Below are 72,089 nucleotides of genomic sequence, written 5' to 3'. Positions count from 1 at the left end.
CGTAGTTTAATTAACTGCATTGTTTCACGTTGCCGTATATCCAGTTCCCTATTCCCACCTCGCTGATACCTGGTCCCCTTATCAATTCCAAAGAAATGGAAGCTCTTATCTTGTCTCAGTGCTTTGAAATTGCATGAATTGCTATCTTGTACTTAATGTCACCAGATTTGAGTGCCCCCATGCATTCGCCAACCCTGTCCCTCAAAGCTCTAAGCGTCATCCCCATGTAAATACCTTTACACTTGCATATGATTACATATACCACGAATGTTGTGCCTCAGTTTATATTTGCGTTACAACAAACAAATGATGGACGGAATGCTGACAATGCATACATTCTCCCCCAGTCAAGAGATCTGGGTTAAATCCATCGTTCTTTTGCCCACTACACCACCCCAGTTTAGACATGGCCATATGCAAATCAGTCTTGACCCTGTGCCTCATGGGAACAGTCCAGCCCGAACTGCCAAGCCATGTCTTCCCTGGACCGGAATCAAGCATCCTAGGACCGGTTTCTGGCTATCAGCCGTCATCAGCCAGGATAGCTTGAATCCAGTGGCGTAGTGAGCACGGGTCCCACGTCTGGGAATACCCATCCCACTTAGGGTGAAAAGCGTTACAACAAACAAATGATGGACGGAATGCTGACAATGCATACATTCTCCCCCAGTCAAGAGATCTGGGTTAAATCCATCGTTCTTTTGCCCACTACACCACCCCAGTTTAGACATGGCCATATGCAAATCAGTCTTGACCCTGTGCCTCATGGGAACAGTCCAGCCCGAACTGCCAAGCCATGTCTTCCCTGGACCGGAATCAAGCATCCTAGGACCGGTTTCTGGCTATCAGCCGTCATCAGCCAGGATAGCTTGAATCCAGTGGCGTAGTGAGCACGGGTCCCACGTCTGGGAATACCCATCCCACTTAGGGCGAAAAGCGTTACAACAAACAAATGATGGACGGAATGCTGACAATGCATACATTCTCCCCCAGTCAAGAGATCTGGGTTAAATCCATCGTTCTTTTGCCCACTACACCACCCCAGTTTAGACATGGCCATATGCAAATCAGTCTTGACCCTGTGCCTCATGGGAACAGTCCAGCCCAAACTGCCAAGCCATGTCTTCCCTGGACCGGAATCAAGCATCCTAGGACCGGTTTCTGGCTATCAGCCGTCATCAGCCAGGATAGCTTGAATCCAGTGGCGTAGTGAGCACGGGTCCCACGTCTGGGAATACCCATCCCACTTAGGGCGAAAAGCGTTACAACAAACAAATGATGGACGGAATGCTGACAATGCATACATTCTCCCCCAGTCAAGAGATCTGGGTTAAATCCATCGTTCTTTTGCCCACTACACCACCCCAGTTTAGACATGGCCATATGCAAATCAGTCTTGACCCTGTGCCTCATGGGAACAGTCCAGCCCGAACTGCCAAGCCATGTCTTCCCTGGACCGGAATCAAGCATCCTAGGACCGGTTTCTGGCTATCAGCCGTCATCAGCCAGGATAGCTTGAATCCAGTGGCGTAGTGAGCACGGGTCCCACGTCTGGGAATACCCATCCCACTTAGGGCGAAAAGCGTTACAACAAACAAATGATGGACGGAATGCTGACAATGCATACATTCTCCCCCAGTCAAGAGATCTGGGTTAAATCCATCGTTCTTTTGCCCACTACACCACCCCAGTTTAGACATGGCCATATGCAAATCAGTCTTGACCCTGTGCCTCATGGGAACAGTCCAGCCCGAACTGCCAAGCCATGTCTTCCCTGGACCGGAATCAAGCATCCTAGGACCGGTTTCTGGCTATCAGCCGTCATCAGCCAGGATAGCTTGAATCCAGTGGCGTAGTGAGCACGGGTCCCACGTCTGGGAATACCCATCCCACTTAGGGCGAAAAGCGTTACAACAAACAAATGATGGACGGAATGCTGACAATGCATACATTCTACCCCAGTCAAGAGATCTGGGTTAAATCCATCGTTCTTTTGCCCACTACACCACCCCAGTTTAGACATGGCCATATGCAAATCAGTCTTGACCCTGTGCCTCATGGGAACAGTCCAGCCCGAACTGCCAAGCCATGTCTTCCCTGGACCGGAATCAAGCATCCTAGGACCGGTTTCTGGCTATCAGCCGTCATCAGCCAGGATAGCTTGAATCCAGTGGCGTAGTGAGCACGGGTCCCACGTCTGGGAATACCCATCCCACTTAGGGCGAAAAGCGTTACAACAAACAAATGATGGACGGAATGCTGACAATGCATACATTCTCCCCCAGTCAAGAGATCTGGGTTAAATCCATCGTTCTTTTGCCCACTACACCACCCCAGTTTAGACATGGCCATATGCAAATCAGTCTTGACCCTGTGCCTCATGGGAACAGTCCAGCCCGAACTGCCAAGCCATGTCTTCCCTGGACCGGAATCAAGCATCCTAGGACCGGTTTCTGGCTATCAGCCGTCATCAGCCAGGATAGCTTGAATCCAGTGGCGTAGTGAGCACGGGTCCCACGTCTGGGAATACCCATCCCACTTAGGGCGAAAAGCGTTACAACAAACAAATGATGGACGGAATGCTGACAATGCATACATTCTCCCCCAGTCAAGAGATCTGGGTTAAATCCATCGTTCTTTTGCCCACTACACCACCCCAGTTTAGACATGGCCATATGCAAATCAGTCTTGACCCTGTGCCTCATGGGAACAGTCCAGCCCGAACTGCCAAGCCATGTCTTCCCTGGACCGGAATCAAGCATCCTAGGACCGGTTTCTGGCTATCAGCCGTCATCAGCCAGGATAGCTTGAATCCAGTGGCGTAGTGAGCACGGGTCCCACGTCTGGGAATACCCATCCCACTTAGGGCGAAAAGCGTTACAACAAACAAATGATGGACGGAATGCTGACAATGCATACATTCTCCCCCAGTCAAGAGATCTGGGTTAAATCCATCGTTCTTTTGCCCACTACACCACCCCAGTTTAGACATGGCCATATGCAAATCAGTCTTGACCCTGTGCCTCATGGGAACAGTCCAGCCCGAACTGCCAAGCCATGTCTTCCCTGGACCGGAATCAAGCATCCTAGGACCGGTTTCTGGCTATCAGCCGTCATCAGCCAGGATAGCTTGAATCCAGTGGCGTAGTGAGCACGGGTCCCACGTCTGGGAATACCCATCCCACTTAGGGCGAAAAGCGTTACAACAAACAAATGATGGACGGAATGCTGACAATGCATACATTCTCCCCCAGTCAAGAGATCTGGGTGAAATCCATCGTTCTTTTGCCCACTACACCACCCCAGTTTAGACATGGCCATATGCAAATCAGTCTTGACCCTGTGCCTCATGGGAACAGTCCAGCCTGAACTGCCAAGCCATGTCTTCCCTGGACCGGAATCAAGCATCCTAGGACCGTTTCTGGCTATCAGCCGTCATCAGCCAGGATAGCTTGAATCCAGTGGCGTAGTGAGCACGGGTCCCACGTCTGGGAATACCCATCCCACTTAGGGCGAAAAGCGTTACAACAAACAAATGATGGACGGAATGCTGACAATGCATACATTCTCCCCCAGTCAAGAGATCTGGGTTAAATCCATCGTTCTTTTGCCCACTACACCACCCCAGTTTAGACATGGCCATATGCAAATCAGTCTTGACCCTGTGCCTCATGGGAACAGTCCAGCCCGAACTGCCAAGCCATGTCTTCCCTGGACCGGAATCAAGCATCCTAGGACCGGTTTCTGGCTATCAGCCGTCATCAGCCAGGATAGCTTGAATCCAGTGGCGTAGTGAGCACGGGTCCCACGTCTGGGAATACCCATCCCACTTAGGGCGAAAAGCGTTACAACAAACAAATGATGGACGGAATGCTGACAATGCATACATTCTCCCCCAGTCAAGAGATCTGGGTTAAATCCATCGTTCTTTTGCCCACTACACCACCCCAGTTTAGACATGGCCATATGCAAATCAGTCTTGACCCTGTGCCTCATGGGAACAGTCCAGCCCGAACTGCCAAGCCATGTCTTCCCTGGACCGGAATCAAGCATCCTAGGACCGGTTTCTGGCTATCAGCCGTCATCAGCCAGGATAGCTTGAATCCAGTGGCGTAGTGAGCACGGGTCCCACGTCTGGGAATACCCATCCCACTTAGGGCGAAAAGCGTTACAACAAACAAATGATGGACGGAATGCTGACAATGCATACATTCTCCCCCAGTCAAGAGATCTGGGTTAAATCCATCGTTCTTTTGCCCACTACACCACCCCAGTTTAGACATGGCCATATGCAAATCAGTCTTGACCCTGTGCCTCATGGGAACAGTCCAGCCCGAACTGCCAAGCCATGTCTTCCCTGGACCGGAATCAAGCATCCTAGGACCGGTTTCTGGCTATCAGCCGTCATCAGCCAGGATAGCTTGAATCCAGTGGCGTAGTGAGCACGGGTCCCACGTCTGGGAATACCCATCCCACTTAGGGCGAAAAGCGTTACAACAAACAAATGATGGACGGAATGCTGACAATGCATACATTCTCCCCCAGTCAAGAGATCTGGGTTAAATCCATCGTTCTTTTGCCCACTACACCACCCCAGTTTAGACATGGCCATATGCAAATCAGTCTTGACCCTGTGCCTCATGGGAACAGTCCAGCCCGAACTGCCAAGCCATGTCTTCCCTGGACCGGAATCAAGCATCCTAGGACCGGTTTCTGGCTATCAGCCGTCATCAGCCAGGATAGCTTGAATCCAGTGGCGTAGTGAGCACGGGTCCCACGTCTGGGAATACCCATCCCACTTAGGGCGAAAAGCGTTACAACAAACAAATGATGGACGGAATGCTGACAATGCATACATTCTCCCCCAGTCAAGAGATCTGGGTTAACGTTCTTTTGCCCACTACACCACCCCAGTTTAGACATGGCCATATGCAAATCAGTCTTGACCCTGTGCCTCATGGGAACAGTCCAGCCCGAACTGCCAAGCCATGTCTTCCCTGGACCGGAATCAAGCATCCTAGGACCGGTTTCTGGCTATCAGCCGTCATCAGTTTATATTTGAACATATTACATATTCATCTCTGTCCCCATTTCTGAAACTTTGTCGTGTCCAGTGGCCCATCTACACATCCCACAATGGCCGTGTCAGCCAATTAGTCTGTTGCTGCTGTTTGGGACTTGTGGGGACTCAAGAGACCTGTCTCTACAGAAAGTGATATCCGGTCTGTCTGACCCCCATTCGCTCAGCCTGTAGCAGGTGTCAATGTGTCTGTAGGCATTTACAAAACCTGTGCGCTATCCAGTTAAAATTAGTGATTAGATGACCCTGCTCCTGTTTATCCTGGTTATGTGTACTCACCCATGGTGCTCTTCCTGTCAACCTTCAGGTTCCTGTGTCTGGCTGATCTGATAATGTGTGTGTTATAAACTCTCTGCAGACATCTTGCCTCCATGTCTTGTAGGCACTTCTGAAACTCCTGTTCTTTGCTGCAGTTGCATTTAGCCCACATTTCCCCAAAGGGGATAACATTTATCTGGCAGTTGGGATGTGAGCTGGTCGCTTGTAAAATTGCACTGCATGAAGTTAGCTTGCTAAGTAGCCTACCATGTATCCTGTAATCTTTGACGCAAAGTTTAATGTCGAGGAAGACCATCTCCTCTTCACTGTATTGGTATGTGAACTGTACATTAGAGCCATTATTCATGTATTTACAGAAACTTTTGAGTTGCATCACATCAATTGTCCATATCTTAAAACAATAGTCTGGGGCATGGCCAGCCTGAACTTCAAGATAGCCGCTCGACTGTGAAGTTCCAGAGCTGCCGTCACACAGATGCAGCCTCTTGTTGCTCCATCAGTTTCATCATGGCTGTAGCTGGGGGTGGTGATGCTCCCTGACCCATAGCGAGGCTTGAGCTGCACAGGGGTTGGCTGGGTGCTGCGAGCGAGTAGCCGAGGCTTGCATTGCCTGATGTGGCCCTCGGATGCCATGCCGGGTTGTGGGCGAGCCTGAGGGTGGGACTGCAGGTGAGCAGGGCTGCAGCGCGGTCAGACTCAAGCCTGGTGATTCCTGATGACGATCGGGCCTGCGTGGAGAGAGGAGTTTCCTGTGAAGACCGAGACGCATGTCTGGTGATTTGTATACGTATAATGGGCCGTGGTCATGGACCGGGACTTGAGCTCATCCTGGGCTGAGGGATGCTGTAGGGGGATATCGCACTGTGCAACTGGCAATAAATGCCTTTCATTTCAACTGATACAGAGGGCCCCACTTCCTGCCGGATGTTGTATGCGAGAATTATTGAAATTCACATACTGGGGGCTAATTGGACGACTGCATTCTGGTGATCACCTGGGCTGTTAACTGCTTCCGAGGCCTAACACATTTTCACAGCCTCCCCATACTCGGCCGGCTATTCCTGTTGCCATGCTGCTAGTGAGACGAGGTGTACTTCTAGATTCTTTTCAGAAGGCTCGAAGTCTGGAGGCTAGAAGCCACTGGTAGTGACGCATTGTCAAGCGCTTGCTCCAAAGTTCCAACCACACAGTGCTGCTTTCCCACACGATGGAGCGCAGTGATCCCAAACAGCACCAGCTCTTTTGATGCAGCCAAAACCCCTTGACACAAGGAGAATGATGACCCACCTGGCGCATAGACCCCGCCCCCCAGCTAGAGCTGCTGTTATAATGGTGGAATTGCAAGCCAGGTTTAAATAGATTGATTCACGGTTCGACACATTGATTGCCCGACTGGAGGAAATGCATGGCAGTATCGAACAGCATGGGACCCGCAGAAATGCCTCTGAGCAGCGACTGGCAGAACTAGAGGATGCAAAAAACCAAAGGAAATGATGGACGGAGCGTTGAACATTGCAAGCACTCACCCCCAGTCAACTGATCTGGGTTTAATCCATCACCATTCTTTAGCCCACTCTGCCACCCCAGTTCAGACATGGCCATATGCAAATCAGTCTGACCCTGTGCCTCATGGCAACAGTCCAGCCCGAACTGCCAAGCGAGAACTAGAGGATGCCCAGCTTGCTGCCATTAAGAGACTTGAACAAGTTGTACATCTCCTTAAGGCAGTTGCCTCCAAGGCAGAGGATTTGGAAGAGCGATTGTGCCGGAAAAATATGCGTATAGCCAGTGTGGCAGAATCTCTGAATTCTGGCCCCATGAGTACCTATGTTGAGCGGCTCCTTGTGCCTCCGTTTGCCAGGGAGGTGTTTTCTTCGATCTTCATGGTGGAGTGAGCACACTGATCGCTTGCCCTGAAACCGGAACCTGGCACACCTCTGATTGATAATCACCAAGCTCCTCAACTACCATGACCAGGACACTGCTCTTTGACTTGCTCGTGACAAGGGAATGGTCCAGCATCTAGCCATGATGCTTGCATTCTTCCCAGACTTGCCTCCTTTAGTTTAGGAGGAAACTGTAAATTCATAGAGCTCAAACGCACACTCCAGAAAGAAAACTTTTGCTATGCTATGTTGTACCCGACACGGCTTTGCATTTATTTCAAAGGCAAATCCCAGGATTTTGATTCACCAGCTGAGGCCACCAGCTTCTGGAAGCAACATAGAGCTGGACTAGATTCACATGCAAATGAAGGAATGGTTGCATCCTCTCAATCTGACTCGGCAGACTAGTGAGTTTCCTCCTGGGCTTTTATCCCCTATACTCCATCGGCTATATGCCCATGCTATATGCTAACCTTCAACAGCCTGGTTCTGGACTTTCCAGCTGCAGTGTGGTGTAACTTTGGACTTTCGCCCCCCTCCCTACACTCCTATTGGCTGTACAAAGTTTCATCAAGAACTATGGACACTGATTGCGCACCCCATGTCCCCCAGGAGTTCTCCTGCAGTTTGAATTGGTGGTTTATTAGTTGGGTAATATTGAGATTCACCGGATATTGGTTGTTTATTATCCGATGTGGGAGGGGGGGTTTGGAACATTGGGTTATTTAGTGTTGTGTATTCTGATGTAAATTTTTACAGGGCACTAATCATGCTGTTAGGCAAGCATGTGCACATCCTACTTTCTCGTACATGCACACATCTTTTCACTGTAGAGCAGACTCCACCAGTGGAGGGATCCAGTGCACTACCAATGAAATGTATTACATGGAATGCTAGAGGACTTTCCAACTCACAGAACGGGTGACAGGTCTTCTCCTACCTAGCAAGTCACTCTGTCCTAGTGGCGTTTTTACAGGAAACACAACATGCCCTACACTCTACCAATCACTTTGCGTCACATTGGGGCGCTAATCATTTTTTTGCTAATTATAGCACCTTCTCTAGGGAGGTAGGCATCTTTGATCCACAAATCCGTTCCCTTCAAGGTACGAGAGGTGGTCGCTGATCCTGATGGGCGTTACCTTTTAGTGGCTGGCACAATGGGATCAATGTGTATGAACCAAATGTTGATTCACCGGAGTTCTTCCCTAAAATATCTACACATCTATCTCCGTTATCAGCAGACACTATACTAATGGGGGATGATTTTATCCTTGCACTTGACCTGTCGTCAAACACGACCGGCACTGGCCAGATTACCAAGCCCCATTCATTGCGTGCACTTACTTCCCTTTTGCAGACCTTTCTCCTTGCGAATGCTTGGCGAGCCCAAAATCCCACCAGTAACTGATATTCCGTTTAGACAGCTCCTCACGGCTCTTGGTCGCGCATCGACCAATGGTATTGATCTCCCGATTTCGACGATCGACCATTTCGTGCACACACTATCCTATCATTCACAAGTAATCCTAACCTTCTGCATCCCCAGTATTGTGTGCCACTGAATTCCCTGGTGCTTCCCCATTGAGGAACTACTCAATGACGTGTTTTATAGGGAGGTCAGAGATGTCATAGTGGAGTTTTTTCAATTCAGTGCCGGCACAGTGGCACATCAGGCTACTGTTTGGGAAGCCTTTAAAGCGTACATCGGAGGAATCTGTATTGCCAAAGAGGCCGGAGTGCTGTGCTCTATTGTCGGGAGCTTGAGACCACTGAAGTGCTTTGAGACACTGAAATGGAGGCTCAGAAAAATGAATGCCCCCCCCCCCCTGTTGGTGCATCAACGAGCTGCACTCTGTTTGAACTTTCAGGAGCTAGTGGCATGGGAGGTGAACTACCTTGGTAAATATGCGCGAGCTCGGACATATGACCGGAGACCCGATCAGATGCTGGCTAGGCTGCTCCGCCCCAATATCAATCCTCCTATATCACACACCTAGAACTGGATGGTGGTAAACCAATCCCGTGCAGTGAGGATATTACTTCTGCCTTTCTCTCATATTATTCAACCATTATATTCTTCGTGGTGCCCCCCTGTAGATACTGCACTTACTGATTACATTACTGAGGTGGCAATGGTTTGGCTTGATGAGGGACCGCGCCGGTTCCTGGCCTCATCCATTACTGCTGATGAAATATCACAGGGCATTGGTGACGTAGATGGTGCCTGTGCCCCGGGCACTGACAGATTGACTGGCGTATTCTATGAAACATACAAGACCTTATTGGTTACCCATTTGCTTGAAGTATAAGCGGAATCTTTCGAGGGAGGATCCCTTGCTCCTACAATGCGAGAGGCAGTAATTACACTTTTGCTTAAACCCGACAAACACCTTCATCGCTGTGCCTCCTATTGGCCCTTATCCTTGTTAAATCAAGACTATCAAATTTTAGCTAAGGTCCTTGCCACTCGCCTTTCCCTTCTAGTGGATAAGATAGTCTGCCTGTTCCAGACTGGTTTTATTCCGATCCTTAACCAAATCAATCCCAAATTATCCGCCACAGCGATATTATTAGGCGCAGAAAAAGCATTTGACTCACTGGAGTGGTCCTTTTTTATAAGCCACATTATGGAAACTGGGAGTTCCCACAAGTTTTTCTGATCTTATTTGCCTCCTGTATGCGTACCCGTTGGCCCAGCTCCGGGTGAATGGCGACTTAAACTATCAATTTGCACGTTCACGCGGTACTAGACTGGGGTGTCCTCTTTCACCCCTTTTGATTAATATTGCCATGGATCCCCTTGCGTGGCAACTGCAGGAGCGACATTTACAGGGTGGAATAACATTCCACTGTGGACCACTGTTCGCTTTGTTTTATGCTGATGATGTGATGCTATTCATTCTGGATCCCAAAACTAATCTTCCTCCTTTACTTAAAGAAATCGTGCTTTTTGAAGTTTTCTCTGGAATAGCCCTAAACTGGAATAAATCTGAGATTTTTCCACTGACAGATGCCACTGTCCCCTTTATCTTAGCTTTCCCGCTGCGCTGGTGCACTGACCCCCTCACCCCAGTATCTGGGAGGTTTTTTTTTTTTGCATCGGAGTGCTTCGGAGGTTGTCTGTCTCAATTACAGACCCACAGATGATAAACTATTGACACATTGATTGTTGGATCAAACTTCCTGTCGATTGCTGGTAGACTCGCCATCATCAAAATAGTCATACTACCCCGATTTCCATATTTATTCCTTAAAATATCCATAGCCCTTAAGTCCAAATTTTGTGATGCGCTCCACAGTATGCTGATCAGACTTGGCAGGGCCCACAGGCAGTTGCGAATTAGTTGGCAAACCTTGCCTATGCCATACCAGTGTGGAGGATTTGGCTTCCCTGATTTTTACTTGTATTACTTGGTTGCGCAAGTGCATTTTGCATATTACTGGTACCACCCCTTTGCTAGTCTGCAATATCTGAGTGGTCACAAGCCCGCCCATTTTCGGTCTCTTCTATTCCATCTCAAAGCTTACATAGGACCACATCTGACATACAAACATTACAGACCCCTTATTGGGCGTGGGTTAAGTTACGCCGATGTATAAATGTTGCCCTTCTCTACTCCCCACATAACGCTTTTAGATAATCCTTGGCTTCCTCCAACCACAGAAACACTTACCAAGCAAACCCTAACCTTGTGTGGACTACGTACTCTGGGTGACCTTTTTCACGATTCTAATTGTGAACCATTGTGCATTTAACAGTCGGACATAGAGTGTCCCCCATGGACCAGTATTTCATACATAGATTACTAAATTCTATACGTGCCGCACTTCCATCTCCCCCAGAGTAACCGGGAGAATTTCCCACGCTTACTTTAGTTATCACTTCAACTAGTGGGGCTCATCTGGTTTCCTGGCTTTATCATTTACCTTTATCATTTCGACAAGTGGTTGGGGTGGCGGCCAGGACAGCATGGGAGAGAGACCTGGGATACCCCCTGCCAGATCAGATGTGGTTTTATTGCTATGAGCAAACACAATACATTTCTAGTAATCACCGGCATGAATTGTTGTATTTTAAATGCCTACACAGAGCATATATCACACCACCACTGTTAGCGAAAATGGACCCATCAAACCCCATTGTTGCTCTAGATGTGCAATGGATCACGCTGATTTCTCTCCCTTGGTACGGAGCTGCACACACATACTCTCATATTGGGGGAGGTTTTCTGCCATGTATCACTGATGATTGAATCCGAATTAACATCCGACTCCTCGGCTGGCCCTATTGGGCTATGTTAAACCTTTGCCTGCGTGAGTTAGACGATTTGTTGCCATTGCTCTGCTTCTCGCTAAGAGACAAGTCTCACTGCTTTTGGGTGGATTACAACCACCTGCCTCAAGACTCAAACATATGGCAGCCATTGCAGACTTTATTGCTTTATCCTGAGGAGAATGAATGAGTGTACTGTACTTGAATTGAGCCCAGTTGAATTATATATACACATGCAATGCATAGTTGTTTATCACCTCTTTCACATCCCCATACATCTGTTCAGGGGTTTATAGATACTCCTCTTGTTAAGACAAAATACTGTCACCTTGAACTACACTTGGTCATAGACTGGATTTCCAGGCCCCTTTTCTTATTGTTATTCCAAATGTAACTGGTGCCACTTGATCCTTCTCTGTACGTGTGGATGTGATACTTATCGAATATAATGTATTCCAATTATTATACATATGCTGTTGCGTTCATTATGACCTTGCAGTTGTCCCTGTATTTCTCTTATTCTCCTGTCCCCTATTCGGTTGCCCTTTTGTTCTCTGTTGGAAAATATAATAAAAAAGAAAGAAAACAATGGTCTATTTGTAGCCCCAATACAAAATGTGCGCATTCCAATGTACGCCGCGTGGGGCTCAGATCTGCCCGTCCTCAAACCACCCCATGAAGAGGTTTGTGTAAGAAGGAGCAAATCTGGAACCCATCGCTGATCTTAGTAGTTGTCGGTACTATTCATTATTGAAGAACGTTGTTTTCCAAAATGAATTCAGTCATTGTCAATAGCATTTCTGTATGCTCTAATAATGTTATAGGTCTGGTACAGAGTGTGTCTCGAAGTGCTGTTCTCCCCTTATCATGCCTCATACTTGTGTACAGTGACACAACATTATCCGTCGCCATCCGCTTGCCTGGATCCCATACTACATCATTTAACAGATTCAGTATGTGTTTAGTGTCACGTATTTGGGAAGTCAAAAAAAAAGGTTGCAGGAACAAGCCTACAAATTCTGAAAATCATTCAGTGAGCCGACCAATACCTGAAATGATGGGCCTCCCTGATGGAAAGGGTAGGTCCTTGTGTACTTTAGAGAGGGTATAAAGACCAGGGTTCCTTGGGCAATCAATACGTAAATAAAGTATTCATCATCATTAAGTAGACCATCTTCATGCCATTCTTAGGTCGAGCCTGACAGCGCTTGCGTTGTATGCAAGACTGTTGTAATCTCTTATGTGGGTTTTTGGCACGCCCATCGTTACCTTTCGTTCGTTGTTTTGCCATTCAGAAATGCTGCCTTTTTATTGGCACATTCATTGAATTTGTTCCTCCTTTGGGTGATTGGTTGATGCCCAGGTGATTTCACTCTTTGTTCTTTCGGGTCGGCCATCATAGCTCTTAATGGTTCCTCTTGGTCAGCCATCACTTCAAAGATATGCTTTTCACTTTAATTTCAGCAGCGTGGCATCCTGTAGTCCTTTTGTTTCTTTGTTTTTTTTGGGTTTTTTTCTGGATCCGGTCGCGTCCATCTATAATACTTTTTCTTTTTTGTGCATGGTCATTTCGTTGCCATACACCCCCCACATGTAAATATGTTAAGGTGTGCATGCTCCTTTTGCTGTAATTATTTCAAAAGCATGCTTTCAGTTACTCTCCACTCTCAGTGCTGGATGTTGCACAATGCACAACAGATAAATAACTGCCATGCTCAGGTGTTTCCTAGCTTTCCCTCATGCATACTTTCATTGGCATTGTGCACAATGACCTCCAAGGTGACCATGCATTGTGGGTAATTGTTCTCAACACGACTTGACGCCTCTGCCTAAAGCAGACCTTGCAATGAAGGAGGCTTGCAAATGAGCGTAACTTGCAGCCAGTGCTGGGTGGATGAGTACACAAGCTGCAAGGCTCCAGGAAGTGCGCATAGCATGTGCTGCTGAGTTAGCACAGATAAAGTATACTATTAAATGCTTCAAGCAAGAATCCATGGGTTTAGTGTGGAACTAGTTTACGTGCCTGTATAAAACACCAACAGCAGGATTTTAAAAATGTCCAATGCTGAATGCATTGTTATGCATACGTTAGTTGACTGTCAGCCCAGAGGGTGATATGCTGGCACCAACCACACCTTGACAAATTTCATGCTCTATTTGGGCTATGGTAATTGCAGCTGAGGGGGTTCAACTGCGGGTTGTGCAGGCGGCTAATACAGTTTGATCCCACATGAAAGGAGGGTTTCAAGGCCTGCATTTCACCCTTCCCACTTTGATAGCTCAGCTGTTGTTTTTGTCACAGCCCCCCCCCCTTCTTTCACAGACTGGAGCTTTGTGGCATTTCCTGCTGCTCTCTCTTCTTGGCTCTACAGTCACACGAAGTTGGGGAAATTAAAAAAGCCTCATCATCTGCCTGGTGGAGCACGTGGGCAGTTCTGTCCTGGCACAAAGGAGCCCTGCCAGGATAGAAGTCGTCTCGCATCCTGGCCGGAATGAGATCCAGCCGGTGTAATGTTATTGTTGCACCCAGACTGCATCATGCCGACGAGGACCCGTGAGCAGGAATAGGGCAGCAGTGGAACAACCTTCCCGGGAGGAAGGTAGCACCCCCGTGGTAATGGCCATGTGAGGGGAGGCTGCTGGACCCATGTATGTGTGGCATATGTGCCCAGTAGAGGTGGGCGAGACAGCAAATTTAACAGGACGAGCCAAGCTAAGGGTCTGACTCTGCTCTTAGAGCCTGTGCTGAGTCGTCAAAATGTTTGCCATATAAATCACACAGCAAATGTAAATATGACAAAGTATCTCCAAAATAAAAAAAAAAGTGTATTTAACGTGAAAGTTTCGACATTAATACATCATATTGTAGAGCTGTACTGAGAAGTAATTGTTAAAAATTATCATTTTTAAACATTATCATAGAACTATTGTGCCCTAGCCCCCATCCTGGGCAACAGTACCATTAGTGAACTTCGAGACGCATGAACTCTGTGCATGGCACCGATTCTTAAACATAGGGCGATAATAGATTTTGTACAGCTTGTATTCTGAACATACACGTATTTGAAGGTACTTTTATATGTAATAGTGATACAGCACGTTACCAACCTCCAGTACTAAACAACCATATACTCACCTGGGCCCATAAACACACACACATTGACATAGGCTAGTAAATACCGCTGGGGTCAATTTGTTGTACTAATACCTGTAAGATTAATTTATTTTATAATTTCTTACCAAACCTTTCTGACCAAAAGTACTTTCCTCTTGTCAATGGACCTTTTAGTTAACTTTTGTAGGTAAAAATTGACATTGAATAAAATCTTTTAAATAACCACAGACTCTGGAGAGTTTTAAATGTTTATCTAGTTAAATTCAATGCGAGTTGAGAACCAAAATACAATTTGTACACCGTTTCGCCAAGGAAGAAAATAAAATATGTCAGAAAAATCATTAAACAATGCTATTACGATGACAGTACCTGAATAGGGAGAAACCAAGAGAGCAATACAATGACATACTACACAGAATTATAGTTACCTAGGATGGTGTGGAAACCAACCCCTTGGTCAAGGAGCTGGAAAAGGGTACCCTGGAACAGATCCGGTGACAAAGCTTCAGGACAGGATTTAGGGATTGGATAGATGACCTCTTCTAGACAGGACTCCCATGTCGCACCCCTCTCTGACAGTATCTTCCTCCTCGATTCTTCTGCGAGTTTCAAGTGGCCATCTTAAAAGCGATTGCGCAGCTGCAAAGAATTCCCTCCAAGCTAAGACTTATTACTAGGTAGATGTAGTTGATGCATGCGCAGTACAGAATTCTGCGTTAGAAGCCATTTTGAGCCACACTCTGGTTACTTGTTAGTACGACACATAGGCAAGCTTCCCCTTAAATGTGTGAACTGTAATGCACGTTAGTATTCACCAACACAATTATTACGGTATTACGAGTTATTTTGAGAAGATTGCGTCCAAGCAAGTCTCTTTTATACGAGTACTTGCTCCATCAATCCCCTCTCTGATGGCATTTAATGCCATCACTAATTTCCCACCCAAAATCAGATGCCAACTTTAAAACATCTCAATTCCTTCTTCAACCTTTCAATGTCCTTCTTTTTTCGGTATTGTACTGTAAACTCCTCATCCTTTTATATAAATCTCCTTTCATTTCTTCTAATTGTATCTTATCGTATTTTCTTTTCTTTCCCTTTTCGGTTACTTCATATCTTTTTCTTTTCTTACAACATTTGAACCATATCATTATTGCTAAGACTAATAGTATTATTCCAAGTAGTGGCAATATTATTTGACCTAGAATGTTAGAAAACAAGCTCCCTATGGTAGTGATACTATTTGTTAGTTTTTTCCATACACTGTCAACTTCCAGTGGTTTCAAATCTTCCTCCAATTTTGTGATATTTTTAATATATCCTCCAATTTCAACACTTTTGGCCGGAAAGTATGTGCAACAATGTTGCGCTTTCAGCATTTTACAGACTCCGTCCTCTTTTGCCAATAATATATCAAGTGCAAGTCTATTTTGTAAAACCATAGATCTAATTGCAACCATATCTGTGTTGATCATTAAAAATCCTCCAGCAGTGTCAGTAGATAACCGATGAACTACTGTAGACAGCTGACAAATTTTCCATGAATTCAGAATTACTCCCACTGAAGGTATCAATGCACCTACTATTTCTGAAAAACTAGCTCTTAGTATGTGTAAGATTCTTTTCACATGGTACACCTTTGGGAATACTATTCCAAAATAGCCACTCCCGTACCAATGATCAGGCAGCCTGAAATTGACTTTATTGCCACACACATAATAAACTCCAGGAAATACTGGATCTGTTCCACCTTTTAGTCCCCATCCCTAATAACTGAGAAATTATGTTCACATTCACTGGAACCAATACATGCATTGTTATATTCACTCTTTAATCTATGGAGGCAGATCTTCCCTTTCTTTTCAAAGTCCAAGGACATAGCAGCAAGAGTTTTGCCAGTATAAATTTCTTCTTTCTCAGCCCGTTGAGGTTATTGAGGTTTCGGTTCTGAAGCGCTTCTTTGGAAGTCCTGTCTCCTTTGTTCAACTAAATTAAAAAATATCTTTTCTTCTTCGTGTAATTTACATGTTAAATTGTGCTTGTGTGCTTCAGCTATATCTATTGTTTTCATAGTTAGAAAATATTCTCCCATAAACTGTGCATCTTTGGTACTAAGAACTGGGTTCATGCTCTTTCGCATAGTAACCTCAGAGAAAATCACATCTACATTAGAATAATAATATTGTAACTTTCCTGTTCTATAAAACAAACTTGCTAAAATACTACAAGAAATACCATAGGTTAAGGGAATATGGTGATATGTTACACCTTCTGCTACGGATGCAGGTAATTTCATACACACAACAATCACTGACTTCCATACTGTCCACATATTGCACTAATAACTTTGTAAATACATTTAAAGCAGCGTCATTATTTGTCACAGTGTGCTGTATATCTAACTCATCTGATGCTTCTAAATCTACTCTGTCTCTTTTAGTCTTAGACTCATCTGGTGCTTCTAATGTTAATCTATCTCCTTTAATGTTAGCTACCCTTTCATGCATGTTTGTGTTATTCTTTTCTTTTGTAACCAAATTATAAGTACTAAAATATACTACATATGCATATTCTACATATAACATCTTTGTACACAATTTCGTTTTGGTTTTCCAGCAGCCCTATCATCAGCCCTTTTGGGCTAAGAAGATTTTTCTTCTTTATTTCAATTATTTATGAGATATTATTTCTTGGGGAATTTTCAGGTTGGTCTCACTTCTTCGACAACCTGTTCTGCAATTATTTCTTCATCACTTTCTTCATTTAAATCTAGATTCTTGAATTCTTCAAGAATTACATATGTCCATTCAGGACCCTTGAATTTATTTTTCAAAACTTTTAATCTTTGACTTATTCGTTTGGGCTTATCAATAGATGTCCCAAACTGACTAGAAATTTCGTCTACCTGTTCAGGTTCTTCATTTATCGTCTTGAAATGATAGTTTAACCTTTTCACACCACCTGACCAGTTATCACCTCTTCTGACCCTTTTTGCTTGCACTTCACTGTCTTCGAGTGTTCTTTTATTTTCATTAGGTTGTGGCACAATCTGGTTATTTTCGTTTTCAGAATCCCTCTCTGTCTGTCCTTGTCCAAGGCTTATTTCTGTATCATCTTTTTCTGCCTGGACGTGTTCTTCTTCCCTGGCTTAACCCTGTTCGGGTTTTACTTTAGTTTTCTCTTCTTCTACCTGAACTTGTTTTTCTTTTCCTAACTGGTCTTGCTCAGGTCTTACTGCACTTTGGTTTTCTGCAGCCTGAATGTGTTCTTTTAGACCTATTCGTTTCTCCTCCGACTCATGAATGATTTCATCCACCTCTGTCTGAGTAGAGTGTTCTCTCCTTGTCTGATCCTGCTCAGGTTCTCCAACAGCTGTATTTTCACTTTCCTGAGCTTTTTCTTCTATACCTGGCTGGTCCTCACTATTCTCCTGTCTCTCTAACTGGGTTTGGGTTCTTGTTCTCACATTTACTTCAGGTATGTCAACCACTGGTATCCAGTCATCCTGACTTATGCTCGGTTGTTCTTGGTCAGCTACTTCAGGATCTATTACTCTAGATCTTTCAGCTGCACAACCTTCTGCAGCCTCAACTGCTTGAGTCAGTTGGGGTCCTTCCTTGCCAGGTGCTGGTACTCTCTTAGTATGGCTTGCATGAATCCAATTAGGCAAGCCTGCACATTTCACTGCTGTTGTTCTAACCAATATAACCTGATGTGGTTTTTCCCACCTGGGTATTAAGCACGACTCTTGAGTGTGATTCTTCAACACCTAGTCACTGGGATTTGGATCATGGGCTTGATCCAGCTGCCAGGCAACTGCATCCACTCCAACCTGGTGAGAGATAGAACGCACTAGGTCAGCCAGTTCTTTACAATAGTCCAATATCAAATTGTTAGATATATTCAACAGTTTGTGTCCTGGTATACATGCTTGCCTCACTGCTCTTCCCATGAGTATTTCATGGGGACTCAATCCTGTATTCTTGTCAGGAATGCTTCTGAGTCAATCAGAACAAGAGGTAAAACATCAGGCCACTCCAGTGGGGTGGATGCACATACCTTTGCCTGTCTTGTTTTTATAGTGCCATTCATTTGTTCTACCACTCCAGAAGCCTCTGGGCGATATGCACAGTGCAGTTTGTGTTCAATTTCAAATGCTTCACAGATTAGTCAAATTATTTAATTATTAAAATGAGACCCTCCATCTGATTCCAGAGTTACTGGAAAACCGAAGCGTGGAATCAGTTCTCTCAACAATAGTTTGGCAACTGTTATACTGTCATTTCTTCTAGTAGGGTATGCCTCCACCCACCGTGAGAATAAACAAACTATGACAAGTAAGCACTTCAAACCTCTGCAAGGTGGCAATTGTATGAAATCTATTTGTAGCCTTATAAATGGACCTTCTACCGTTCCAATTCTTCTCATACTGACCACTGTTTTTCAGCCTGGATTCATTTGTTGACAAATTAAGCATCTCTGGCATAGAATTTCTGCTACATTCCTGAACTTTGGATTAAACCAATCGTGCCTAAAGAGTCTGATCATAGCATCCCTGCCTATGTGGGTGTCTCCATGATACATCCTAGCCAATTGTGAAAGCATACATTCTGGTATTACTGGCCTGCCATCAGGGTAAACCCACACATCGTCTTCTGACCTCTTTTGGCACCCTGCTTTCACCCATTCTTCTCTTTCTCTCAATTCTACCTCATCTTGTAGTTGTCTTACTACTTCCCATGTTTCCAATCCTGAGAGTAGCATAAGTTGGCAGCTAATTCTATTTGTTTCAATTTTCTTGCTTACCACCAATTTATTTCTGGCACAGTATTGGGCAACCTGGTCAGCATACCTATTACCAGCTGTCACATCATCCTCACCTGACTGATGTGCGGCACACTTGACCACTGCCACTTCTTTTGGCAATTTTATTGCTTCAAGCAATTCTTTTATGAAATTTCCATTTTTAATTGGGGATCCTGAAGAAGTCAAGAAATCCCTCTGCATCCAAAGTTGGACGAAATCATGCACAACCCCGTAACCATACTGGCTATCAGTAAAAGAGGTTACTTTCCAATTTTTCCCAATTATGCAAGCTTTAATCAGAGCTATCAATTCTGCTACTTGTGCAGATGTGACTCCTGGTAAATAGGATGCTTCGACTATTCCAGCCAATGTACACACAGCATAAGCAGCACTTAGTCCTCCCTCCTCATGGCACATACATGAGCCGTATACAAATAGCTCATGTTCAGTATTCTTCAAAGGTTCTTCCTGTATGTCTGGATGGGGTTTGGTGCACAGTTCAGTCACATCCAAACAGTCGTGCTTGACTTCATCTCTCACCTCTTCTCCATATACATCTGGTAATAAGGTGGCAGGATTAAGTATGGTACACCGGACTATTGTCACATTTTCAGCACCTAATATGATTCTTTCATACTTAGTCATCCGACTAAGAGTAAGATACTGAGTTCGAGTTTTTGTTAAAAGAATCTCAACTGAATGTGGACCATGCACCTTTACCGGATTTCCCATCACAATTGATTCGCTTTGTTCCAGACTCATGCAGGTTGCAGCTACTGCTTTTAAACAACCCGGTAAAGCTGAGGCTACAAGGTCCAAAGTAGCAGAGAAGTATGCCACTGGGCGTCGCATCAAACCATGTCTCTGGGTTAAGACTGAGAGTGCACAACTATTTCTTTCACAACAAAACAGTGCAAATTCTTTTGAGTAATCTGGCATACCTAAGGAAGGGGCTTCACACAGACATTTCCGTAATTTCACAAATGCTTCCATACTTTCATCATCCCATTCTATTGGATCTTTTGCTTCTTTCTTGGTCATTTGTATTAGGGGTTTTGCTAGCAAAGAAAACCCTACAATCCACTGCCTACAGTATCCCACAACTCCAATGAACATTCTTATTACTCTCTGGGTTCACTGCAATTTCATTTGTTTTAATATTTCTATTCTTTCATGGGTCACTTTCCTTACTCCGCGTTCTATTTGGTGTCCTAGATATTTGACTCCGGGTCTGCAAAACTGCAATTTTTCAGGGGACAATTTATGTCCACCATTAGCCAAATGATTTAACAAGGCAATTGAATCTGTAACGCAGTCATCTCTTGTCTTAGACGCGACAAACAAGTCGGCAATATACTGTACCAGTACTGATCACCTGGGTAGCACTAAGGTTTCTAAGCACTTATTCAATATTTGATAAAAAAATTGAAGGACTTTCAGTATACCCTTGAGGAACGCGATTCCAAACTAAAATACGGTCCTCAAACTTAAATAGGAAGAGATACTGGCTGTCTGGGTGTAATGGGATGGAGAAAAAGCCATGGCATAGATCGATTACAGTAAACCATCCTGCCTTCCATGGTATCTGGTACATAATTACTGCTGGGTTGGGCACTACCGGTCAACAAGGTACAACAATCTTGTTAATTTTTTTTCGATCTTGAACTATTCTATATTTCCGTTATCCACACGTATGAGAGGCAACATATAAGCAAAAGTGTTAACTGGTATCAAAACAAACAACTAAATGTCGAATCCACACAGGAGTTGAGTATTTGCTTGAATTCCTTTATTCCAAGATTCAGTGTGACCAGATCCGCAGCCAACGCGTTTCGCCCAAGCATGGGCTTTTTCAAGGCTGTTAAGAGATCATACACATACAAACATTGTAAAGGATCATGAGTATACATTGAACGGTTGTGCAACCACCAACCATGTGATGGGGAAACGAGTAATAGTGTGCAGAAAAACCCAACGAGGCTGTGAGAAACAGGGGAAAAGCATGAAGCGGCACAACACGTGAGTGACATCCCGTTTTCTTAGGAAGTTACCATTGTGTCTGCGAAACAGAACTCAAAAAGCGTGAATAAATGTGTGATCCCAAAGCAGAAGAGCTAGAGCACAAAGTGATAACGTGATGTGTTTAAAAACAAAAAAATATATAAGTATAAAAGAATATATAAGTTATAAAAAATAGGCCAAGATCAGAGAGAAGTCGCTTACCTAGTTTCAACAATAAGAAAGTATAAACGTCAAATGAGGGTAGTATGACGAAAACGGCAGGACCCAGAGTTCAATCTAAACAGTAAAATCAGCATAATAATTAGTGCGTCAATATTAGACGGTAACTCGAGAGGACCATGAATTGAAGCCATTATAGTCTCAACTCACCTAACTAGGTAACAAGCCAATAACTTTAGAACGTCCGTTAGTTTTGTACCATACAGTAAACTGTGTAATCAATTTCTCCTAACTGGTCAGTGCTGGTCAGAAAAAGAGAAAGAAAAAACAGGGTTTCAAACGAAGAATGACATAAAGGTCGACAACTATCACAGTTTCCAGCACCTAATGGAAAATGCTGACACATTCCTCCATTACGAATTTTTTTTATCCAAGGCTAGACACTCCATTAGGAAAGCTGTCGTCATGTCCTAAGTAAATGCTGTCATCTAGACTAGCTACCGCGCCATGATGGCATTATAGTTAAAAACGACCATACCATACAGCGGAAACAGACAGATGTTCATGGCGTGAAATTCTGTGCAGCTAAATTCTATAACACACTTAAGTCGCCCGCAGGTATTAAAAGTTTACCAAATAGTTAACAGCCGTTAGTGACTGAACCCTTGGGCAAGCCGGGACAGCCTATCCAAACTGACTCCCGACCAAACAAGAACACGGAAAGACGTAGCTTCCCTTCGTAACGGCATTACAAGTACAATCCACACAAGTCTCTCGTCTATTACTTACTAAAACACAGTCAGTGAAAAAAGAACAGCCGAGGTCCGATGAGAACCGTCGTGTTGAAACGGATATCATCGTGATGGTCGTCTCCTGAGCTTATATACTGCTAAAATCAACAAGTATGCTCCGGTGTGTAGTAAAGACGGTTGCGAAAAACAACTAGAGCGCAGTGCTAAAGGAGAGACTCCATGTTGGAGTAGTTCCGGTAGAACATAGGCGTGACCGGATTTTCTATTCGACGCGTAACTAAGGTTACCAATGTGACGGCGCCGCCCATGGGAATACGTCTAGTGCGCCTGATAGGTATATCCCGATGTAAGTTCCTATCAGGTACTTGACAAAATAAATCACGAGTCGTGAAGTTAGAAAGGTAGAATGTGAAGCTTGTATTGTATACCTATTTTTAAAGAGACACAAACACAACCGTGTTTCAGTTATTTAGCGGCAACGATGGCAAAAGGAACGCCCATCAGCTGAGATGGTTAGGCTCGGTAAACGAAAGCAACAGGTACCCAAGTAACGGGTCACACCAAAAACCAACCTGTATTAAGTTAAAGAAGCGTGATGGACATATCAAGATCGTGAATAAATGAAAAACAGTGCAAATAGTGACATGTTCTTATCAAAAAAGTCCTGACATGTCCATTTCGAGTTTCACGCAACCTGTTTCAAGTTAACCGGTTTGGTAGTAACGGGACTAAAAAGGTTAGAACTTAACCTATACGTTGCCGTCCGCGCATACAAAAAAGGAGAGAAATAGTAAAAAATAAACACACAAGGTAAGCGACTGATGAAAAAAGGAATAAAATTGGCCATTCGAAAAATCCCCATGCGTATTAAGCTTCAGGAATACATTACCAAACATTCGTCAGTATAAAGACCCAGACTCTATTCAGAAAGAGAGAGGATACAAACCAAGAGTATATCTAAGTATATAGCCTAATGGCAACCATATCCAGAGGGTAGAGGAAAGACCTGTCTAGAGTTGGAACCAAAAAAATGGTTAACTGGTGTTCTGATAGTCAGAAAACTCGGGATCATTATAGTGAGCAAGACAGTGATTGTGAAGTACCAGGGGCCCACTACGAACTAAATGTTACAACAGTATCATAGAATTGCTTATATGTTGCCTCTCATACGTGTGGATAACTGTTATATTTATGGTCATTTAAGCAGCTGACCATTTGAGGTGGGCAATACTATCATTACTGATAAAGTGACAAGTCCAGGCTGAGCACTCACTTAAAACCCTGCTGCTTTATTCTCTAAACTTCCTTATTCTATATTTCCCACTGGGTTTCTTAATGCCAATTATAGGTGAATTACATGGACTGGTCATTATTTCTTTTAGAATTCCTTGTTCAATCATTCGATCAATTTCTGCTGCAACACCAGCTTTAACTTCGGGACCCATTTTGTATTGTGGAGTATTTGGGTAAACTGCACCTTCCTTCAGTTAGCTTCACTGGGTCTACATTTGACATTAACCCTACTTTCGTTCCTGTAAAATTTCACACATCAGGATTTACTGTCATTTTGACCTCATCTGGTAAATCATCTTTTGTCATTATTGAATACATCTCGTCTACCTCTGTGCGTTGTTTAGCTAACATGATTTTGAAGACTCCGTCTTCATCTGGGGTTTGAATTGCAACACCGTCCGGTGTGCAAAATATTGTGCAATTAATTTTGCACAGTAGATCTCTTCCTAATACATTTACTGGAGTCACACACCACAAATTTGTGCATTTCCCTGAAATTGCCAATGTGTACCTCCATTGGTTCTGTAATATGGGTTCTAATCTGTTTATTTGAAATGCCCACTACTTGGATCGCTTCTCCCGAGAGGTGTAGGTTTAGGATGTCAGCTGTTCTCACAGTATAACGGGTAGCACCAGTGTCCAACAAAAAGGTAATATCTTTTCCTTCTACTTTACCATCAATATATGGACCTGACTGATCTACCGGTACGGATGCACCAAGTACACACTCCTTTTCCTCCCCCCTCAGGCACCATCATTGGTCACTGTAATCAAAATATTTATCCTGTAAAAGAAATTGTGATGTTACAGTATTTTTCTTACCACTTCCTCCTTGAAATCCAGTGTCCGCACTGTACTTGGCCTGGTTCACAAAATTTGGCAAGGGGCAGGTGGCACCTGACTCTGTAGATTTACAGTCTGCTGCGGTTGAATCATTATCACCTCATTCTGCGTCTGTGGATTTAAATTTTGATTTGGGCCATTATTATTCTGTATATTTTTATACTTGTTTTTCCAATGCCCCAGTTTTCCGCACCCGTGACGGAAACCTTTTCTTTGCCTCCTCTCTACTTATTCGTCCTTTTTGTTTTCCCCCATTATTTTCACTTTGGCCTTGCTCCTTGCCTTGATTTCCTGTCTGACTGTTTAGTTGGAGTTCCTGCTGTTCTGCTAATTTTACTTGTGTCCACATCACCTTTTCGTCTAACTTCATTTGTCTATTGTCAATTTAATCTCCGCTATACTTTGAGTATTTAAGAATGTCATCTATTGGTCTCGCTTGCCAACACACGTGCTGATGAATCATGTCTCCAATTTCTGGTTTCAATCCTGTCACAAGTCGATACACAAAATGTCCCATATCTTTATCTCCAATCTCAAAACCACTATACTGTTTAAATACCTGCAGTAAGTGTTCATAATAAGTATGTATAGACTCATTTCTATCCTGGGTCGTTCTATCTTTACCCAATCTGTTTCTTGTGGAGGAATTTTCCCTTTCAAGAAAGTGATCACCTGGTGATATTTCTTCATTACCTCTTCTGAAGGGGCTCCTGTTTTCGTATCTCTCGGGTATTCATCACTAGGCCAATCAACAGTAATTTTACATTCTGTCCATAAATCAGCAGGTACCACTAGGTCAAATAAGCCATTCAAATCTTTTAACAATACTTTAGAAACCTTCACAAATCTTTCAACTTGCCGATACCATTCAACTGGCTTTTCTCATAACTTCGGGAAGTCATTTGTAAATGACAAAATATCCTGTGTGGTCCATGGAACATGTACTTATCCTTCTCCTGGTACCTCTCTCATTGGACATAATCTTTCTACCTTTCCTGTTTCTTTCAACAAAAATTCAGAAGCTGTTCGATTGGCATGTGCTTCTTCCTTTTTTCTCATCCATCTAGCTTTCCATTTGTTTAGATCACCCCATTTTTATAAAATGGTCATTAATTCTTTAACCTGTAATTTTCTTCCGGACACATTCATATATTTTCCGAGTCCTTACACTGAATTCTACTCTGTATGGTTTCTGTAATACCTTGGATTTCCCTATTTCAACTCCCATTTCAGAGGCTCGGTCTGTCAATTTCTCATGGAATATCTTTGTATTTCTAGTGATACTTCTGCAAATGAACAGTAACTCTTCTTCACTGTAAGTATTTAGCCTGTCTAGTCCCACGTTTCCGGCTATCATTTCTTCCAATTCCACGTTCAATTTGTAAATATCTCAAATTTTCAGTGGCTGTTTCGGCTTGTCTGTTCCCTGTGCCCATCTTTCTATTTCTTCTGGTGATACTATTGTGGCACTCTTGACTCCTGTTGAAGTCTCTATTTGTACTTCCTTTGAACTACTAGGTGTAACTCTTCTTGGGGTTTCGTTTATCTGTCCTCATATCGGTAAATCCATTAATGATATCACCAAATCACATTTGACTGTCTTGATCATCAATTATTATATTCTCTTTTCTGGGTTCATTTGCACATGTGGACATGACTGGTGGTTTGTGACCAATCGTTTTATCTCCATATAATGGAACCACCGGACCTATAGTAACTGCTTCAGAGTGAGTACTGAATTGGGTTACTTTCTATATTAATTCTTCTCTATTCTTATTTATTGCCTCTCTTTCCTTTTCCTGAAGTACCTTTCCATTCGTTGGGTCATGTATAACTTGTGGAACAAATGGCGTTCCCAAAACCGGGGCACTAGGAGTAGTTCTACTGGATCTGTCTTGGTATGGCGGAGGGTTTTTCATTAAAATGTCCTCCATAAAATCATCTTCTAATTCCCACTACCTGTCATCGTTAAATGTTTGGTTTTCTCTGTGCACTTACCTCCTGTTCCTCAGCCATTAGTACAGGATAGAATCCCTCAGCCACCATTGCTTGTCTCCATTGTTTCATCTGATTAGCCCATGATTCGAGCGGTAGTCTAGGATAAAACCCTCTAAAGCTTCTGCTACTTTGGATCTATCGTGCTCCAATGCTTCAGTCTCTCATTCCTCTAAAGCTTCATATTGTGTTAATCTTGGTCGGGGCTCTAATTCATTCATTCTTAATCTCAGATTATGTAGAATTCTCCCATTGAATGTAACATGTTCTGGGAAAGCTAGCACTCCATCACTTTGTGTATATTCTATCCAATTTTCCAACCATAGACAAGTATGATAGCCTCTTTCCATCATTATGTATGATGCGGGCGCTTTCGGGGAAGGGATAATAATTCCCTCTCTAGTCTTAATGGGTTTATCCTTTTTAAAATATTTTTTAATTTTCTGCATAAATGTAATTTTTCTTTTTTCGCCATACATCTTGAGTGTTGATCCTTTTATATATTGTTCTCTGGCATATCCTAAATACCTTTTGTCTGGGCGATTCCCTATTAAAGTTGGATCGTGCGTCTACATGCAAAGGCCTACTGTCAATTATTATTGTAGCTTCTATTTTACTAACCAATCAAATGTTCGCTTTTGTGCTAATACTTGACCAATACCAGCGCGGCTTCTATTCCTTCTACCAATCAAATTCTGTTTCACGCTATGCGTTTAGCCAATACTAGCATGGCTTTTCTGTGACGTCAGTATCACTCCTTACTACTGACCCCTCCTTTACAATTTCGCGTCAGTCACACACCTGCTGTTCCAACCAATCACAGCGCGGCCCTCTGTGACGTCAGTGCAGCACCCGCAACTGACCCCTCCTTTACAAGGTAACACAAATAACTTATTTTTCTTTCAATTTGCATACAAAATTCATTAAATGACAACATAGAAACATTCGCTACTCTGTTTGCTCCGCTAAAGTCAGAAAATCGATTTACATTTACTGCGAGTAAAACCTTTCCGCTTACTCGTCACACACTTTGAGTAAAACTCTTCCGCTTACTCTTCACTCAAGCGCCGACGAACCTGCTACTCCTTCGGTATTACCCTTTCTAGGTGATATAAGATCAAAGTTTCACCAGCAAACTCTTTGCTATCAATTACTCTCACTTTTATACAAATTAATCCCTAAATCAGCATCTCAGCCTTGCATAGTCTTTCAGCGCTATCTTTAGCAAATGAGTAACCTCACTGCAGTGTGGTTTCCATTCACCACCCGCTATTCAGTATTCCCGGGAATTTCCAGACAATATAAAACAAAGTACAAACGGGTTTGTTAATGCATAATCACTAATTCAAAATTTTCACCTAACTAGTTAATAAAAACCATAGCTCTGCTACCAGAAAAACTGATACAGCGGGTTACCAACCTCAGGTACTAAACTACCATATACTCACCTGGGCCCATAAACACACACACATTCACATAGGCTAGTAGATACCGCTGGGGTCAATTTGTTGTACTAATACCTGTGAGATGAATTTACTTTATCACTTCTTACAAAACCTTTCTGACCAAATGGACCTTCCTCTGGTCAATGGACCTTTTAGTTAACTTTTGTAGGTAAAAATTGACTTAGAATAAAATCTTTTAAATAACCACAGACTCGGCAGAGTTTTAAATGTTTATCTAGTTAAATTCAATGTGAGCCAAGAACCCAAATACAATTCGTACACTGTTTCTCCAAGGAAGGAAAGAAAATATAAGTCAGAAAAATAATTAAACAATGTTATTACGATGACAGTACCTGAATAGGGAGAAACAAAGCGAGCAATACTATGACATACTACACAGAATTATAGTTACCTAGGATGGTGTGGAAACCAACCCCTTGGTCAAGGAGCTGGAAAAGGGTCCCCTGGGACAGATCAGCTGACAAAGCTTTAGGACAGGATTTAGGGACAGGATAGATTACCTCTTCTAGATGCGACGCCTGCGTTGCACTCCTTTCTGACCCTATCTTCCTATTCGATTCTTCCGCGATCTTCCTTCTATTATGTGCCTCCTCGATTCTTCTGCGATGTTCTTCTAATCAATTAGGGTTTAGGCTCTAAGTCTGCATTTTGAGTCCTCTTCAATATTTGCTCAGTTCTCGGACAGCATCCCGGTTTCTCAGCATCTTGGTAGTATGAGCGGAAAAAAAAAAAACTAACCAACTAAAACTACCACACTTATACCCTTCTAATGGCATGTACCACCTCTAATGGTTTCAAATTTATGAAACTCTTAATTCTGATTGGACAGGGAAGGGGGGGATGATCATCACACCATGCTAAGTTTTAAACAATTTTCTTTAGTCTATTGGTCAGCGTTCCCGCCCCTTAGATTTATTTTCCCAAGCTTTATTTACCACCCGCATTTCACATTTTTAGCTATAAATGTATACATTTAATAATTTTCTCATTCATCATTCAGGAAGACAACATCTTTCCCAGGACATGTAGCAATCGTGGCCTTGGCTGGAGTTCAAGTACATATCATGGTTCCTGGCGGGTTACAAGTGCACATGCGTGGGGTGTCACATGGCACATAGACTTTAGTATTGTTCTGAGGCCCAAATACACACTAAATAGAAAGAGTCAAAGAAACATGTTAGAAATCAAAATAAAATGATTTCACTGCATACCACCTATCTCTACTCTAATCCCATTCACTTATAAAAATCTTTCGCATTAGCATTTTAATAAACTTGCAGGGTTTAGTTTTGGCAAAAACATGCGCTTTAACACGCAAATTTAAAGTGGCCATTTTAAAAGCAATTGCGCAGCTGCAAAGATTTCCCTTCAAGCTAAAAATCGTCACTACTACATAGATGTAGTTGACGCATGCGCAGTACAGAATTCTGCGTTAGAAGCCATTTTGAGTCACACTCTGGTTACTTGTTAGTTTGACACATAGGCAAGCTTCCCCTAAACTTAAATGTGTGAACTGTAATGCACGTTAGTATTCACAAACACAATAATTACGGTATTACGAGTTATTTTGAGAAGATTGCAGCCAAGCAAGTCTCTTATATACGAGTCCTTGCTCCATCAATAGTGAAGAAAAAGGAGGTTCACTAAAACAAAATATTTGCCGGAGATCACACAATTTGGTTAAGCAAGGAAGCTGCAATAAATGCAGGTTTTCTGGTTTCACGTAGTACAAATTGGCCGCTAAAAGGGTATCTATTGGTCTCTACTTTGGCCTCAAAGGTAATTTCTTCATTAGATTTCAGTGCAGCTCCAGGATTGGTTGGTTTTGCGTTGTACAAGGGAGGAAGTCCTTCCCTTTCTGCCCGAGTCAGCGCTGAGGTGAGCACCAGAAGAATGAAGGAGACCGCATCCACAGCCTGCACTGCAGGGAGGACATGCAAAGGAATGTTGGGCGGCAGGCGGAAGGTAAGTTCATTTATTTTTGTATTAATGTTTGTTTTCTGTTTCTTCTGCCTCCTCCCCTACGCACCCGCCACTCCGCCCGCACACCAGCCGCTACTGCACTAGGTTTGAGTAGGTTTGCTTCCTTATGAGAACTATTGTATGGGATTATTTTCATATTGAAAATTTGTATTTGCTCCAGCTTTTTTTTTTTTGGATGAGAGCTTTTGTTATTGTAGAATTTTGTAAAGTTGAGGAGACTTCTTTGGGTAAATTTCCTCGGGCATGTTTACTGTTTGAGAGGGCATGTGATCAGGTGTTGATGGCAGAGCAGGGTTTTTGCTTCAGCGGTTATTTTATATAAACTGTTCAACGATTTATCTCCTGCAGGCCTCCAACCAGTTCGTTTAGCCTTAGAATTATTATGTATATCAGAGAAAATGTTGGTTCTGTGGGGGTCTGGGACCAATGAGAAAATGTTTTGGAATAGATACATGTTAGGTGGCCTGTCCAAGGACTCCCAAACAAACAATAAAATGGCTGCAGAAGAAATGGCACTAGTGCTTCTTGCTTTTTATTTAAGGAATTTTCTTTTTATCGACTGTAACCAACGTGTCTCCTTTGTGATGAAGAATGTAGTTATGTTAGATGTCTGTTAAAGTGATTGTGCTAGATGTGGCAGTGTTGTTCCTTAGTGGTTTTAAAGTCTTGTTTTTGTCCCTGCTAAAAACAAATCACAGTTTAATTTGAGTTTGGATGAATTCAGCTTTTGATCAAGAGGTGTACTTGTCATACATGCAAGGTATAGCCAGGTAACAGCGTCAGATGGAGTATATGTTAAGTTGCATAAATTCTAGAGTGTAGGCACTCTGCTTGATAAATTCTTTTTTTTTTTTCCTCTGAGGCCCACCTCCATTGGTAAGATGCTCTGCAGCTTTGGGAGGTTTTGATACACCCTGGGCAGACGTGGCATGATTGGCTGCAGCCATGTCTAACCAGCTATTATCATAAATGATAGTTAAATGTTCCAATGTTATCATTAGTACATTGCAGGGTTTGAGTTTTTAATCATGCTGAGGTTGCCTTCCTGAATTTGTTTCTCCAAGTACTTAACATGTACATAGCTGGTTTTATAAATCATTTGTTCTATTTCCCCTCTACTACCTGGATTAACTTGGACCTGTAACAACGTACCTGACCTGCAAGAACCACAGCATCAGAGCTCAAGATTGTTTGCCATTTATTTTGCTTTTTGAATCTTGCTTGTAGTGTGAGAGGAGTGGTGAATAAGATCTACAGGCTAAACATCCAGTCTGTATGTATTTACTTGCCCCCTAAGAGCTAATCATGAAGCTTTCGCACTGTTCTCTTTGGTTTGCATAAGTTCTGGTATTGTGGAGCTGGAAGACATAGCAAAGACAAGCTTCACTCCTTGTTATATCTGTCCCAGTGTCTACTGCTGACACTACCCATGTCATTGAACGCATACTGGGGTACTTGGGATCTCTCGCAGAGGCGCAATTACCCTTACTACAGGTCTGTATTCAAGTGGTGCCAATAGCACCAACGTGCTAAAGATGGATAGTTAAAACGCGGTGGCGAAATCAGTTATTGACCTACTTTAGTAAAATGCTGAATGTCCATGACGCAGCTCTCTAGAGTCGGCAGCGGTGGGCAGGGATAGCTTTGCCAATGCTAGCTGTGCAAAGTAGACTACAAACAGGCCTAGTTCTGTTCCACTGCAGTTTTTCCTGGTGTGTGAGCTGAGCTATGGCTGAAATGCTAAAAGGAGGAAGAACCCCTTGTCGCTCTGGTGCATTTCACCTTTCCAGGCACTGCATCAGTCTCCCCTGTGCAGTAAAGCTAACCTTTTGCTGTACACCTTTGGAAAAGGAGTGAACATGTTCCTATTCCATAGGTGGGTGGGTTTGTTTCTCTGTCTAGCTTTCTGAAAATTCGTCATTAAGGGTGTGTGGACTGGGGGGGAAGTCACTTAAAACATTTCTCAAGCATCAACTTAGTAATACAGAAATAGGCTTCCCTTATTGTGTAAAAATGGATAGCATAACCGAACCACCTCTAGCAGCACTGGTTGAATTTGTATGCAATGAAAGGCCGCCTTACTTTATAATAGTGTCATCATTTTTTAATTTGGGAACACAATCCACACAAATACACGACAGGCCACATAATTCCAGTCATAATAATTTCACTCAATGCCAAACACTTCCACGCAATTCAACTCTACACATTTTAATTCAACACCACATAATTTGAAACAAACCAGATAATTCAACTCAACACAATTACACTACACCTCATACATCCAATCACACCACCAAATTCCACATGATGCCATAAAATTCAACAGCACACCACATAATTCAACTCCACTACATACCACACCAGAACACAAAAAACAATTCAACATAGTTACACTCCATGACACTCCAATCCACTCTACATAATTCAGTGCACTCAATACCACATAATTACTATCCACATAATTCCACTGCAAACCATGCCAAATAGTTCCACTTCACACAGCTACACCACACCATTCCACAACTGACATCTCCAATCCAACCCGCATTATTCCACACCACATACATTCACTCCAAACCAAAAGGCATAGGTAAAAGGCATTGTCCTTAACAACGCCAAGAGCTCGAGCTCTTGCAAATGTGAGATCTATTGCATTGCAAATGCTTGTTCTTAATGCACCATTAAACCTTCTGGCTTGTTCAAATGTAGGATTCACATCCAATTTCTCATAGCATAATATATTACTCAAATGGGAGTTTCTTTCTTGATTATAGTCGGAGCGGTTCATGACAGTGATGTCCCCCCTTGCCCTCCTTTGTCAAATTCCCTTAATATAAGATTATCATCACATTGGTGACCTTTCTCTCAGCATTTTCTATTAGTATTCCCATTAAGTTAATTGAGCTTTTATTAAGCTCTATCTCCCATGTGATAAGTGGGTAATCACCTAAATCATCATATGTTGGTATGATCTGGGACCCCCTTTGTAATCCAAATAGCAACAAAGATGGAGCCCAGGGAGGACTCCATAGTCCTGTGTGCATCTGCCAAGGATTACGGGCTTGTGAGCGGCTACTAATGTGTTAATGATTGAAGGGGCGACCCTGCTAAGATAGTGGCAGTTGGGTGAAGGTACCTGAAATAATTGATACTTTTTCTAGTATATAAGCTGTTCGTGGTACTCGAGTAAAGTGGATGCGCTGTATATTTACTGCACGGCTTTATTACGGTTTTAATTGTGGTGAGTTGAAGCAGCTACTTACATGAGGTCTTACGGACGGTACGTTTCTTAAAGTATTGACAGCTCAGACATACTTTTTAGACATTCTTATGCTTTGCATGCTGATGGGATGGTTCCGAGGACTAGGACTTCTGTCTTCTTCGAGTTGAGCTTTAGACAGCTGTTGCTCATCCAGGCTGTGATGTCCTGCATTCCTTCCTGGAAGTTGAGTATGGTGGTGGTGGGGTTATTGGTGATAGAGGATGAGCTGGGTGTCCTAGGCATAGGATACTATGCTGAGGCCATGCTGTCGGACGATGGAGGTGAAGGGGGCCATGTAGATGTTGAAGAGGGTTGGGCCGAGTGATGATCCCTGTGGGACTCCGCAGTGGATTTCTGTGGGTTCAGAGAGGAAGGGTGGCAGTCTGATCCTTTGGCTTTTGCTGGTGAGGAATGAGCGGATCCAGTTGAGGGAGGTTCCTTGTATGCAGGCGTCATGTAGCATGGCTGCGAGTGTGCGGTGGGAGACGATGTCAAATGCTGCTGACAGGTCGAGTAGAATCAGGGCTGCGTCCATTAATTGTGTCTTTTGCTTCCTCGCCCTAAGTGCACTGGGTATGCCCAGATGTGGGTCCCGGGCTCACTGTGCCACTGGAATCAAGCTGTCCTGGCTGATGAGGGGTGAAACCCCGAAACCAGTCCTAGGATGCTTGTTTCCGGTCTAGGGAGGACCTGGCTTGGCAGTTCAGGCTGAACTGCTCCCATGAGGCACAGGGTCAAGACTGATTTGCATATGGCCAGGTCTAAACTGGGGTGGCATGGTGAGCAAAAGAATGATGGCTTTAACCCAGATTTCTTGACTGGGGGTGAATGTTTTGATTTGTTCTGCATTCTGTCTATTAATTGTGTGTCTTTTGGTCGAGAAGGGTGGGGATGTCGTCTGTGGCGGCGAGTAATGTGGTCTTTGTGCTGTGGTTGCTGCAGAATCTAGACTGAGAAGGATCGAGGAGGGCGTTGTCTTTGAAACTTGTCAGTTCTGCGTTGACAGTCTTCTCAGCAACTTTTGCCGCAATTGGGAGGAGCGAGATGGGTCGGTAGTTCTTGAGGTCCGTCGGGTCTGCTGAGGGTTTCTTGGGCAGGGGGCTGACTTCTGCGCATTTCCAGACATCTGGAAAGGTGTCGGTCTTGAAGGTGGTGTTGATGGTGCATTGCAGTTCGGGTGCAATGGTGGTGGCGGCTCTATACTAGATGTGTGGTGGGCAGGGATCTGTGGGGGCCCCTGAGTGGATGCCTTTCATGGTCGAGGCGGTCTCTTCCGTCGTGATCGGTGTCCAGGAGGAGATGGTGGACTGGCTGGTGTTGCCAGAGGGCGGAATGGCTGCGGAGTCAGCTAAATGGTGGTCGAAGTTATCGTAGAGGTTTTTTATCTTCAGGTTGAAGTGAGATCCGAGCTTGTCGCAGAGGTCCTGGGAGGGGGTTGATGTTCATAGCTTCCCTGCAGGCTTGGTGAATTCCTGGATGACACTGAAGATTTCCTTGGAGTTGCTGCAGCTGTGAGGATTTTGTTGTGGATGAAGGTCCTTTTGGTGGATATGATGCTTTGGCGGTATTCCGTCATGGCGTCCTTGTAGGTGGTATAGTTTTCATGTGTCTTGCTGTTTCTCCAGTTCTTCTCCAGGCATCTGCAGGTGCCTCTGGCTTCTTGGAGATCGGTGGTGACTGAGGCGGCTTTCCTGGGGCGCTGTTTGTTGGGGTTGCATAGCAGGATGAGCTTATCTGCACAGTTAGAGATCCATGTGTGGAATTCGCTGGCTGCGAGGTTGGCGTCGGTTGCAGGGGTGGGGGTGTTGTGGTTGAGGGTGGAGTTGAGTTGCTCGTTGGTGACTACTCCATTTCTTTCACAGGGGACATAGAGCGGGTTTGGTTTGTCGACAAGGAAGTGTACACAGTGGTGGTCAGTCTATAGGGGTTGCGTGGTGTTGCTGAAGTGGACGCTGTTTCCTCCTGCGAAGATTGGGTTGAGGTTGTGTCCTGCCTTGTGGGTCAGTGTGGTGATGAGTTGTTTTACTCAGATGTTGGTGAGGTGGTCGCAGAGGGTTGTGAAGTTGGGGTCGGTGGGGTTGTCGAAGTTGAAGTTCAGGTCTTTGAGTATGTAGTCAATGGCAGCGATGGCGTAGGGTGCGATGAGGTCAGTGATGGTGTAGGCGAAGAGGGCCCAGGGGGTCTGTAGGCTAGGGTGCCGAAGAGTGTGGAGTTGGGGCTGGTATGGACCTGAAAGTGCAGGTGTTCGGCTGCGGGGAAGGTTTTATTTGGAACTGGTGAGGCGGAGGGAGTTTTTGTGCACATTGACAAGGCCTCCTCCTGGGTGGTTGGGGCGGTCCTTCCTCTGGATCTTGTATCTGTCCGGGATGGTGCTGGCGACGGTCTGGGTCGGAGGAGGCATTCAATCAGGTTTCTGTGAAGAAGGTGATGTCTGGTGAGAGTGAGTGCAGGAGGTTCCAGATCTCCCTGGTGTCTGTGCACAGAACGCACATTGAGGAGGATGCATCGGCGGTGTTGGCGGCCAGGGCGGTGGTAAAGGTCTGGTGACAGTGGTGTCAGGAGAACTGGCCATGGGTCATGTTCGGCGTGGCCTGCTGGCAGTTGTTGTTTCTTCCGGTGTTGAGTACGAGGAGGGCGGCTGCATTGTAGTGGTGGATGGTTTGAGAGCCAAACAGTTTGGACACTATACTGGACACTGTACTGGATTTGTGGCCATTTCCAGGTGATGAGGTAGGAACCTCACTCATTAGGTGTGATATGTAGGAGGTGGCGGTAACATTTTTTGGGGATTCTAATGTTCTAATGTGTATTTTATTTTACCTACAGAGACTCGAGACACAAGAAATGTATATGCTGCACTATATTGCTCTTCTGGTAATTAGGGGATTAATTAGTGATTTGTCCCATTGGGTATAGGCACTGTGTGCCATTGTTTTCAGATACGTGCCTGAAATACACGGTATTGGCGTTTCTGTTTTGAAACATTTTGGGGGGGTTTAGTAATTAGCACAACAAAGCTTTTTTATTGGATGGAGTGGCAATTGACATGGGACACAAGGGGCTATAAGTGTATATATGTATGTGAGTATTGCCTGTTTACTCATTTGTGTTGCGTGATTATTTTCACTGTTGATTGTGGTGAAGACACAATTTGAGTCTGATATGGTATATGAAAAATGTTATGTGTTTGTTTTATTTTCCCGTATGACTTACGAACTGAGTGTTTACCAATCTAAGGTCCTTATCTCGTGAACTATTTTTGTGCCTGTGATTCACTGGTGTACGGGTTTCTACAATACTTTGATCACTATGATCATGATATGAAGGTAATGTACACAATGCCACAGGGTGACTGTTCTTCATTCTGAGGACATATGTCGGGTCGATGTAAAATAGAGGCGCTTACTTTATTTTAGCCCTGATAAATTTGCGGAGTGAGACACCCATCGAAGAAACACGTGTTGGCAGTGGGCAAAGCACCAATAAATATTGAACATTACTAAGGACTTTGTAATCTCGAGGATATTTTTCACAATTGTGTATATAATTTGTGTTTGCTTAAGGCTGTGTTATTGTCCATATGGTAAGGGGGTCTGATAGATTTATGGAGCCATATACACCCTGACACGCAAGACTTTACCTCTTTTTGCCTTGTCAATAGATCTTAAATGGGGTACCCGGCATGTCTTAGACCTCATCCTTCTTATTGCCCACAACACCATAGTAATCTCAGATCACACTATGGGCGGCGGAGCGAAACATGCCTCCCCTCCCCTTAAATAATCACCCTGGTGATTCGACAAACCCTCTTTATGCAGAACCATGCCTGCTCAGATCTTGGTGAAGGGAAAGATGGATATTTTTAGTAGAACAGGAAAGGAGAGACGGCACCCAACACTGCCTGGGCCACTTTTACGGCGGTGATCTCTGGCACTAGAAAGTAGTGTGGACCAAACTTCACCAAACTCAAATCCATTTGGTTGTCTTTGGAGCCTCAGCTCGAGGCAGCAGCAGATCAACACAGGTGAATGGGCTCCCTCAAGGGCTAATGGTAAGCAGTCACCCTCAAGGTAAAGATTGGCCTCCTGACCACGAAAAAAAACATAGAAAACACTCCTGTGCCTTAAACAGAAGTTTTATGAAAGGGTAAATAAGATCAGTTCCCTGCTCTGAGAGCCCAGACCGCAGCGTGTAGGATCCTAGACCTACAGGAGCCAGTGAGGGCTATCATTAATGCAGAAAGGGGTAAGTTAAAAGTATTCTGTGACTTCTATACATCTCTCTACCGGAGGACCAGGTATCCCAAGAGGAGAAATTGCCCTTCTTGGTGCTGCTTCGATTGCCCCAACTTTCCAATGCCAAGAGAGAGAAATTGGAAGAGTTGATCACTGACCAGGAGGTATCACAGGCCAGACAGGATCTTCATCTTGACAAGGCCCATGGCCAATATGGCCTCAGTAGCTGCTTCTGCAAATCTTTTGAAAATAGACTGATCCACCACCTGGTTTTTCTATTTTACTCATTCTTCTAATCTTACGTGGTATATCCCACAATGGTGTTGGAAAACATCTGCCTGATACATAAATTGGGCGAAAACCACCTATCTATGTGGGGCTTGCAGACCCATTGCACTACTCAGGTTGGAGGCTAAGGTTTTCACTAAAGTCCTAGCCAACAGGCTCCAAACTCACCTGCCACACCTTATTGATTCCGACCAGTCAGGCTTTATTTCACACAGATAGGCTGCAGATAGTATCTGGCAAGGTCTGCACCTCATAGAGATATCCAATCATATGATCACTCCCTTGGCAATCTTGGTGCTAGATGTCAAAAATGCATTTGACGGGGTTAGCTGCCCATTTATAATTTGGGCCTTGGAGTCAGCTGGGGTTGATCCCAAGATGCTTAACTGGGTGTTGGCCAGTTATCAATTGCCAATGGTGTGAGTTCTAGTCAACGATGAGTCATCGGAGAGCTCCTTGACATGAGGAACTAGACAGGGATGCCCTCTTCCCCCACCTCTTTTTGATTGGCTGTGTAACCTTCAACAGTAACTGTCGGGTAGCATGCAGATATTGAGGGGATGACCTACATACTATACATCTGTTGGCACATGATATTCTGTTCACCCTGACCGACCCTGTGCCATCTTTCTCCCACATTATTTGACTCTTTCAAAAGGGTGCAGGGTTCAAGGAAAACCTGGGCACATCTGAAACGCTCAGTGTAAGCCTATCGGCGGAAATTAAAAACACACTTACCAGTATGGTTCCATTCTGCTGGGCCCACAATAATAAACCTTAAATACTTGGATCTACATCACCACGCTACATTGCCTCCAGCTTTACGCTGCAAACTGCCCACTGCTGGTACTCTATCAAGGAGTGTTATGTGCCCATTAGGGTCACTGACAACATTGTTAAGTTAGCATGAGCTCTGCTGCCATGATGCTGCTTTTGCACACGTTACTACATGACTTTATTTTGCATGACTCTGTGCCTGTCACACAACAAAAGGGGACAAACAGAAGGAAAGTATTTGTTTATCACGATTTATATCAAACAGTAAAAACCATGCTAATTGGAGAGCACTGTGATTTACATTATCGCTTATTCTGTGGACGCTTGCCTAAATCGCGATAACTAATACTTTCCTTCTGTTTGTCCCCCTTTGTTGGGTTTTTATTAACATGGAGATTGCATGCACAGAGAAGGAGCTTTTAAGTATGTTTTCTGGATACTTCTGGCATCACAGTTGTGGTTATAAGGTCAAAGCCTACCTTATTATTGCCTTTATGTGGAGTCAATCATATGTGCTTGCTATCTGTTTACTCGCCTTATTTGCTTTAACCCATCCACCTTGTCTTTGTTTCCCCCCAGATCAAGCCTCGCCTAAGATTCACACCTTCTGTTTTGTACATGAGTGATCATTTTTCAGGATTTTTAACTCTCACACTTTACTTTCTTTGTCTTTCCTGCTGTGCAGGGTCGGGATTTGTAAACCGGCCCTTCGGGCAGTGTGCCAGGGGCTGAAAACAAGTTTTTTTCTTTCTATTTTTTCTTCTGCGGAGCAGAAGGGCAAGGTGGTTGGTGTTTATTATTTTAAGATGTATGACATTGTATTCTTCCAGGAATTTGTAGATAAATCAAATTCCACTGAACTTTTCTTTTGTTTCTATTGGGGCCAGCGCAGGCCTTTAGTTAGGATGTCACATATTGGTGTTTTTGTTTGGCCAAAAGATGAGTGAGATGGCTGTCTGCATTTTCAGCCGTCTGCAGTTTTCGAACCTGTTATGTGGTAAATCCGCAACTGAGGTGGCCGTAGTCCAAGCGGAAGCTAACTAGTGCTCCTGAAACTACTGCATGCTTCACTTTTGAAATGTAGTGTTAGGGCTCTTCTGTGGAGATTCAGTAGGCTTTCTTTTCCGCACCTATCTGATATATTTTCACTGCACACATATCCACTCAATCCCAAACATATAATTACCCTCTACAAAAAAACTCTACTTCGTAACATGCCACATAATTCCCCACCATTTAATACTACTCCACGCCATAACACAATACTACTACAAACCATCCCACATGATTCCACACAATACAATGCGACACACAACATAATTACACTCCACATAATATCACTCAGCGCCACATAATTACACTTTACTCAATACAATATAAATACACCCCACATAAATGCAGTCTATGCCACATACCAGCAATCCACATAAATGCACTCCACACTATAACACATAATTTCAATAAGCATAATTTCACTCAGTCACACAGTTCAACTCCATACATTTCCAATACACATCACATAATTTTACAACAGGCCACATATTTAAAATTCCCAGCACAATTCCACAACACACCACATACCTCCAATAGAGACCACAGATTTACACATCACATAAATCCCCTGCACTCCAAACCAAAACACATCGGTAAACACATTGTCATTCCAAACGTCAATAGCTCTAACTCTTGCAAATGCAAGACCTATTGCATTGCAGATGCTTGTTGTCTTTACTTCTCACCTGTTTTTCTGCCTGCTTTTATTACTCTCCCTATCTCTGTCGGGCTTTCTATGTTCCTCCCTTCCTTTTGATTCTTGCTATCCTCTCTTATTTTCTCACTGCAGTCTCTCTTTACCTCTTCGTTTTCCAAACATCTCCCTGTCTCTATCTCTTACTGTCTTTCTCTACCTGTCTTTGGCTTACTCTCTCTGTTTTTGTAGGTTTGTCCTCGTCTTTCTCTTTTTCCATATCTCTGTCTCTGCTGCCACTTTCTTGCTTCCTATGACTTCATCTCTATCGTCCTATCATTTTCTCTCTTTCCTTGTCTCTCTGTCCTGGGCCATTCCCAATGTGTTGGATGAGCTGAAACGCGTGGGATGTGCAGTGGTGGCTCCTCCGCTATGGTGGAGGAGCGTCGCCCCTCTGCTTTTTAGCAGTGCGTACATATTAGAAACATAAAATAATAAAAACTTTGTGTTATCAATTTTTGCTTCGTGCTTCTTGGCGGGCGGGGCTGCTTTGCTCTCGGAGCAGGGCAGGGTAGCAATGGTTTGCCCATTCCTAAGTGCGCAATGACTGTTTGGCCGGCCCTCTCATGCCCCACAAACCAGTCATGCGCACTTTCCCCATTCTCCATGCAGGCTGCATTACAGCCTGCATGGACAACATACCCCCATTCCCTGGTTGAGCGTCGAACCAGGACGCTCAAAACCAATCACAACGCTGCATTGCAGCGTTGTGATTGGTCAGTGGGGGCTGCTGTGGTTCCTTTTCCTCAAGGAGAGCATGAGCCTAGACACGGGACTCAGTGGCAATGCAATTTTTTTTTATATTCGCCCCCTGTGGGATTCCTTTCCCCACAAACCCCCCTGTGCCTACCGCACCACCCGTTGCATGTTGTGTCAAGGTGTGGCGCAGTACTATGTTTTTCGGTGCCCTATTCCCCACATCTGTGGAAACAACTGACTCTTTTAAAGTGATTTAGCCAAGATCCCACCATTTGACCTAAAGGGGTTTTGGGAATTCACAGCCTGCAATTCTTACTGAATACCCTGAGGGTCATTTAGGGTTATGCGGGTGGACTTCCAACAGCCTGACTACTATATTTAAACTTGCTATCTTATGTAGTTTTGGTTTTTCACTGTACTTGCTACTACCAACATAATGGGAGCACTTTCGGCAAAAACAAACAAGGCCAGGTGGCTCACCTGCCTTGCTATCGTAGCACGACAGACTGGCTAGCATTTATTTAACGTTTTCCAAAATAGAAACTGCTGAAGAAAAGTTTTTGGGTTGGAAATGGCTTATTTATTACATTTTCTTTCTTTCTTGAATAGCGCAAATTCCAACATACCTCTCAAGTAGAGAAATTCGGCATGAGAGAGCCATTTTGACTGCACCATTACTTTAGACGCTGTTGTAACTAGCGTCAAATCAGAACCGCCATAGTGCTTCAGAAATGTATTAATCCCCAATGTTATGAGCATAGCATTTGGTTTCACCATCTCAGTGTGTTTACCATTTTAGTTTAGAAGAAAAATGCATATCCAAATAACTATACGTTTCTGCCTCTTATGTCAGGATTTCCTCTAAATACCGTTTGTATTCTTTCTTCCTTTGACCAAACACTAAGATTTTGGTTTTCTCAATATTCACCACTAGCATCTTTGATTTACAGTACCCGTAAAAAACCTCCACTGCAGCCCAATATGAGTCATATCTATTGTAACCAAATCCTCCGCTTATAGCAGACACAATATATGGTGCCCCTCAATCTTTGGAGAAAACGAGGCAGATTCTTTTAAAACTATTGGGCGGTCCTACAAATACATTGCAAACAAGGTCGGGGCCAGCACACACCCTTGCTGTGGACCATTCCCTTTCCTTATCTTATCAGATCAGTTACCATCCTTATCTAATTCCACTTGGGCCCAATTCCCTTGACTGAGTACTTTAAGTGTGCTTAATAAACCTCAGGCTATCCGTATCTTATTCAGGCCTGCCTAAAGTTTCTCATGTTTCACCAAATCGAAAGCTGCCCGAAATTCTATAAAACAGCAAAAAAGATTGGCTTTCACATCAATTGCCTTCCTTACTATGACCCATAAACTAAAGCAAAGATCTATGGTGGAGTGACCTGCTTTGCACCACCTTGTTAGATGAGTATCAATTCTTCATTATCAGTCCAGTCTTTTAATCTTTCTAAGATTAATTTACTAAAGACTTTCTCCCCCATGTCCATCAAACTTATTGTAGAAATCTGGCTCTCTATATTGTGTACTAAAAAGACGTACACTTTGTAGAGTGTCTAGAGAATCCCCAAATGGTATACAGAGGTAAAAGGATAATATTATTTCTCATTTTGTGGTAGTATGGGCATGCAATTAAGCTTATCAGAGGGTACTGCTAAACATTTGTGGTCCTCACAGAGGCAATAAATTAGACGTACACTTAAGAACAAATCCGAGACCAATTTGTAAAAATAAAGTCGATGTTTATGTATTTTTAGAGACCAAGAACAGAGTTCTAAGGTAAGTACTTTTCAAGTTATGATTTTTAAAAAAGCTTTGAAAATATATCCAATTTGTGTGCGAAATCAATGGGTAGAAAATAGAAAATGTTATCAAAAATCAGACAATGCTTTCACGGACTTCACCTTCCTGCTTTAGGTTGATGTCGAAACCAGATCCACAGTTCCAGCAGGAGAAGTTCGGTAGCATCCTAGACCAGGCGGGAGAAGAGTGCTGAGGGTTTTGGAAACTGGTGCTCAAAGATGGAGGAAGCTACCTGAAATTGCACTGCACAGGTCGATTTACAGGTGAGTCCGGTGGGTCTCCTTGGAGGAAGGAGGTCATAAGGGCCTGGGGACCATCAGGGCAGAGCTGGTTGGTCGTGCTGGGGCTGGGTGGAGAGCAAAGACGTGAGCAGGGCATTGTGCATCTTCAGGGTCCTCACGGTCAACAGCAGGCAGCTTGGAGAAGCGATCTCGGGACTGCTAGACCACTCAGAAAGTGGGTCTCTGGTGTCTCAATGTCCCTCGAAGGGTTCTTATTTCTGGTGCTTTGAGAGAGTCCGGTTTGGACTCTTCAAGGTTTTTACTGTTTGTTGTCCGGTACCCAGGTATTGGTACGTGGTCCTGGTGCCTCTAAACTTGGTGAAAAGGCAGATCTGACCCGCTGGAGCTGTTAAACCTCTTCTTATTTGGTGTTATGTCGAGGTCATCGGGGAACAGCAATTCGACAAAATGGACTTCATGGGATCGGTGCCTGTACTGTGCAGTGGAGTGATACCTTTACTCCAAGGGAGCTTCTTAGTGATGTCTCGAAGACTGGAGGTGCTCCGGGGTTCTTGAAGTCCTTGCAGGTTTCAGGACAACACAGCAGCAGCGACTGTCAAGTCCGTCTTGCAGCTGGCAGGGTTTGTTGCATTTTCTTTCTACTGCAGGGCTTCCGTTCTCGTCTAGCAGGTCTTCTTTTGTCCTGGTCTTCTTTGGCCTGACGAATCTGAGGTTCAGGTCTTGAGGAGTCACCTGAATCCTGAATATAAAGGCATTACAAGGGGGAGATAGGTAATAGCCAATGAGCTATATACCTTTAATGTGTCTACGACCTCTTGTGACCACTTCCTGGGGGAAGAAGCACTACCCTAGCCCTGACTGGAGGTTTTCTCACCATCTCAAGATGGTGGAATTTCAGGAGAGGGGTTCATCTTGCCCACCCTGCCCTAGGGTGGTGGGGGATTAGGGGGGACCCTCCTTCTCATTTAATTAATTTTCCCACCTTCCCTCCCGCCAAAAGTGGAGCAGGAAAGGATGCTTGGCCTCCCCCACTATCTGGGGGTTCCTGGGTTGGGTTTTAAAGGTGGCATTGCCTTTGAATCTTCCCACCCTGGATGGCCATCCAGTACTGGAGGAGGTGTGAAACACACCCACCCAGAGCAGGTATTGTTTCTGTCCTCTGAGTACTGGCTCTCACCCCATGAGGTCAGAAACATGTCTGGTGGTGGCAGCCTGGTGAAAACGGGCCATAGACCCCACTGGTGTTTGGTTAAGTTTCAGGGAACCCTCTAAAAGGGCCTCCTATGTGAATTTATTAATACATACAGCACTGGCATCAGTGAGGATTTATTAAGACAAGATGTTTGGTACCAAACATCTTAGAAATCAGTGAAGCCTTCATAGAGCTAGGAAACTTGTGTTGTCAAGTATCCAGCCCATGCTCTACTTATGGCTTCCTTGTTCACTCACAACGTTCCAGAATGAAGGGGACATTGTAGGGGCATATCTGATAATGCTGGATATACACATAGGATATAGTGCATCCTGCCTTAGGGCTAAAGGCCTGCAGTAGGGGTGACTTACCTATATCTTATGCAGTGTAGGATTGGCACGGCACACAGGACTGTGTGCCATGTTGAGTCTTCAAATTTTCCTGCACCATAACATGCAGCCTACAGTGGCAGAGTGCCTAGCCTTGGTGAGGGGGCCCTGGAGTAGCACAACCAGTGCTGTATCCCCAAAGGACCATCTTCTGTACCCATGCCCTAGGTTCCCAGGGGGTACCACCTACTAGGGACTTACAGGGGTAGCTGAAGTTGTGCCAAACATCGTACAGTGTTTTGGGACAGAGCTCTGGCACTTGGAACCTGGTTAGCATGGACCCAGTGCAATTATAGCTCGAAATTACATCAGGCAAAAAGTGGGTGCAAACCATGCAAAAAGATACTTTTCTACACACACACCCAATCAAAAGAGAATGAGACTAATCTTTCCCTAGAGAGTCTTCCTCTTCTAAGTGGAAGAACCTGGAAATGCCATCTGCATTGGCATGCTCAGCCCCATGTCTGTGCTCCACTGTAAAATCCATTTCCTGTAGGAATATGGACCACCTTAACAATTTGGGGGTTTCTCCTTTCATCTACATGAGCCATCTGAGAGGTCTGTCGTCAGTTTGGACAAGGAAGTAGAACCAAACAGGTATGGTCTCACCCTCTTCAGAGACCAAACCACAGCAAAGACTGCCCACTCTATGGCACTCCAATGCCGCTTTCTGGGGAAAAGCCTCATGCAACATGTTGCTCATGATCAATATCATTTGTCTGGAATAGGGCCACTCCTATCCCATGTTCAGAGGCATCTGGAGCTTTTAGAATAAGTGCTGAGCACATTGCTTCTTTCAAGGTTTCAAAAGCCTTTTGACTACTCACTGTCCAGTTTACCTATTTGGACATTTTCTTTAAGGTCAATTCTGTGAAGGGGGGCCACAGCGGACCCATATCCCTGCACAAACCTGTAGTACCCTGTCAAACCAAGGAATGCCCTGACTTGGGTATGGGTGGTTGGAGCTTCCAAATCCATAATGGTCTGGATTTTGGGCTTTAGGGGTTGAACGTGGCCTCCACCCACAAGGTGGATCAATTATATAACCTTAACCTGCCCTATCTGGCACTCGCTTGCCTTGATAGTGAGTCCTGCTCTCTGCAGAGCCTCCAGGAGATTTTGGAGGTGGATCCGGTGATCCTGCCAGGTATAGATATAGACAGTAATATCATCAAGATAGGCTGCACTTTAGGCATTCAATTCAGTAAGGACTTTGTTCATTAACCACAGAAAGGTAGCAGGGGCATTCTTCAAACCAAAGTGCATCACAGTGAACTGGAAGTGCCCATCTAGATTCGCAAATGCAGATTTATTTTTCTCCAGGGGTCAGACCTATCTGCCAGTACCCTGATGTGAGATCAAAGGTACTCAGATATGTGGCTGCCCCTAACCTGTCAATTAGCTCATCAGCTTTTTGAATTGGATGGGCATCTGTCTTGGTAACTGCACTGAGGCCCCTGTTGTCCACACAAAACCTCATTTCTTTTTTCCACACTGGGTTTGAGGCTTGGGGACTAACACAACTGAGCTGGCCCAGGGGCTCTATGAGGGTTCAATGACACCCAGATCCAGCATCTTGCTTACCTCCGCTTTGATGATTTCTTTGACATGATCAGACTGCCTGCATATTTTGTTTTTGACAGGTAGGATGTCACCAGTGTCCACATCATGTGTACGCCAGGTAGTACGACCAGAGGACAAAGAAAAGAGCTCAGCAAACTGAGTCAGAACTTGCTTAAATCAGTCTGACGTTGGGCAGTGAAGGTATCTGAAAAGTCCATCCCAACAGCTGCCCCATCTTTAGGGTTGTGAGAGAGGAGATTAGGGAATAGCTCAGTATCTACCTCCTGTTCCTCATCTGTAATCATAAGCATGGTCACATCAGCCCTGTCATTGTAGGGTTTAAGGCAATTGATATGTATCACCCTCTTGGGGTTTCTACATGTGCCAAGGTCCACTAAGTAAGTGACCTACCATTTTCTCTCAAGGATAGGGTAGGGCCCGCTCCACTTGTCCTGGAGGGCCCCAGGTGCCACAGGCTCCAAAACCCATAGCTTTTGCCCTGGTAGGAACTCCACCATGTCAGCATTTTGATCATACCTGAGCTTCTGGAGATCTTGGCTGGCCTCAAGGTTTTTGTTTGCTTTGTTCATGTATTCAGCCATCCTTGAATGAAGGCCAAGTACATCATCCACTATGTCTTATTTTGGTTCTTGGAGGGGTCTCTCCCATCCTTCCTTGACAAGACAGAGGGGTCCTCTTACAGGGTGCCCAAGCAAAAGTTCAAAGGGGGAAAACCCTACTCCCTCTTGTGGCACACCTCTGTAAGCAAAAAGCAGGCACGGTAGTAAAACATCCCATCTCCTTCTTAGTTTTTCAGGGAGTCCACAGTCACGCCTTTTAGGATCTTGTTAAATCTTTCAACAAGCCCATTTGTTTGCGGATGGTATGGTGTAGTGAACCTACAGGTCACCCCACACTCCGCCCACATGTGTTTCAAGTATGTAGACATAAAGTTTGTACATTTTGTCTGGTACTACCTCCTTAGGAAAGCCAACCCTAATAAAAATACCAAGGAGGGCTTTGGCCATTGCACTGCAGGTGCAGTGGTGGTCCTTGGGGGATTTGCCTCAGGGTACCTGGTGGAATGATCAACTACCACCAGAATACATTTATTTCCTGATGATTTTGAGCGGCCAAGGGAACCAACCATGTAAATCCCTACCCTTTCAAAGGGTACTCCAACCACTGTAAGTGGAATTAAGGAGGCCTTCGGGTGGCTACCTGTCTTTATACTGACAGGCGGTACAGGAGTTGAAAAACTCCTTCACCTTCTGGGACATTCCTTCCCAGTAGAGGTGGTTGACTACCAACTCCAGGTGTTTGTCCAAAGTGCCCCAGCTTATGGAATGTCATGGGCCAATGTTAGAAGAACCTCTCTAAACTGATGAGGCACTACCACTCTCCTAGTAGCACCAGGTTTGTGGTCTCTGGCCACAGTGTATAGAAGCCCCTCCTCCCAATGGGTCACATGGGAACTACTGATACTTCCCTTTACCTGACCAGAAGCTTGCTGCTTCAGACTTTCAAGAGTAGGATAGGTTCTCTGCCTCTTGCACAAATCTTGCCTAGAGGGTGCCCCTAGTCCTAAGAGCTCTGCTGTGTAAGGCTCTAGCTCCTGAGGCTCAGTTCACTCTGGGGCTGACAAGTCTGCTCCCTGAGAAGAGGGGACTTGGTCTGGTTTGTTTTGAAACTGGCTACCCAGTCTTCCTGCCCTTTCTCTTTGAAGGTTGGTGCATTATTTCAGGCACTAACACTTCTTTTTCACCTTGGGTTTTGCTTTGTGTCCTTGATTACACATACACCTATTCAGGTATTCCCAGCATTGCTGCATGTGCGGAAAAATTGGATTGAATAATACATTTGGAATTGGCTGTCCAATAAACAAGACTCCCTTGGGATTTTCTTGGTTGGATACACAGAGAATGGATGATATATGGGAGCACTGCTTGGAACTCTAACTACAATCTATACAAAAAGAGCGTGTGATTAATCCAAATAATGATATTGTTGGTGGCCCAGTTGCGGTGGGACCACATAAAGTAGAGCATGATCAGAACTTTGAGAATAAGTATCCCAGAACAGACACCTGTGCGCACTTTGCTTGCCACCCACACCGCCAGTTTATGTATAATTGATAGTGTGAAAATCACTGAAACATGACCTGCACAAATTCAAGCGTGCAAATCACTGATGTAGAATATCAAGCTGATATACTTGAAAGCTTGTCAAATGCTATAAACTTTACAATCCAAATTATGTAAATAAGAGTGCAGATCACTGTAATATGACCTGCATAAATCCAAAGTGTGCAAATCACTGATGCGAGATATGTAAATAATATAATTGAAAATTTGGAAATCTCTGTGTAAGAACAACATACAGTACCTTTCTCTTTACCACGAAGTACCGAATCGGAATACTGCTGCAATTACGTTTCTTAGAAAACAAACGCGCATCTACAGTCTCCTTGCCTGAACTCGGACACACAACAGGCAAAATTAAAACGCCCACTATTTGTGCGGTCACGTAATTGCGTTGCGTGTACGCACACGTATGCTCAGAAGAAATTTAAGTCTTGTGAAAAGAAAGAATGTAGAATGCAGAGCGCGACTTAAAATGAGCACAGCAGTAAACGGCTTCAGATAATGCCACTGACTGGAAACCGTAAATTACAGTTGTGAGTAAATAATTGATTGTGAAAAATATGAATAATTCCTTTAGCAGGCTAATCCAAAGCAAACCTTGAGATCGTAGACCTTCGTGAGCGGCTCAGTCCTTGTATATCTATTGTGTGGTATCTTGTATTCGTTGCCATGCATCTTTCCTGCTTCCCTGCCTTGCTGCTCAGCTAGAGTGCATGTGTTCTGTGTGGATGTGTTGTAGAATGCTGGTGCATGTGATGTAATGGAATGTTGGGGAAGCTTGGTGGATGAGTGTCAGTTGGAAGGATGGGCTGAGCAGCAAGGGAGCTGCTCCTGGTGGGGTTCATATATGCTGATCTTACCATCTACAATCTTAATCAATAAACCATCTTCATTTGATTTACATCTCGGCATTAATGGACTTAATTATATTATAACATTTGGCGACGATCTGGGATCACCGATTTCCAAGACAAGGTAAAGGACATTTTAAAATTTTCCTGAAACATTTATTTTAGCATACTGGCACCCCTGAGAGCCCCACCAGTGACCTCTTCACCGGTCGCCCATTTCCTAAGAGTGCCAGTCCCTGCTGTAATTTCATTCTCCTGCTGCCTGTTTTTACGCTGCTGCCAGCTACCTGCCTGTAAGCTTGCCTCTCCTGCCGTGATTATCTACTTCTAAGTTCCGTGGCACACCGAGAGCCCACTTCCCTGGTGTGCCAGTCCCTGCTATAATTAACTTTCTTGCTGTTTGCTGTTCAGCTGCTGCCTCCCTGTTTCAGCTATCTAACTGCAATTAATCTTGCCTCTCCTGCTGTGTTAAAACATGTCGCTGTTGTTGACTTTGAGATCTCTGTGTTCTTCTCCGTTTTGATTGTCTACATCAATGTACCCCGGCGCAGTATAGTGCATCTATTATATCTCCTATGCTGGACTGGAGAATGAATTTTACAGATTCATGAAGAGTGAGAACGTTTGCAGTGACATTGGTGAGGCGCTTTTGGCTTATTTTCAACTTTGAGTCGTGTAAAGGGGTGTGAGCCGTTAGTACAGCGCGCGGCTTATTTCAAAAGTTTAAACTTGCGCGAGCAACCTTACCTGTTGCAGTCCGCGCGCTGCATCCTCCATTATGCCGCTCTCCGTCATCACTGCTCACTTAAGTCATTTTCATGCACGGACGTGCCGAGAGCCTCCCTGCTCTCCGTCGTGCTGCGTGCCACCATTTTGAGTTGGCACCGGAGTCCAGCGTTAGAGTGTTGATATTTTCCTTCGTTGACTCTTCCTGTACAGCATTTACTCCTGAAGAGTTTATTTCTCAATATTTCTTTACCGACATTCTTCTTGACCTTCAACACGGAATTGCAGTCAGTTTCTATATTCTTCCTGCACGCTAACAACGGACTTGCTGGAATTACGTTTCCATCATTTGGATAAATCAAGGATGCTCTGCTTAAATGTTCTCTTCCTTCCAAGCTACAAACTTATTTTGAATATTTGAAGCTGAGAATGTGGTTACCGTTTCAATGCCGGAACGCTTTGCTGTTTACAGCACTAATTTGGTTCCTGCAATCGAGATGGATTTCGGGTGTGGAGTCGCTCACCGGAGTGAATTATCATTTATTTTAAATGTTTTGCTAATGTTTAATTCTTTTCTCTACTGTACAATGCCTTACTGTGTTTTTCCTTATCATTCTTATTGGTCTTTCTACTTTATTATTTTTATAATGATTAGTCATTATGTGACTTTCCATTTTCTGCTTAAATATTTTGTGGATTAGTCACCTATTACATGTTAATTTAGGTTTTACTAGCCTTTTATGGTTATGTTTGGGAATTCTTCCCTTTAAAGTGTTAATGATAGTCGTTTGACTATGTGACTTCATATGTCACCTACTTTCACATGAATGTTATTTACATTAATGTACTTTGTGTTTATTAAGTGATTTCCTTGCTGTTTGAAGTGTGATTTATGATAGTCTATTGGACTATGTGACTTTCAGTGTCACCACGATACGTTATGTTACAGCATGTTTTCACAAGCTTAGTTACATGAATTTTTGCTTTTTGAGGTACGCTTTATATAGCCCTGGCTATGTGACTTTCCACCTGTTGCAATTTATTTTTGCGTGGAATTATTACTTAGGTTACTTACATGATGAATTTGAATTTTAAGCTTTGTTTTGCTAGCTAGCTAATTTTTTTCTTTAGGGGTTCCCCTTTTCTATGTGTTTTGTTTGTGATTATAGCATTTGCTATGTGACTTTGCTTTCTCTTCAAATGATTTTTGATGCATTAGTCACCTATTTCTAGTTTTCTTTGTTGGGAATTTACCTCTGGCAGAGGTATGTGATGCGAGAGCTCTGTGACTTTTGTCGCATTTTTCCTTGTGCGCATTTTTTTTTTCCTTGTTTAGTGCATCTTATTCTTCTTTATAGTATTTGATGGATTTGTTTTAGTTTTGGGATTTTTCCAAGGTTTGGTACATTCTCGATTATTTTAGGCACTTTTGAGGTGTGTGTATTTTTTCACTATTAATTTTGCTGTGTGATCAGCAGTGTCCTTTTTGGTTTCTGTTCTTGGAAGTACTTTTTTGCCTTGTTGGATACTGCACTTTATTTTTCATTTGTTGGCGTTCGTTGATTATTCCCTTACTTACTGGTCTGGCCAACTGGTGTGTACTGGTGTATTCTGGACGTTTTGTCCTTTGTTATCTCTTCGTGTGTTTAGTTTACTGTGTTGGTGAGAATTTTGCTGCATTATCAGTCTCTGTTTCTTTTAGTGTTCTCCCCAGTTTTCAATTCTATTATTTGTATTCACTCATTGAAACCAGGGTTTGCATCCTGTATTTTCTTATTATTTTTCCGTTAAAGGGGAAGAGATGTGTTATGTCATTATTGATTTATTGTTTCACTCTTTTATCTTTCTTTATTGTGATCTGTTATACAACTTCATTCCATTGTTTAATTGATTCTTCCCTTTACATGCTCTTTGCTGTTCTGCTTATGATATTGTTGAGCAGCATGTATTTCTTGTTGTGATTTGTAAAGAGGGAAGATGTGTGGTATCTTGTATTCGTTGCCATGCATCTTTCCTGCTTCCCTGCCTTGCTGCTCAGCTAGAGTGCATGTGTTCTGTGTGGATGTGTTGTAGAATGCTGGTGCATGTGATGTAATGGAATGTTGGGGAAGCTTGGTGGATGAGTGTCAGTTGGAAGGATGGGCTGAGCAGCAAGGGAGCTGCTCCTGGTGGGGTTCATATATGCTGATCTTACCATCTACAATCTTAATCAATAAACCATCTTCATTTGATTTACATCTCGGCATTAATGGACTTAATTATATTATAACATATTTACTCCTTGTAAATAAATGCCGAGATTGTCCCAAGACACTTGACACGCATATAGGTTCCCGTGAAAAAAATATCGCCCCTGTGCTGTGACATAAGTGTTTCTCCAGATTGTAGCCACGTGTTATACTGCATAATAATCCGGCATACCAAATGTAGAGTTCAGGAGTAGGATTTATTTCCAACAGCACAGTACTTGTACCAACCGATGATGATCAGTACAGCATTGTACAGCATCATCCTACATTCCATTCCAGAACTGCACAGCTAAGCTAGATATTTAAAGAAACATACACATGTATAGAAAATGAAAGAAGCAATATATAACTTTTCCTTTTTAGGGCTTTTGCCTGGTGTGATTTCATAGCTCTTACAAAGGCCTCTCAAATGAGCATGGCTCAGGGTCATGTAAGGGGACAGGCTGAGCTCCTGAACCGGAATTGGGCATTATTTTACTAAAGTTGGGACCTTTTTAGGAATTACAAAAAAAACTATCACTTAATAATTTGTCCTAACGGAAGCACAGACTTCTACAATTCTAGACTGTTTGTTTCAGTGACTTTACCGAGGCCGTAGCAGGTCAATTTATAAATTTGGAAAAAATAAAAATGTGACTAAAGACAATGTTTGGATTTACTCATGTGGCCAAATATTGAGAAAGTGGTTCCAGAAAATGCAAAGTCTTCTATCCCACCACTGAACCAACAAATGTGGGAAGCTGGCTCTTTGTATAGTGTACTAAAAAGAAGTACACTGTGCAGAGAGTCCAGAGAATCCCGAAATGGCACTCAGAGGTAAAAGAAGATAATTCCAATGGTCTTTTTGTGGTAGTGTGGAAGAGCAGTTAGGCTTACCAGAAGGTAGTGTTAAGCATTTGTTGTCCTCACAGAGGCAATAAATGAGACACACACTCAAGAATAAATCCAAGACCAATTTGTAAAATTAAGGTTGATTTTTTTTTAAATGTATTTTTAGAGACCAAGATCACAGTTCTAAGGTAAGTACTTTTTGAGTTGTGATTTTTTAAAAGTTCTGAAAGTATGTCCCATTCGTGTGCAATTACACACCATAGGAATCAATGGGAAGAATATTCAAAATTGCATAGGCAATCAGGCAATACTTTTATGAAGTTCACCTTCTCGTTTTAGAACGATGTAGGGACCAGGTCCAAAGTTCCAGCAGGAGGAGTTCGGGAGCAGAGTACTGAGGTTCTTGTAAATTGGTGCACAGAGATGAATGGCGCTACTTGAAAATGCACTACACAGGTGGACTTCCAGGTAAGTCCGGTAGGTCTCCTTGGAGGAAGAAGGTTGCAAGGGCCTGGGGACCACAGGAGCAGAGCTGGTTGGTTGGTGTTGGGGCCGGTGGGGCCAGGTGCAGAGCAAACAGGTAAGCTGGGCATCGTGCATCTTCAGGGTCCTTGCAGTCAGGACAGGCAGCTTGGAGAGGTGATCTTGGGACAGCCGGGCCACTCAGGAAGTGGGTTTCAGGTGTCTTGACATTTCTCAATGGGTGCTTTCTTCTGGTACTTTGGGAGTCCTGTGTGTACTCTTCTTTACCTGGGTATTGTTACGCAGCTGCTCTGGTAGGTCCTGGTGCCTCCAAACTTGGTGGAGAGGCAGATCTGACCCTTCTGAGCTCTTATTCCTCTTCTTGCTTCGGTGCTCTGTCGAGGTTGTCAGGGAGCAACACGTTGACAAACCAGACTTCACGGGATGGGTGCCTGCGGTGTGCAAAGAAGTTATACCTTCACTCCAAGGGAGTTTCTCAGTGATTTCCCGAAGGCTGGAGGTGCTCTGGGATTCTTGGAGTCCTTGCAGGTTTCAGGGTGACACCACAGCAGCGATTGTCAAGTCCTTCTTGCAGCTGGCAGAGTTTGTCATTTTTTCTTTCTGCAGCAGGGTTTCTGTTCTCACGTAACAGGTCTTTTGTCATGGTCTTCTTTGGTCCAATGCATCTGAGGTTCAGGTCTCAGCCTAAATTCTGAATTTAGTGGTGTTACAAGGGGAGGCTGGTTAGAGTCAATGGGCTATCTACCTTTAGGGTGTCTACACCCTTTAGGGACCACGTCTGTAGGAAGAGACACTACCCCAGACCTGATTTAAGATTTTCTCACCATCTCAAGATGGTGGAATTTCAGAAGAGGAGTTCACCTTGCCTGCCTTGCCCTAGGGGTGGTGCAGGCTGTGGGGGGACCCTCATCATCATCTAACTACTTTTCCCACCTTTCCTCTTGCCAAATGTGGAGCAGGGAAGGGGGCTTGGCCTCCCTCACTATCTGGGGTTCCTGGATTGGATTTCAAAGGTGGCATTGCCTTTGAAGCTTACCGCCCTGGAAGGCCATCCTGTCCTGGAGGAGGTGTGAAACACTCCCGTCCAGAGCAGGTATTGTTTCTGTCCTCTGAGAGCGTTGGCTATTTCCTGTCCATTGTGATCCACATTGTGGCAGGTTCTAAAAGGCCATATTTGATATCCCATTTCCGAAGTCTTGGCCTAAGTTGCAGGAATGCTTTTCGTTTAGCATTGGTTTGAGTTGAGAAGTCTGCAGTAATAAATAATCTATGGCCGTCCAAGTTGTACGGACCATGTTTACAAACAGCTGTTAGTATTTGGCGTACCTGTTCATAATGTAGGAAGCATGCAATAATCGCTCCAGGTCTGGATTCAAGGGATGAATTTGAAATTCTTGACCGAATCCCGTGAGCTCTCTGCAACTCAAGGCGATGCTCAATAGGTATGGTCAGTGGCCACGCTATTAACATTAGTAGCAAGCTCTTCACATCATTATTCACTTCCATTTTTTCCTGGAAATCCATAAAAACAAACGTTATTTCTTCGGGCCCTGTCTTCCAAATCTATTACTTCTTGATTTAAATGCTAGATACCCGGGCCCCAATGCTCATCATTATCTTTCTTCCAAAAGCGTGGCTCATTTAGCTAGAGTTTGTACTTTGGTATGAAAAGAGTTTAGTTCCATCTGTATAGTCTTCATTTCTGTCACGAGATCTGAAATTATGGCATCCATAGATCCAAATCATTGCCCTACAGCGGAGATCTCATTCCTATAAGGTCCATAGGAGCAGTATTTTGTGGGGCAGTACTAGAAGTGCCCGAAGGTAGAGTGTTCCCTACTACTTGTGTAAAATTAAGGTTTACTAATAGATTTACCACTGGCCATGCTGTTATACTTCAATGTAGAGAACACAATTAATAAGTACAGCCTAGTTACCAAATATGGTATCCAATCATCTCACAAACTGGTTAGATACTAACACTGTAAACGCAAATAGATGGTTGTATGACATTAGCACACGTGGTTTTACTATGCACGCCTATACATTGTAGTTTTACCACGTAAACCTTTACCACGCCTATACATTCACTTACATTTAAAATGCACTTATTACGCAAACAACTAGCACGCACACTTCCACCACACATACGTTACTGCTTTGATTTGACCTCAACATTTTAAAACCGCTGTAAATATAAATAAATATTATGCTTTTAAGACCATACTTTACATGCAAAGTAACACCTTCACCTACTGATGAATGTAAGTGATAATACCAAATTAAATACCTGTTTACCAATTTTAATAAATAAAAATACAACAAACAAAATACTTACCAAATACTCCGCTTCTACCAAATCAATTCTGCAGTCCTCAGTTACTCCTTAACTCATCCTCAAAACACTCGATTGGTATAATATGCACTGACATTGCCCCATTTCACATGCCCCTTACCGTAATGTTGTTGATTGTCAAAGAGGTTTATGTGCATAAAAACAGACATTTTGGGGCAGACGACATAAAATAAATGAATCCAATAATAAAATGTGGCATACGTACATAAAAGACACAGAAATATTAACTCCGATTCAGGGAGGTGATGTTGATTTACGTGGTAAAAACTTGCGTGTTAACGATATACGTAGAAACAGTATGTACGGATTAAAAAATGTATGGTAATTGTAGTCCATTGTAAAAAATGTGTAGTAAAGACTGTTTCCTCAAATAGATATTTGGATGAGGGCAGACATCTGGGATTTTAAAGATGATGGCTCCATGTTTTAAAACAGGCGTCGCTGAAAAACGGTGTATCGTTTGTCAAGAAGGCGTCTGCAAGTTCGGACGTGTGAGCTGATCGCTCCTGGGCTCCCCCACACTCTCACAGAGGGATGTCCTGCCTAGAGAAAATGTCTCGTACTCAGCGTTTTTGTGTGGTGTGATATGATGTGAGAAACAACGATGTGGGCTGAAATCTGAATACTGCAAAATACCAGAGAGTGGCATGCTCGTGGAATACTTCTGAGACTGTGATCTCTGTTGCAGCTACCTTCAGCTCTCCTGCTTCATGGTGGCGTGATACAAGAGGTGTACCGGCGCAGGAGAAAACGGGTGTTTTAGGCTCATAAAAACATACCTGCTCAAGGCTTGAAGCCTTAAAGGTTTTCCCTGGAATGCTAAGCACTGCAGGGGCTGTGATATTGGAGGGGCTGCAACGACTTCAAAGAGTCTACTGTAGTGTCCGGCGTGGTGTTCTCGTGACTGCAGTGTTCTATGGAGGCCGATTGGGCACACGCTGTACTTCTCCAGAGATGCCTCCCAAGGCTGCTAAAGTGAGAGCTTGCCCCCTGGCTGACTCTGCTGGCGGTGGAGCGGGAAATGGAGTGGTGAATTCCAGAAACTCTACACACACAATTCATGGTAACAAAGTTAATAAGGGGGATATTGCTGATGAGAAAACTGGTAAAGATAAGGACATTATTGGCAAGCGCACTATTTCCCTGTTGTTCTCTGATGGCAAAGAAAAGAAAAAAACTAGTAATTCCTCTCAAATCGAGTCTGTAGAGGGGGTTATGAAGACATTACAACTAGAACCCCCGACGCCGTAATTGTTCAAAATATGGGGTAATTTGATGTTACTAGTCAGGTGGTCTATATTAACCCTTTAGCTTTAACACCCACGGTGGAAGCCGCTGCAGGGGGTCTCAATTACAATGACAATGGAAGGAATACTCCTAATATTGAGGAAAAATCGGCATGTGAATTAAATTCACTCTGGTGATAATTTCTCCTCATTATCAGAACACTCTAATTCCTCCAGTGAAGATCCGGAGTTAGGATCAAAGATTCATGATGGATTGCAGGGGGCTGGTGATAGCGACCTTAGTAGTGTACAGCCGGATGATACAGAAGGGGATACTTCTGATGACAGCCCTAGCATGGTGCGGAAGATGTATGAGAGCAAACAGGGTCCTGCATTTGTAGATGGCAGTAATAGGGGCAATGCTCTACAGTGGGACTACTCTCTCACAACTGAGTGGTAATGGTACTGGCACTGGCACAGAGGTGGTTAAAGGAAATGCACCAGGTCCATCTGAAGAGATCTCATTGGCTATGATTTATCAGACCATGATGACTCATAGGGAGGAGACACGGATATAGAGTCAGAAAGTACAAAGCTCCTGTCTTAAGTTACAGAACTCGGTTCGCCGTATAGCGAAGACCTGTACAGAATTTACAAAGAGGATCAATGAAGCCCGAGACACGGATCTCCTCCCTAAAGGACGAATTAGTTGCACAGAAAGCGTTAACTGAGACCCTGTGCTCTATAAAAGATTGCACTCGGTGGAAACTGACCGATTTAGAAAAACGCTCTCATCGCAATAATCTCAGAATTTTGCAGATTCCTGAGGGCTTGGAGGGCCAAGATCCTCGCAAGTTTATCATTGAACTATTTTCTGAGGCTTTTTCCAAATTTATTATTCGTACTAATCAAGCAGCTGCTAAACCCAGAGCAATTCTAATTTCTCTCAATAATTTCCACGCTCGGGAGGCTTTGTAAGAGCTTGCTCGACCTGACAGAAAGAGGGCCGACAAGGGTGTGGAATTCTTTGTCCGGCCTGACTATTGTCATCACACGGTCGAAAAGTGCTGGCAGCTCCATCAGCTTATATCACAGTTTCAGGCTAAAGGGGCACAAGCTTTTTTGCTCAATCCTGTAAAGTTAACGGTCCTATTCAAAGATCATACTAGATTCTTTACTTCTGAGGTTCAAGCCAAGGAGTATTTACAGTCTATGTAATATATCATGATTTAATAACTTGAATGATGGTCTGGTTTCTATATAATGGGAGTAGGCCAGGATTGTGGGTATATTCTTGAAGTATTCGTAATTACCAGTTGATGTGTTGATCTCAAAAAAATGTACATATGTAGGCATTAGTAAGGTGTGTGCTATTCAGCAGTTGGGTTTTCTCTTTTCTGATATATATTGGTGGGTTTATTAGCACATATAGTGTTATTTGAGTGTGGGGCGGGGACACCTGGGTGGCGGGAGCTTGTCATCACTGGGACCATGAGTTCTATTGCCTTTTTGATAGGATGGGGGTCCTGGGGAAGGGGGGTTTGCTGGGGGTAGGAAGGCACAGGGAGGTGGGGTCTGGGTATTCGGGTGGGTGCAGGGTTAGGGGTTGGGTGGGGAAGGTAACTGGGGGTAAAAAAAGAAAAACAATCCACAGTATAGTTAAGTTTGTGAAATTGAGGAATATTAAATGCTATACAAGAGAATTAAGCAAGGGCTGGTATCCATATCTACCTTATGGTTAAGTTAGGGCTTCGAATATGTTCGCTCAATGTTTGTGGGCTTAATAACTATAATAAAAGGCAAAGAGTTGCTGCAGAGCTTAGGGTGATTCACCCAGATCTTGTATGCATACAGGAAATGCTCATACCTTGGGGAAAGCGCAAGGTTCTATCAGAGTTGGATCAGAGTTGGGGTATGTAGTACTAGCCACTTTACAACAGACAACTATGAATCGTGGGGTGGCTGTGTTGGCCAAATCGACAGTACAAACTTCAGAACGTATAACTGTAGACAGCCATGGGCGGTGGGCAATCTTGGAATGCATTTTGGGGGGCTCTAGATTTACGTTATGTACAGTATATGGGTCCAATTTGGACAAAGCCCCTGTTCTTGAACACCTAAATCTTGAACTTGCATCATGGCCCACCCCTCTTGTGTTATGTGGGGATTTTAATATCAATTTGGTACAGGGTGAACTACGAGCAGGTATTCAGAGTTATAGTGGTCGGAAGCCTAGTGTGTTTAAGGCTTTATACCACTTAATGTTGGATCATGGTTTAGTTGATGTCTGGGGGGTGCTTAAAACACCAGACTCTGGCTATACATTCTATTCCCATCCGCATGGTAAATTAGTAAATCTTGACTATTTTTATCTCGCCTTTATTACTAACAGAAGCTCAAATACAGGTCTTCCCTTGAATTACCGCTGACCATGCTCCAGTTGTCTTGGACATTCCAGCTCTGAGTAGCAACTCAGCACAAAGGGTATTTACTTTTGATAGTAAACTTCTTCTTGACAATGTTTTCATCGAGTATATGAAAAACTGGGTTAGGGATTTTTTCAAAATAACCGTTACTCTACAAACTACGGGAATGTTTGGGATACCTTTAAAGCTTGCTTTAGAGGGAAAGTGTTGAGCTTTGGATTATATAAAAAGAAAGAGGCCAAACGTACAATCCAGGAGTTGCATGATAAATTGAAAGTGGCAGAAGAAAACCTAAGGTGCAGGATTTTGTCTGGAAGTAATATTACTGAGCTGCAAATTGAAGTGGCTAGATGTAAATCTAATATTAATATGACATGGAGTAAAGAAATTGCCACAAAATACCAGTTCTTTAAGAAAGATTGTTATGAGTATGAGAAGGCGACATGGCACTGTTCAGCTCAAAGGCTACTTTCCAAAGAAGCATCACAAATAATAGAAGGCATTAATAACGCTTCCGGTAGTTTAGTATACGATCCCCAGGAGATTTTAGAGATTTTTCATAGTTTTTATCAAGAACTTTATATAGAACAGGATGGAGAACTTGATGATGTGGATTTTTGGTTTATAGATGTGCAATTTCAGCAGCTAGCTCAAGAAGAGGTAGGAATATTAGATAGCCCTATCACAATGGATGAATTGGAACAGGCTATTAATGGTATGACGCGGGGTAAAGCAGCAGGACCAGACAAGCTTCCATCTGAACTTTATTGGATTTGTTTGGTGGTGTGTCAGGCCGCTCAAACTGGCGTGGCACCACAGTCATGGGACAACGCCACTATTATTGTTTTTAATAGAAGGGTAAGCCATTTGATCTCCAGGGGTCTTATCGCCCAATTTCACTCACAAATTGTGACTGAAAGATTAATGCAAAAATTCTCGCTAATAGATTGGCTAAGGTCAAATCACCCTTAGTCTCACTTAGACAGCATGCGTTTATCCCTGGCAGGGGGATGGTGAACCATATAGCTAGAGTCATTACCATACTTGATATCGCTCAAGTGGAGGCCAGAGAATTAGGAATAGTGTTGCTCGATGCCGAGAAGGCGTTCGACCGCATCTCGTGGAATTTTCTTAGGAGAATTCTTTGCATGATGGGCTTTCCTCAGGTTTACATCCAGGCTTTGCAGGTCCAATATCGTTCTCCTGTGGTTCGGATCTGTTCTATGGGTTTAACATCTAAGGTAGTTCGGATTGCGAGAGGTACATGTCAGGGCTGTCCATGCTCTCCGCTCTTGTTTGCGCTTCATATCAATCCTTTTCTGGACATGCTTGAGCGGAGTGCTAGGATAAGTCCGTTTATGGTGGGGCAAGATCAGTTCCGAGTCTTGGCATATGCAGGTGATATAGCCATAATAACATCTGATCCAGTGACGGCATTACCCGACATTGAACATCTGGCATACAAATTCGGCCGTTTGGCCGGCTATAAACTCAATATGTCCAAAACCCAGAATCTTTGTACTAATCAAATTATCAATAAGGATACTAGAGTTGTTAAGGAGGTTATATATCTGGGTATTAAGATACAGGTTTGTTTGAAAGAGCTGGTTGATGCTAACTGGGGGGGCCAACATTGGAAATATTAAACAAACTCTTGGGAGGTGGCAATGTCTCCATTTGTCTTTGGTTGGTAGAGACAATGTTCTCAAAATGAATATTTTGATGAAAGTGTTTTACTTCTTTAGATCAGTACCTTTGGAAATATCTCACCTGCAATTACAACAACTACAATCTCTCTGCTCTTGATTCTTGTGGGCTCTTGGGAAACCACGTAGGGCGGCACGATTTATGACTTTACCCCGAGACAGACGGGGATGGTCAGTTGCTGATTTTGCAGTGTATTATTATGCCTGTATTTTAGCTAATATCCGACTTTTGTTAACCGGAGAAGAAGTGCATAATCTTGCTGAAGCCCCATCAATATATCAGATGGCGCTCGGGACAGAGGCAAAAAATTCTCTCTTCCAAAGAATTGGCGGCAGCTATTACAAGAGAACATGTTTTAAGATCTTGGGGGCTGTCTATAAGGTCTGGAAGACAGGCTGAAAAAATCTGCAGATTGAAGGACTCTCATTTTATACACCTTTGTCGGCTGTAGGGATTCTCCCATCAATATTTCATGATTATGTGGGAGGGAAATTGAGACTCTCCGGTATGACTCTATTGGAACATTTTACGGAGGCGGGGGGCAGTATTTTCCTTCTCTGATCTGGCGGTTAAGTACCAGCTCCCCAAATGCCATTTTTTAAAATATCTTTAGATACGTGATTTCCTAAACAAGCATGTCATGACCTTAAAACCACATAAGATAGTTGAAGCTATCGGATCTCAGGAAAGAATTGTTTTTTTTTAATAATGTATTACAAGCTGCCAAAGCTAATGATCTTCAGAACCATATTCTTAAGTGGGGGAACTCCCTAGGAGTGCAAGTTGTGTTTTTAGAGGACTCGATTGACCTGGCAGGGAAAATCTTTATGGCCGCGAACTTAAAAACACAGCACTATAAAACAATATTCAATTTATATTACACCCCTGCAAAGATGAATAAATGGGGGAGTCGGTATGATGGGAAAGGTTTCAGTTGTGGTGCGGATGATGCCAATATTTTACACGTTTTTTATTCATGCACCAATTTGGCATTGTACATGCAACACATTGAGAGGGTCTTATCAGAGGTTACGGGAGTGGTTATAAAGATCTCTGCTCCTGTCATGTTATTGGGTACAGGGGAGGATTTGCGTCAAGGGACATTGATACATAAATATGGGTATCTTATTTTTGTTGCTAAGGGGGTTATGTATTGCATCTATTTGGCTTCACCCAGAGGCACCCTCCTTTGAAATGTGGCGTGCTAGCTTTTATAATATATTTAATTTGGAGTTCAGTTTGTACTCGGTTAAAGGTTCAAGGAAGCGCGCACTGAGTATACAGATATGGGGTCCTATGTTTGATCTTTTGACTATTTGATATTATGTTTGTGGTATGGAATGAATTAATTAATATGTATTTATCATTGGTTCCCGATTTATAATTTGTATGTTTGTAATGCTTTAACACTGTGTTTTTAAACTGTGGATTTTCAATAAATAAAAATAAAAAAAATAAAAACAGTGTATCAGAAATGCTGCATAGCTTTTGCCTGCTTAATCAAATTTGCTCTACACCCTCTGATAGGAGTTTACTTAATTGTGTAGTTGAGTCTAAACTGTCAAATGAAGAGAAATACCTCAGATTTGAAGGTTCTCATATGTTTCTCCTGCATTGGTGAGAAGTACAACAGCAATTCAAATTCGACTTCACGAAAGGCGAATTCACATATCTCCTCAGTAACTGGCTGTCGTTTTGTCACACTCTCTCAGCTGCAGGAATGATATACAGCTCCCAGTTGTCTAACTGTATTTACTCCACACACACTGCTGACAGGAAATTCCCGCGCTCTCATAATCATATAATTGAGTCTGTACTTTCAAGTGAATAAAAATACCTCCGAGTTGAGTTCTGATGTGCTTCCCCTTGTAGCCTGTGAAGAGTTCAACCAGAGTTCAACCTTAATTTAATTGCCCTGAAGCAGCCTCCTAGTTTAAGCAGAATGAATGTCACTTATCTCTTCAGAAAGCAGACTGTGTTTCCTAACAGAATAAGTTGTTCGTTTATAGACCGCTCAGCTGGAGGAATGGTATCCAAGAGATTTGTGACTGGGCTTCAGGGCTTCAATTAAGAACTTTGTTTAACTGTCATCTCTCATGCCAGAGAGAACTTCAAAGTTACATCGCTTTTATTTGTATTCATGTTGGCTTTCATTGTGGCTCGATGGACCCTTTTTGACAGCTGTTTGGGTAATCCTTCTACCTTCGAATGTTGGAGCTCTACTTGAGGCGGCCATTTCAGTCAGTGGCCAGACTCCGCCCCCTTTGTAAGTAATTTGACAATTTGCTGGGAAAATGCAGGAAAGACGATTACTTGGATAATTTGTTTTTGGAGGGCCGTCCTCGGTAGAGTCAGCTTGGTCGTTTCTCATTGGCTCCCAGCTATCTGAAGTGCAGCCCTATTTACTATTCAAAACCTACCTGGTTCTCCTTTCACGTATCCCAAATCATGATTTGAGGTTTTAGATATCCAAACATGATATTCAAGTCCTGTTGGTCTCAGCGGTACTGCTCAGGATCAATTTTCTATCACTGACTTTGTATAGGATGACAAAACTACTTCTGCCTGAATGCTGGAAAGACAGAAATTCTTTTAAAAGGCAAGGCTGACTCTTGGCTTTGCCTGGTCTGTATCTTTGGAAGCTCCTCCTCCAGCAGTAAAATTAGCTATGAATTCTGGTGTCATAATCAACCGTAATCTTCGTTAGACCACTTAGTCCTTACAGCAATGAAAACTGACGATTTTCCCCTAAGATCTAAAACATTGGCTTTTGTTGGCCCAACAATGAATTTGGGTCCTTATTTTCTCAAGATTATACCACTGTGCTGTAATAAATGTGAATCTACTACCAAAATGTATTGATGTTCGTCAGATGAGTGCAAAACCATGCCATTAGGTACCTATTTGGTGTAAACAAAAGAGATCCTATTACTGCATTTCAATCTCCATTAGGCTGGCATCGCAAAGGAAATTCCAAATCTGAGAGTCCTCTGTGTGGTGTGAATAGCCATGCATGGATTCCGCCCCATGTATTTAACGAATCAATTAAACATTCAGTAACATTCTAGGATCCTGAGGTCTGCTACAGATCATAAATTAATGATACCCAAACAGCACATAGAGGATATCGGTGACAAACTACCTAGTGTTATGTTATGGGCACTTCTAGAGCGCGCGACTCACCCTGGGGCATCTCGGCGCTATACCTAGTCGTCTGCTGAGAAAGGAAGAGAAGGGAGGGAAGACACGTCGACTTAGGTAAAGGACTCTAAGCGATCAGAACAGGAAGGTTTTCAGTTGTTTCCTAAAAATAGTGAAGGAAGGGCAGGTGCGTATGGAGATGGGAAGAGCGTTCCAGTAACGCGGTGCAAGATAGGAGAAGGCCTTGCCGCCGGCGCGGGTAAGACGGATGAGGGGGATCTTCAGGAGCTCCAGCGCATTTGATCGTAAGTTAAGAGTAGAGGTAGTTTTTGTTAGTTTAATTGCCAGAAATTTGGGACCTTTACCGTTTAAGGCCTTATACGTGAGGCAGCAAGTCTTGAAATGTGCTTGTTTCGAAATAGGGAGCCAGTGAAGGTCTGAGAGTAGCGGAGCTGACGGCGTACCTGCGGGGAGATTTAGGATCATTCGAGCGGCGGTGTTTTGAATAACCTGAAGTTTTTTTAACAGTGTCGGGCCATGTTCCGCCAGCAGAGCATTACCATAATCGAGGCGGCTGATCACCATAGCCTGGACTATTGTTCTACGATGCTTGATGGGGCGAAAGGGGAGAATCTTCCGTAGTAGTCTAAGGCTAAAAAAACAGGAGCTAGAGATTGCAGCTACATGATCTTTCATGGAAAGGGTCTGGTCGGTTTTAAAGCCCAGATTTTTCACTACTTGTTTGGGCGCTGGTGCGGTGCCCAGCTCCGGTGGCCACCATTTCTCAGACCAGTAAAGAGGAGCCTTCCCAATTAACAGGATTTCAGATTTACTGGGGTTCAATTGGAGATAGTTGTCCGTCATCCAATTGGAGATGGTAATCATTCCAGATGCAAAGCGTAGGTGTTCTGTGGTTGCGTTGGGGTTAATTTTAAAAATAAGCTGGGTGTCGTCCGCGTATGAGATTGTCTCAAACCCGCATGATTCTGCAATCTTTGCCAAAGGGGATATGTACAAATTAAACAAAGTGGGGCTGAGACAGGAGCCCTGGGGGACACCCTTGTCCAGGTGGCATTTGTCAGAGCGATAAGGATCCAGCATGATTGTTTGCTTTCTATCCGATAAGAAATGTTGTAGCCAATTCAGGGCAAGGTCTTAAATGCCGCAGGCCTGCAGTCTCTCCGACAGCTTAGAGTGGGAGATCATGTTGAATGCTGCGGAGAGATCCAAGAGGACCAGAATAGCTGATCCTCCTGCGTCCAATTCTTGCCTCAGTGAGTCGGTTACCACCAGGATTGCAGTTTCCGTACTGAAACCTGGACGAAAACCTGATTGCGAGGGATCTAGCACATTATTTGATTCCAAGTAATTACTCAACTGCCTGTTTATGGCAGATTCAAGTAATTTACCCAACACCGGAAGTAGTGATATGGGGCGGTAAATACTGAGGACAAGAGGGTCTGCCGTTGGTTTTTTCAGGATGGGGCGGACAAATGCTTCCTTCCAAATGTAAGGAATGACGCCCGACCTGATGGAGCTGTTGAAAATCCCTTGAATTTCCGGTGCACAGCAAGAGGCTATAAGGGCCAAGGTTCTCGGGGGGCACGTATCCCTAGGAGAGCCCGATTTTGCCGATAAAAGCAAAGTGTTGACTTCTGTTATAGAGAGGGGCTCAAAGTGTTTGAGATTGCCAGGAAACATTAAATCGGTTGCTCCAGTATTCCTGAGGGGGGTAGTGGGCTGGGCTGGTGGAGAGGGAAAATTGGCATATATTAAGTTGATTTTTTCCTCGAAGTGGGTTGCAAGGGAGTCGCAGAGTTCCTGTGACTCCGTTTGAGGCGATCGGCAGGCTTTGGGGGTGACAAAGTCTTTGACTATGTTAAATAATGTTTTTGACGAGTTGGTAGCTTGGTCAATTTGATTTAAGATGAAAGATTTCCTAGCTATTTTTATGTTTTGATGATATTTGGAAAGGGATAGTTTATACGAGTGTCGGTCCATGGGGGTTTTACTAGTTCTCCAGCATCTCTCCAGAGCTTTACACCTGGATTTCTCCGCGCTGAGCTCCCCCGTATACCAAGGGGCTGATTGTCGCTGTTTGGAGGGGCGGAAGTTTTTTAACCGGAATTAGGGCATCAAAAACTGAAATTAGTCTGGAGTCGAGCGTTTCCAACCGCCCCAAGACATCTAGCTCTGCTGGTGTATCTGCCTGGGGAAGCGCATTGTAGCTGGCCTCGAAGGCTTCTAAGGATAGGTTGTTCCAGGGTCTGCGAAGTTGGTATAGGTGGGTGTTTAATCTAGGTACTAGGTCGGAGGACACTTGTCGTAAGGAGAAAGGGACCATGAAGTGGTCAGACCATGTTAAGGGGAGGGGTAGGAGCCCTGACAAAAACCCAATATTAGTGAAGATTAGGTCAAGAGCGTGGCCCGCCTTATGCGTGGGGGCCATTGAGAGTAGGGAGAGCCCGATTTGGTTTAGACTGTTTAAGAGGTTGCTTGTATCTGGGTTGTCCACAACTTCACCATGAAAATTGAAGTCTCCCAGCAGAATAATGTTGCTGGAAGCTAGGGCTTGCAGGGCAATCAGTTCGGCTAGTTCGTTTGAAAAAAGGGTCCTTGGCCCCGGGGGACGATAGATCAACGCTCCATTCCAGCTATCCGATGGAGATCTGGTCAGCTTAAAAAGACCTAGCTCAAGACTAGTCGTGCTGTGGGTGGAAGTCCATTGGATGTTTAGGTGGTCTTTAAAGGCTATTGCAATCCCGCCCCCCTGTTTGCCCTGTCTATCTAGGTGGATAAAATTATATCCATCAGGAATAGCCAGATTGACCTGGGGAAGATTAGAGGGGTTTAGCCATGTTTCTGTGAGGAAGCATGCCTCTGGGGAGTAGGAGTTGATCATGTCCCAAATTTCAATGGAGTGCTTAGCCAGTGATCTGACATTACAGAGCAGAGACAATGGGGTGGGTTGGCCTATATCCGCCACGATGTCCCCCCTTTTCACGGTCTGGGAGTTTATATTGCAGCGGAAGGAACATGTCTTGCAAGTCATCGGTCCATCTAGAAACAGAGGAAACTTATCCAAGCAATTTCCCATGGTAGCAGACTGAGAGACGTAGTTCGTACTACAGTCTAGTAGCGCCTTGGGCGGGTAGGCCAACCGTTGAGGTAGAAGAGAGGGGAGTCTACTTCGGGCAGCATTTCTGGGCTTAGGGCTTGATTGGGCGCGGACGGGCGCTGACGGGCTTGCCTTGTGCGCGCCTTCGGCGCGCCCGTGTCGCGCCCGCTGCGCGCGTCCGCTGCACGTGCGCTCAGACATCAGCTTTTTATACCTATGATGCCGTGACCACTAGAGCGCCTCCCGCTTGTGACCCCCAAGATGGCGGCCGTCCCAGACAGGAGATAGAGTCTCTGCCTCCGGTGCCCAAGAGCGTGGCTCCCGGGGCAGCAAGCCAGCAAAAATGCGTGAGTGCAAGAATGCAGCCTTTTAAGATTTTGAGCAACTTAGAATGAAGGTAGCAGCAGCAGCGCGCCACAGACAGTGAAAAACGCGGGTGCAAATAGCAAAGAACAATAAGTTAATAATATTAAAAGTTGTTAGCAGCAGTAATGAATAAAAACGAAATACAAATTACTAACGCACTTTTCCCGGCTTCCGCCTCAGGAAAACTAGGTGGCTTATCTAATCAACTTTCATCATCTTGACAATACTCAACACATTTTCAGCCTTTGTCTTTTCTTAATCCATGTTACCAGTGTTGGTAATTAGCACTTCTAGTTTGTTATTCGTTTGCTACTATTTATCATCTGCATTGCAGCTGAATACTTTCTGACATTATTGCGAGGTAACAAATAAAATAAAAATGCAAACCCAAAATCGTGACCATCTCAGAATTGCCATCCACAAACAACAGACTTCATGCTTTTCGCAGACTTTACATGTCAAGAGATGTGAGAAAGGATTTCTACTCAGATAAGCACCTACCAAGTTCTTTTTGGCAACCTCCCTCCCCCAAGCAGAAGGAACTGGATTGTTCTGGCGAAGAAATTGATTTGCAACTGGTTGAAGCTAGAGTTCATGTCTCCTGCAGCAATGGACATGCCGTCAGTCGACTGCCTAATTTAAAAACTTGATTCCCCACGCTCCCCTTAATCTGTGCCCTAATCCTCAGAGCCCCCTACCACATGCCATCATTTCCTGAACTACTGGGTGGAAAAATCTCCCACCAAGTCATCTATTACGCCAAAATCCTAATAATTGGGGATTTTAATTATTTGACCAGTGATACCATGGGAGGCACCAGCTCTGCTGAGCTGACGGACTTACTCACTGCGCTGAACTGTACACAGCATTTGACAGTTCCCACTCACATCAAAGGTCATACTCTGGACCAAGTATGGACATTTAACTTGACGGTTTCTAACTTGAGGATCTCTCCTTGCACCTGGTCGGACCACTATTTTATAAAATTCTCCCTCACCAACTTGTACTTAGTCAATCCCCACATGAAGGTGAGCCGCATGTTAACAAATTGGAGACGCTCCAACATTGGAGAATTCTGCAATCTGCTGGCGACTATGGTCCCACCTGAGCAGCATCTGATTAAGAAACACAAAGAAGGTATTAAATCTTGGCTTGAATCTGCCAGTGAAAGCTTTGCACCCATTAAGAAAGTCAATATAGTCAGACCCCAAGATGCCTAAAGACCTAAAATTTAAGAAACTTTCCCTACGCCAAGCAGAACGCAACTGGAGACGAAACTACTTCTCAGACAAAAAAGATATATTTCTAACTCATCTTAAAAAATATAAAAATGCCATCTTACAAACCAAGCCGCCTAATTCTCTAACAAGATATTGAGCTCTACTAATAAAGGAAATCTTTGCTATTGTGGCTGACCTATCCAAGCCAGATAGTCACAGCGAAACCCGTCCCCACTCAAGCTCTATGTGACTCACTCAATACCTACTTTATTGAAAAAATCATTACCATCAAGTCTAGCATACCTGCTAATGCCCCTCCTTAAGCTCAACCACCTATGCTCAGGAACCCTCACTCGATGGAGCAGGTTCCTTCCATCACCAGGGAAGCCTTCTCCAACCTTATAAGGAAAGTGGGATCTGGCTCTCCTACAGACTGCTGCCCTCCGCTAATATTAAGGGAAGTTTTCCTCACATGTCCGGAGCCCCCTCTTGCGCTTCTGAATAACTCCGTTAACCAGGGCATTGTTCCCAAGGTATTTAAAGTAGAGGAAATTATCCCAATCTTGAAGAAAATGGGCAGACCCTTTAGCTCTTACTAACTATCACCCCATTTCCATGCCTCAGCACCTTTATCGAACATTCACACTATCTCGACCCCCACCAGGCGGGCTTCCGTCCTGCTCATTCCACATAGGCTTTCCCATTTTGACGGTCCTAGACGAATTTAAGAAAGGGACTGACAAGGGCACTACTCAATCCCTGGTACTTCTTGAGATCTCTCGGCAGTGTTCAACATGGTCGACCATGAACTCCTGGCCGACCTTGTTGGTAACGCTGGGATTCAGGGCCTGGCTCGTAAGTGGCTCTTATCCTTTCTGGAAGACCTCTCTCAAGATATACGCCTCGCCCATCTCTCCTCCCCTAAGGTTAAACTGACCTGTGGGGTGCCGCAGGGTTCTTCCCTCTCACCGCTCCTTTTTAACCTGTACTTCCCCTTATTCACTCCCTCGTCGTAAAGTAGGTTTGCACCTTCAACTATGCTGATGACCTCTAATTGATCTTTGATATCGATCAATCGGCATCCTCTGTTTCTAACTTCCAATCCAACATTAGCAACTGGATGAACAGCAACCACCTGAAATTTAACCCGGATAAAACTGAGCTGATCCTAGTCGGCGAGCCATCTAACCCCTGGAATTCTTACTTCTGGCCAACCGAAATGGGAATCCCCCCCTCCCCTCGAGTTCAACCAAAAGCCTGGGCATCACTATCCACAGTGGCCTATCTATGAAAGCCCAGGTTGGGACAGTGGTTTCTTCCTGTTTCTTTCAGCTTCGAAGGATCAGAAAGATCAGCGGATTCATTACCACTGAAGCCTTGTCCCAGGTGGTATTGGCCTTAGTCATTTTTCACATTGACTATGCCAACTCACTCTACTTTAGCATTCCAGCATATCAATCAAAACGACTGCAGCTGGTGCAAAACCAGGCGGCCAGACTAATCTACCACCAGCCTAAATGGCACAATGATCACCCCGTTAATGATAGGATTACACTTGCTCCCGGTAGCCAAACACAGCGCATTTAAGCTGGGCTACATCACCTTTAAATCTCTTCAAGGCAACTGCCCGGTGTTTGTATCCTCTCGGGTGCAGCATTACCTTCCTTCTCGGGATCTTAGGCCTTCCTATCTGAATTTCCTAGTCATCCCATTCTTTAAACGCAAGAAATTTGGGGGACTAAGATTTGCAGACTTGGCCACTCAATTCTGGAATTCTATCCCTTTGGACATCAGATTACTGTCCACCTATGTTCAGTCCAGAAAACTTCTAAAGACATGGCTCTTTCGCTAGGCATATGACTAAATCACTTAAGTGGTAGTGTCCCTTGAACTCCAGTGCCATGAAACCATCTGGTGTACGATTCGCTTTAGAAGTTCCTTTAACATAACTGGTGATGGCATTGGATGCCATGTAAATTGGGAGCCAATACCAGGCTTTTTTTTTTTTTTTTTTTAGTTTTGTATAGCGCGAACTAGACCCGAGACATCGGTTATCAGAGTGCTTTACATGAGTACCAGTTTCGTTACAGATGGACACATTCATTTTTGTTAGGCACGGGGAGATTAAGTGATTTGCCCAGAATCACAGGATGTTGAGCGTCGTTGCCGAGACTCGAACCCCGTTCCCTAGCTTCAAGGTAAACCTCTCTAGCCGTAAGGCTGTATCCTCTTCCATGTTACCCGGTCTACTTTTCTTGGCAAGGAGTTGGTCAGTGAGGCCTACTGTACATATGGATTTCTTATGACCAGGGTTCCAATTTAAATCTAACCCAACAAATTAGTTATCCTGGTGGATGTCTGGTCTCTCCCTCCTGCAATGTCAATAGTTGTGGGGCTAGGTGTGAGAAGATGGAGGTGGTGAGGAAAAGAACCAAGGCTACTCCCATTAGAAGGCACCACCGACTTTCTCAAAAGCCATCTTCTAAGAAGCACACATTTACATGGGCAGGACACTGATTGCCAAAGAGTAAAATAAAATTAGTGTTTTGCACCAGGCCTTTCCATGCTGTTTCCTCTGAAATACGATCTTTATGCCTGGTGTGAATCAAAATCTTTTGTTTAAACAAATATATTTAGTAGAGCGATTTGGCTCTGTTCCTTCACCCATTGACTTGAGACCTTCACACAGCGTAATAGGGAATTGTAGTCTTGTTGTCGGCTGTTTGAGTGCATCCTTGTGTTAATACAGCATTAAGCCTAGTAGAGTTACCAAATAACACATGCAACATGGGGTACCGAGGGCCTCATTTCTCCCTCTTTTTACATGTGGAGCTATGCTCATGTAATGCCAACGCTACTTTTCACCTGTGATTCTACATCCATGTTTGTCAAGCTGGAGTTGCCTTCATTAGGGTGTGGTTTTATCTGAGGGTCCCTGTCCTTGAGGAGATGAAAGAAGACACTCCTATGGCTGAAGTGGAGAGGAGTCTTGCCACAAAGGGACTGTTTGGAGAAACAAAGAAAAATTGCCTATGGAAGGACTGCATTATTGTTAAGGTGAACAGC

This window comes from Triturus cristatus, chromosome 3_2, assembly GCF_964204655.1.
Source record: "Triturus cristatus chromosome 3_2, aTriCri1.1, whole genome shotgun sequence".
NCBI lineage: Eukaryota > Metazoa > Chordata > Amphibia > Caudata > Salamandridae > Triturus > Triturus cristatus.
Note: the sequence above shows the minus strand (reverse complement) of the source record.